Here is a 72,089-nt window from a genome sequence, read left to right on the forward strand (position 1 = left end):
GGCAAGCTGCAGGTGACCATGCAGAGCTCATCAGCACAGGTGACCATGATGGAGTCCCAGAATCGCAAAAGAGCTCCAGCATGGACCGAACGGGAGGTACGGGATCTGACCGCTGTTTGGGGAGAGGAATCTGTGCTATCAGAACTCCGTTCCAGTTTTCGAAATGCCAAAACATTTGTCAAAATCTCCCAGGGCATGAAAGACAGAGGCCATAACAGGGACCCGAAGCAGTGCCGCGTGAAACTGAAGGAGCTGAGGCAAGCCTACCAGAAAACCAGAGAGGCGAACGGCCGCCCCGGGTCAGAGCCCCAAACATGCCGCTTCTATGATGAGCTGCATGCCATTTTAGGGGGTTCAGCCACCACTACCCCAGCCGTGTTGTTTGACTCCTTCAATGGAGATGGAGGCAATACGGAAGCAGGTTTTGGGGATGAAGAAGATGATGTTGATGAGGTTGTAGATAGCTCACAGCAAGCAAGCGGAGAAACCGGTTTTCCCGACAGCCAGGAACTGTTTCTCACCCTGGACCTGGAGCCAGTACCCCCTGAACCCACCCAAGGCTGCCTCCTGGACCCAGCAGGCGGAGAAGGGACCGACCTCTGGTGAGTGTACCTTTTAAAATACTATACATGGTTTAAAAGCAAGCATGTGAAAGGATTACTTTGCCCTGGCATTCGCGGTTCTCCTAGATGTACTCCTAAAGCCTTTGCAAAAGGTTTCTGGGGAGGGCAGCCTTATTGCGTCCTTCATGGTAGGACACTTTACCACTCCAGGCCAGTAACACGTACTCGGAAATCATTGTACAACAAAGCATTGCAGTGTATGTTTGCTGGCATTCAAACAACATCCGTTCTTTATCTCTCTGTGTTATCCTCAGGAGAGTGAGATATAATTCATGGTCACCTGGTTGAAATAGAGTGCTTTTCTTCAGAGGAGCCCATTCCTGCTGGGCTGTTTGCCTGTGGCTAAACAGAAATGTTCCCTGCTGTTAGCCACAGGGAGGGGGGAAGGTTGAGGGGGTAGCCACGCAGTGGGGGGAGGCAAAATGCGACCTTGTAACGAAAGCACATGTGCTATGTATGTAATGTTAACAGCAAGGATTACCCTGAAAGAGTGTAGCCACTGTTTTATAAAATGTGTCTTTTTAAATACCGCTGTCCCTTTTTTTTTCTCCACCAGCTGCATGTGTTTCAATGATCACAGGATCTTGTCCTTCCCAGAGGCTAGTGAAGCTTAGAAAGAAAAAAAAACGCACTCGCGATGAAATGTTCTCCGAGCTCATGCTGTCCTCCCACACTGACAGAGCACAGACGAATGCGTGGAGGCAAATAATGTCAGAGTGCAGGAGAGCACAAAATGACCAGGAGGAGAGGTGGCGGGCTGAAGAGAGTAACTGGCGGGCTGAAGAGAGTAAGTGGCAGGCTGAAGAGAGGGCTGAAGCTCAAATGTGGCAGCAGCGTGATGAGAGGAGGCAGGATTCAATGCTGAGGCTGCTGGAGGACCAAACCAGTATGCTCCAGTGTATGGTTGAGCTGCAGCAAAGGCAGCTGGAGCACAGACTGCCACTGCTGCCCCTCTGTAACCAACCGCCCTCCTCCCCAAGTTCCATAGCCTCCACACCCAGACACCCAAGAACGTGGGGGGGGGGCCTCCGGCCAAACAGCCACTCCACCACAGAGGATTGCCCAAAAAAAAGAAGGCTGTCATTCAATAAATTTTAAAGTTGTAAACTTTTAAAGTGCTGTGCTTAAAGTGCTGTGTGGCATTTTCCTTCCCTCCTCCACCACCCCTCCTGGGCTACCTTGGTAGTTATCCCCCTATTTGTGTGATGAATGAATAAAGAATGCATGAATGTGAAGCAACAATGACTTTATTGCCTCTGCAAGCGGTGATTGAAGGGAGGAGGGGCGGGTGGTTAGCTTACAGGGAAGTAGAGTGAACCAAGGGGCGGGGGGTTTCATCAAGCAGAAACAAACAGAACTTTCACACCGTAGCCTGGCCAGTCATGAAACTGGTTTTCAAAGCTTCTCTGATGCGTACCGCGCCCTCCTGTGCTCTTCTAACCGCCCTGGTGTCTGGCTGCGCGTAACCAGCAGCCAGACGATTTGCCTCAACTTCCCATCCCACCATAAACGTCTCCCCCTTACTCTCACAGATATTGTGGAGCACACAGCAAGCAGTAATAACAATGGGAATATTGGTTTCGCTGAGGTCTAAGCGAGTCAGTAAACTGCGCCAGCGCGCCTTTAAACGTCCAAATGCACATTCTACTACCATTCTGCACTTGCTCAGCCTGTAGTTGAACAGCTCCTGACTACTGTCCAGGCTGCCTGTGTACGGCTTCATGAGCCATGGCATTAAGGGGTAGGCTGGGTCCCCAAGGATACATATAGGCATTTCAACATCCCCAACAGTTATTTTCTGGTCTGGGAATAAAGTCCCTTCCTGCAGCTTTTGAAACAGACCAGAGTTCCTGAAGATGCGAGCGTCATGTACCTTTCCCGGCCATCCCATGTTGATATTGGTGAAACGTCCCTTGTGATCCACCAGAGCTTGCAGCACTATTGAAAAGTACCCCTTGCGGTTTATGTACTCGGCACTTGGTGCTCCGGTGCCAAGATAGGGATATGGGTTCCGTCTATGGCCCCACCACAGTTAGGGAATCCCATTGCAGCAAAGCTATCCACTATGACCTGCACATTTCCCAGGGTCACTACCCTTGATATCAGCAGATCTTTGATTGCGTGGGCTACTTGCATCACAGCAGCCCCAGCAGTAGATTTGCCCACTCCAAATTGATTCCCAACTGACCGGTAGCTGTCTGGCGTTGCAAGCTTCCACAGGGCTATCGCCACTCGCTTCTCAACTGTGAGGGCTGCTCTCATCTTGGTATTCATGCACCACAGGGCAGGGGAAAGCAAGTCACAAAGTTCCATGAAAGTGCCCTTACGCATGCGAAAGTTTCGCAGCCACTGGGAATCGTCCCGGACCTGCAACACTATGCGGTCCCACCAGTCTGTGCTTGTTTCCCAAGCCCAGAATCGGCGTTCCACTGCATGAACCTGCCCCATTAGCACCATGATGCCCATATTGGCAGGGCCCATGCTTTCAGAGAAATCTGTGTCCATGTCCTGATCACTCATGTGACCGCGCTGACGTCGCCTCCTCGTCCGGTATCACTTTGCCAGGTTCCGGTGCTGCATATACTGCTGGATAATGCGTGTGGTGTTTAATGTGCTCCTAATTGCCAAAGTGAGCTGAGCGGCCTCCATGCTTGCCTTGGTATGGCGTCCGCACAGAAAAAAGGTGCGGAACGATTGTCTGCCGTTGCTCTGACGGAGGGAGGGGCGACTGACGACACGGCTTACAGGGTTGGCTTCAGGGAGCTAAAATCAACAAAGGGGGTGTCTTTACATCAAGGAGTATTTCAGGCAGGACTTCACGGAGGGTTCCAATAAGAAATGGTGCACCTAAGTTATTGTTCTTATTGGAACAAGGAGGTTAGCCTGGCCTCTGATTGATACATGGCTAGATTTACCTCGCTGCACCTTCTCTGTGAGTGACTGCAGTGTGACCTAGAAAAATGAGTCCCCTAGATGGGGGAGGGGGGGAAGCAAATGAATACAGAACAAATCTGGTCTATTTCTTGTTTCAATCCACTCCATCTATCTTTTACATCTTTGGCTGGCAGCAGACGGTGCAGAAGGACTGCATGCCATCCACATCTCATGGCTGCTTGGCAGAAGATGGTACAGTACGACTGCTAGCCATCCTCATCTCTTGCTTGCCCGGCAGAAGATGGTACAGTACGACTGCTAGCAATCCGTATCGCCTGCCTGCTCACCATAAGACGGTTCAATAGGACTGACTAAAGGACTAAAGAGAATGACCTGGTCAAGTCACTCTAAATTAAGTCCCTGCGCCCATGTCTGTCCAGGCACTCCCAGCCGACGTGGCCAGGAGCACCTCGACATGACGATGACGGCTACCAGTCGTATTGAACCGTCTGCTGCCACAAGGCAAGGGGTTGCTGCTACTGTGTAGCAAAGCCGTACCGCGTCTGCCAGCACCCAGGAGACATAGGGTGACGGTTACCTGAGCGGGCTCCATGCTTGCCGTGGTATGGCGTCTGCACAGGTAACTCAGAAAAAAAGGCGCGAAACGATTGTCTGCCCTTGCTTTCACAGAGAGAGGGAGGGAACGGGAGCCTGACGATATGTACCCAGAACCACCCACGACAATGTTTTAGCCCCATCAGGCATTGGGATCTCAACCCAGAATTCCAATGGGCAGCGGAGACTGCGGGAACTGTGGGATAGCTACCCACAGTGCAACGCTCCGGAAGTCGACTCTAGCCTCGGTACTGTGGAAGCGCTCCGCCGAGTTAATGCACTTAATGCACTTAGAGCATTTTCTGTGGGGACACACACACTCGAATATATAAAACCGATTTTTAAAATAACGACTTCTATAAATTCGACCTTATTCCGAGGTGTAGACATACCCTAACAGAGCTACCCCTCTAATTCTCTGTATCCTGTTCCTCCCACTTATGTCCTCTAATGACAGGTTTCAGAGTCCTCTAAATTACTGAGCTAATTGTCTCATTAGCCCACCAATTGCCAAACAAGTGTCAGTCATTCCCAACAGAAACTGCTTAATTGCCTTCAGTGAAGCCTGCACTCCTCTCAGTGCTGCAGCAACTACAATGATCTTCTATACTTTCCACTTCATGCATCCGATGAAGTGAGCTGTAGCTCACGAAAGCTTATGCTCAAATAAATTGGTTAGTCTCTAAGGTCCCACAAGTACGCCTTTTCTTTTTGCGAATACAGACTAACACGGCTGTTACTGTGAAAAATGATCAGTCAGTTACTAATAGTGCCCTGTCACAACCTCATGGACACAACACTACTTCCACATACATCACAATGCAGGATTGGGACCTATAATTGCTACTTTTACTATTATACAGACTCGGCACTGAGCATGGTGGGGCAAATCTACGTTTGTTAGAAATTGGTTAACGGAAGTGGCCAAAAATGCACTAGATTTAAAAGGCAGGTGGTCATGTTATTATCCTATAGGATTTTTTTTTTTTTTTAAATCACTTTTATAGCTCTTTGAAAATTTGCTGTTTTTTTAAATGCCAATCCCATCTTTTTTTCCACTTTTGAAAGTATCGGCCACCCCCATACGTTGCTCAGAAAAGGAAAAATGTCACATAGAATTAATTGGTTTTTTTCCCCGTTGAAATTCAGAATTTCAGAAAATGGTCAAAACTACGAAATTTGAAAATCTTTAACCAGTCCTCCATGCTATACTAAAAAAAAAAAAACCTAAACTTTTCAATCTATAACTTATATTTGTAGAGGACAAGAAGCCGTGACAAAAAAGAAATGATCAATTAAAGGAAAATTAGGCAGAATAATTCAGAACCTAAGAGGGTAGAAACTATGATGACTCCCAGAGGCTTTATGTAGACACAAAACTACTTTAATTGTACCAGTGTAGCTGCCACAACAAACAGGACTAAGCTGTACAGGTATAATGTACCTTTATAGGAATATAACTGTATCTACACTCAGGGTTGTACAGGTAGAAAAATCACATGCCTGACCAAAATAGTTGAACCAGTAGGATAGAGGTGCCTCTGAAACTCCCAGGCTTAACCTGATTCACAGAAAGATGGTGTGAAGGGCTACTGTGCTGCTACAGAAGGTGCAGGTCCTCTCTCTTGGAGGACTGACTGCTCAGCAAAATAACAGCTTAACCGTCCGTGTCCTGCTGAGACGGAATATACAGCAGCATGACATCACAATGATTAATTACCATGCAAGCTTGTGACCCTAGCAGCATCCCAGTGCAAGAGGGCAAGTGTCTTATTGATCTCTGGTGGAGAGGGTCAGCTGGTCTGGCCAGTTCAGTGTGCCCCAGCTCACTCATGTCATAACCTGTATCTAAAAGGTGTCATGTAAGATATCAGTAGAAAACCAATAACCTCAGATCATTAATATTATTGTGTGGGGTATGTGTGAAGGTCAAGTTCAAAATCACACATATACTAGAAATTATGTTCTTAAAGTGTGTCTGCCAGGTAGGACTGAAATTACCCTGCCCTAGATAAAGGAATGTTGTTCTGCCATCTTGAAGGTATTTGCAGGAAACATTAAGAGATAATGGAAATGCAATTTATATGAGAGATAAACAGACCCATTGCGACACACCAGGCTACAATCCAGACTCATGAGAAGCTGTGTCACCCATGCCATCTAACTTGGGGTGCCCTTTACAAGCCTTTGCTGCTGTAGCCTATAGTCTGGACTGCTCACAAACAGCCTCCAACATGCAAGTCACTCCCAGGTATGTCTGTGTGTGTGCTGCAGCCCAGGGCGGTAACTAGGGTGGGACAAGAGAGGCAGCCACCCAGGGCTCAGAGCTGGTGGGGGTGCAAAAATGGGGCTGCACGCAGGATCGGGACCTGCATCACCACCATCACCCGCCCCCTGCCCCAGATCAGGCCTAGCAGTGTCAGCTGGAGCCCAGGGTGCTCAGGCCCCCCCCATCCTGCACAATTGTGGGCCCAGTAACACCAGCCAGAGCATGCTCTCCCCGGCGCCAGGCCTGCGGTGGGGGTGGCAGGCGATCAGGGCACGGAGTACTGTTTGGCTCATGCTCTGAGCATGCTCCCATGAACTGAGCATGCTCAATAATATCTGCTGACGCTGCTGCCCTCGCTGGGGATTAAAAAGGTTAAAGGGGGCAAATCGGAGTGGGGGTATGGGCTGGTCTGAGCAGGGGGCAGAAACGGACTGTGGGGGGTTGGGAGGAGTCAAGCAGCTGGGGAAGGAGAGGCAAAATCAGGGAGCCGGGGTTAGGCACTGCGACAGGGTGGCAGAGGGCAAAACCCTGGCACAAGGAAGTGCAGAGGGAGTAACAGTTACCCCAATGGGTGAGTCACCTGCAGCATTTAAAAAATAATGTGGGAGGGGAAAGAGGGGCTTTTTATTTCCCCTTTCACAGGACATGTCACAGCACCAACTTCCCAGGGCTCTGTTCTTCAAAGCACAGGCAACCCAATGCCCAGACACCGCAGCTCCTCTCTGTCTGATGTAACCTACTGAGGTGCTGCAGGAGACTGAGTCAGTGAAATATTTTACACACACCCTCAAAAACTGCATGACACACATTTTGAGTATTTCTAAAAACTTGCATTTTTGCAGTCTCAAAGGCAATAAAGCTACTGTAACTTTTACTGAACGCCCATGCTGGGTCAGATCAATGGTCCATCAAGCCCAGTGTCCTATCTTCCGACCGTGGCCAGTACCAGGTGCTGCTGAGGGAATGAACAGACCGAGTCATCGCTGAGTGATCCTGTCGTCACTCCCAGCTTCTGGTAGTCAGAGGATAGGGTTATGGACATCCAAAGCATAGGGTTTCATCCCTGACCATCTTGGCTAATAGGACCTATCCTCTAGGAATTTATTTAATTCTTTTTTTTTTTTGATCCAGTCATAGTTTTTGAATTGCGTTATGCCTAGCCTCACGCTGTCTTCTGTTACCTCTCCCAAACAATTCATATACCCAAGGCCATATCGCCGCTACCAACGTATGCTAACTCAAGTTACATCAGCATGCAGTGACTGCGGTTAGTATGGCACTTGTGCACCTGCCTACTTTGCTCCTTGTGTCATAGAATCATAGAATATCAGGCTTGGAAGGGACCTCAGCAGGTCATCTAGTCAAAGCAGGACCAACCCCCAGTTTTTGCCCCAGATCCCTAAATGGCCCCTCAAGGATTGAACTCACAGCCCTGGGTTTAGCAGGCCAATGCTCAAACCACTGAGATAACCCTCCCCCCCAGTGTCAGTGGTGTAACAGGCGCACTTGTACTGATTCAGAGTGTGGTGTACAATGGGTATGTAGCAACAAAGCATCACAATTTGCTACCTTTGTAGGAGGAAGAGCACCTGAGATACCTTGTATCAGAGGCCTGGTATGAGGCAGGACCTGCTCACACAACGTGGCAAGAACAGTGCTGATATTGCAGAAATACACATTCCTAAAATGTGCTAAGCACAGAGTACTCACGCAAACACATCCAGATATCAACTGAACATCCCGATATCAAGGATGGTACAAGAACATTCCCCCAGGATAACAGGAGCACACTGACCCCTCCTAAAAGATAAGGACAGGACGACAGTATGTAATAAAGATGTTTTGATCAAACCAACATGTACAAGGTAATGGGTGGTGACTGCCCTCAGATGTGGCTAGTTATTAACTATGTCAGAGGCAGTACTACCTTGTTTGTATCAAGGTAAAAAGATGTATCTCAGAGGGGGTATCTTGGTCCAGCTGAGGGGCAAATAGAAAGTCCTGCCCTTTACTGAGCTGTGTCCATTGTCACGGACATACATATCTTACTATCCTCAGAGTCTGCCAGGTGCTATTACTGTGCCTTGTCGACAATAAACCTGGCCTGGTGCCTTCATGCCTTAATGCATTTTGTGATCATTGGGCGGTTTGGTCGAGGTCTACAGTGCCCGGCTGTCTGCCCAGAGCTGGGGCAGCACACAGGAGAACACACACACACAGCCGAACATCTAGCCACACTGGTGACCCCGACTACTGATCTGATAAGTAAGCAAGCTGTCATAGAATCATAGAATCATAGAATATCAGGGTTGGAAGGGACCCCAGAAGGTCATCTAGTCCAACCCCCTGCTCGAAGCAGGACCAATTCCCAGTTAAATCATCCCAGCCAGGGCTTTGTCAAGCCTGACCTTAAAAACCTCTAAGGAAGGAGATTCTACCACCTCCCTAGGTAACGCATTCCAGTGTTTCACCACCCTCTTAGTGAAAAAAGGTGGCCTTAGCAAAATTAAAAGATGAAACAGGGTCCACTGCATTGCAACCACCACCATACAATAAAAGCCAGGTTCCAGTAGAACCTAAACTGAGACCTAGACTGTGCCTGTCACAATGGGACAAGTAAGTGCACAGAAAAAGTAGCAAACAATATTTTCACAATATACTTTCATATTAAATCAGATGAGGGGGAAAACAGAACAATTCAGAGAGCCCATTAGGAGACAGGAGATGCTACTCAATCGCAGGGGAGTGAATAAAAAAGAACTTAAAAGTAAAAAAAAACAAAATTGAGCGGGATGATGAGTAAACATCCTCCCCATAAGAAAACAAAAAGCAGGCGAATGTAGTAAGAAGAGAGCCTGACACATAAGCACTTGTATCAGAGGCCTGGTATGAAGCAGGACCTGCTCACAGAATATGGCAAGAACAGGGAAGATATTTCAGAAATACACATTCCTAAGAAGTACTAGGCACAGAGTACTCATGCAAACACATCCCAATATCAAGTGATAACCAGAACATCCCAATATCAAATGGTATCAGAACATCCCGATATCAAGGATGGTACATAAACATTCCCCAAGATTAATAGGAACACACTGGCCATCCCTAAAAGATAAGGTCAGGGTGACAGTACATAATAAAGAGGTTTTGATCAAACCAACATGTACAGGGTGATGATGGGTAATAACTAGCCACATCAAGGGGCAGTAACTAACTATGTCAGAGGCAGTACTAACTTGTTTGTTCAGGTTATAAAGATGTATCTCAAAGGTGGTTCGGTCGAGGTCTGCTGTGCTCCGTCTGCGCAGAGCTGGGGCAGCACACAGGGAGAACACACACACGCAGCTGAACATCTAACCACACCTCTCACCTTTGTCATCCTCTGGTTTTTGGATAGCAAATTGTCATGGACCGTTGAAGCCCTGTCATAATTTGCTGCCCTTGGACCAGATGACGAGAAAGGTGTGAGGTAACAAATTGTGACAAGTGTAACTGTTACTGTTGGCACATTATGTCAGTAGCAGTTTTCGACATTATACTCTAGTTCCTGGCAGGAGGCGACAGTTTTCCAACTGTGGGGCACATCCCTCTAGGGAGGCACACCCCAAAGTTTGAAAACCTCTGTGCTAAATGGAAGCCAGACACCTGGGGAGGGCACGTGACCCCACATGCCCCTCACGTGTTGCCTCCAGGGGGCAGAAATATGCTTGCTCACCCTTGGCGCTAAAATGCTTAGTTACGTCTCTGCTGCAGCCAGCCAGCCACATCTTGGCTCTTACCAGCCTTGGTCACGCTGCAGTTTGACGCCAACATACTCCTAGTCTTAGATTTCCCCCAGATATGTATGTCCTCTACTACCCAACCCTTGCCTGTACAATGAAAATGATGCAAAGTCTGTCGTTTCTTTAATAGAAACAATATACACATAACTTGCCACACCAAATGGAGTTTCCCAATTCAAGCATGCTGGATTAGATAAAACAAAAAAAAAACAAGTTTATTAACTACAAAGAGGTAGATTTTCAGGGAGTAAAAGTAATGAGGCCTAAAAATAGAAGAAAATAATGTTAAAACTCTACTTGTGCCTAACTGAACAAATTATATCAGGTTCACACAAAGTTTCTCACCATATGATTTTAGCAGTCTTACTGAACAAACTTCTTAGATCAAGACCCCTTTTCTCAGTATACAATTAATGCTTCCTTTGTCCCTTCTGGTGCTAATGAATACAGTGGGCAGAAGGAGAGAGAGAGAGAGAGAGAGAGAGAGAGAGAGATGGTTTGTCTTGGGGGTTTGTCTTGGGGTCTTTGTGCCTCCTTTTTATAATGTCTGTCCCCCTCTTGAAATTATTTCCAGCTGAGATTCAGGAGACAAAAAGCCTATGGAGAAGGATGTTCCCTGCTGCTTTTCCTCACCTGTTTGTGCTATCTTTGTCAACCCCTCCTGCTTGATTACTCTTGTGACAGGTTGGGTCACAGAAACCCCTTCGGGACTGCCACCTGATGTGCTGGGACTACCTCTGAGCCCGTTTTTCCTGCCAGCTTTGGACTTCAGTACCTTGCCTTGTTTGAGCCAGACACGCTTGCCTGCTGCAAACACAGATCCAAGTCTGAACCACGTCCCCTTAAAAGCTGCAGGCTTAACTGAAAACAGTTTAAGAAGTGCTCCTGCCTCCAGCACTCAGATACCCAGCTCCCAATGGGGTCCAAACCCCAAATAAATCCATTTTACCCTGTATAAAGCTTTATACAGGGTAAACTCATAAATTGTTCGCCCTCTATAACACTGATAGAGAGATATGCATAGCTGTTTGCTCCCCCAGGTATTAATACATACTCGGGGTTAGATAATAAGTAAAAAGTTATTTTATTAAATACAAAAAGTAGGATTTAAGTGGTTCCAAGTAATAACAGACAGAACAAAGTGAATTACCAAGCAAAATAAAACAAAACATGCAAGTCTAAGCCTAATACAGTAAGAAAACTGAATACAGATAAAATCTCACTCTCAGAGATGTTTCAATAAGCTTCTTTCACAAACTGAACGCCTTCCTATTCTGGGCACAATTCTTTCCCCTGGTACAGTCCTTGTTCCAGCTCAGGTGGTAGCTAGGGGATTTCTCATGACTGCAGCCCCCTTTGTTCTGTTCCACCCCTTTATATATCTTTTGCACAAGGCAGGAATCCTTTGTCCCTCTCTGGGTCCTCACCCCTCCTTCTAAATGGAAAAGCACCAGGTTAAAGATGGATTCCAGTTCAGGTGACATGGTCACATGTCACTGTAAGACTTCATTACCCACTTGCCAGCACACAGGTATATAGGAAGACTTACAAGTAAACAAAGACATTTACAACCAATTGTCCTGGTTAATGGGAGCCATCAAGATTTCAAACCACCATTAATGGCCCACACTTTGCATAATTACAGTAGGACTTCAGAGTTCTATTTCATATTTCTAGTTTCAGATACAAGAATGATACATTTATATCATGTATCTTCTTACTACATTCCCCTGATTTTTGTTTTTTTATGGGGAGGATGTTTACTCATCATCCCAGAAAAGCATAATGCATGGACTGAAGATGACCCAGCGGGCTAAACACTGTTATTTGGCCACCTCACTTTCCCATCTATACATTTATGCCCCATCTGTCCCTTGGTCTGCACATTCCCTTGTGCGACTGAAGGACAGATTTTATTTTCCAATCATGTGTAGTCCCTTATGGTGGGCCTGGGAATGTTAGGCCCAGGACTTTGATTGAGTAATGTAATTTTATGATTGAGCCTTGGGAGCGCTACCAGATATTTAATACATATGAATAATATGGATATGATGTATATATTTTTAGTGTACATGGGTATATATGTGTAGTGTGTATGTGTGTATATGACACCACCTTATATCCAAGCATAGCAATTTTTTTTTCAATCTGGTGTTGTAGTCTGGTCCTTTTATTTTGGTGCCGCAGATAGCAACACACTCCTATTAGGGCAATTACAGTTATCACCTGTATGATTATTGATAGTAGGCTGAGTGTTTTGAATACTGGGATAGGGAATAAGTTCATGGAGGAGAGGTCCATCAATGGTTATTAGCCAGGATGGGCAGGGATGGTGTCCCTCGCCTCTGTTTGCCAGAAGGGAAAGGGGGGAGGTATAAGAAACACCAAAGCCAAAGAAAAAGTGACCCTGGCTGGTACAAAACCTCACTCCCCTACCCCTCCCATGAGGTACAAAAGAGGTGGTACCAAAGCCCCCAGACTCAAGATGCTCCAAAATGGAGCATGAACATAAATGGTCAGGGGTGGGTGCCAGGGCCACCCGCTATCAGTATAATTAATCCTACTTAGAAGGAGGGGGGAAGGAAGCTCTGCTGGTGTACAGAGCTATGGTTATGCTTGCTTGTTAACACCAATGAACATCACGTTGCCTGCATTTTGGATTCTGACCTTCTGCTTTCTGTCTACGTGACAAGAACCAAGGGAGGGTAGGGGAGCCCTAACAAGTAGTTTCACAAGATCTATATTCCATAAACCCATGTTGATGGGCATTAATTATACCCCTATCCTTTAATATTTTCATTAATTGAATCATATCAGCTGTTTCATTAGTTTGCACAGGATTGATGTCAGGCTGCCAGAAGTTATCTGGGTCATCCTATTTACCTTTTTAAAATAATTGCACAACATTGGTTTTCTTTCAGTCTTCTTAAATGTCCACAGAGTTCCAAGGCTTAGCAAGCTCCTTGGCCTGCTCTTTCAAATCTCTTGGATGAAAGTTACCCAGGCCTCATGATTTAAAAATCTCTAGGTTTAGAATCTGCTGTTTAAAATGTACTTCAACTGGAATGGAATGTATTCCATCATCTGTTATTGTTGTTGGGGTTTTTCCCCTCCCAACTATAAAATAAGGTCTAGGCTGTGAGAATGAAATGTCTGATGTCAAAAGGTGAAGGGAGGAAGTGAATGTAATGTGAAGAAAATGGTTAGAGTTCTATCCTAGGACCAAGGTTCAATTCCATGCTCTGCCACAGACTTCTTGAGTGCTCTTGGTCATGTCAATTAATCTCTCTGTGTTTCAGTTCCCTAGTAGGGACAATAGCACTTCCCTACTTTATTGTAGGGGGAGGAAAAACTCATTAAAGATCATGAGGTGCTTAGATGCTATATTATTGGGGACTGTGCAAGTAACCATGGTACCTGAAAAATTATGGAGAAAGGGGATTGCAATATATATTTCCTCTTAGTCATAATTCAAAATGTCTAAAATAATTGTATACAGATAAAAAATAGTACATTTCAAACAGATCCAATGATAGATACATTTTCTTATTTAAGAAAATCTGACCTATCAATCTATCTATTTAGCTCTCTGTCATCTGCAGTACCTCTAATCATGGTTTCACCTGTCACCATCTAGTTCACCTTTGGTAGAAAGGGGAACACATATTTGAGAATTAGATCATTTTTCTTCTGTCCCCCTTTGCCAACGATAAGTATGCTGGAGTGCTGGCTTTCTGATTAGTGATCTCACACCAAAAAAAAAAAAAGAAAAGAAAAGAAAAGAAAAAAAAAGCAGTTGAAATGCTTGAAATGCATTTTCAAGTGAATTACGTTAGATATTGAAACTGGCCATGTGATTTAGTGGACTAAGACTATATTGAAAGAGATCACAAGATCAAGAGGATCTTGGTTTTGTCACCGTCTCAACTGATGCAGTCACAAGGCAGTCACTGAGTTCCCTGTGTCTTAGACAGTTCGCTGTAAAAGTGAATATAAACCAGAATGTCATGACGTCCAGATGCTGTATCCGATCTAATCTTCCCTGAACAAATAAGCAATGAGAGAGCCTGATCCTGATCTATTCCAATTAAGGAGGATATTGAACATGGGAAGAAGGATGAGGCAGAGAAAGAAGGGAGAGCAGCATGGGAGTGAAGGGGGAATACACAGCAAGGGGAAGGGAAGGGAAAGGTGGGACTCACTTTAGGCAGAAGTCCTGCCTTGGCCCTGTCTCTGATATGCCTAGGATCTATCCCCAGCCATTCCTCAACACTTTCTCTTGTCCTCCTGGTCACCCTACAGAGCTGGCCAGATCTTAGTTATCTTGTGCATTTTTTATATTCATTCTTACATACTATACTTATGGCCCTCTATACACACTAAATGAATTGAAATAAACCAATAGAAAAGACATCTAGTTGATTCTCTTAGTTCTGGCCAGTTACAGTCCATCCTGTCTAGAAGCAAGGATGTGCTTAGTAATGGTAAAGGGACAGGGTTGCATATAGAGCCAAATTCTGTACTTATGCCCAGTGCTTAGTGAGATCAATGAAATCATATGGGTGTAGCTGAGGGGAGAATCTGGCTCATCATCTCCAACAGAATGACAGTGCTGAGACTGTGAATGGTCTCAGGAAGCCTGGTACCTGAACATCAAGCAGGTTTCCAGCTTCCTCACACCCCTTCAGCCAATGTTAACACCAATGACAGCTCACATGCTGGATTTTGTTACATGGATACAATGTGTGGCAGAGGAGGAGGAGAGTGTGCTGGTGTCTGCATCTCTTCAGCCTCTGCAACAGTTGGGACAATAAAAACAATTTATACATTCGGGAGAGTAAAGTTTGCCACTTCAAAAAAGCTGCCTAATTTTCAGAAGGGCTGAGCATGCACAATTCCTAATGGATTCAGAGGAGCTGCAGGGGCTCAGTACATCTGAAATAGCCAGTGCTTAAATATGGATTTAGGTGTCCAACGTTAGGCATACAGAGTTCCAGTGTGTTGGGTAATATTTTCAGAAATGCCTACGTGACTTAGCACCTCTGACCCACTGAAAATCAATAGGCCTTTAAAGTCCATATCCCAGATCCTCAAAAGTATTTAGGTCACAAACTCCCATTAATTTCACTGGGAGTTAGGCACCTAAATGCCTTTGAGGATCTGGGCCTAAGGCACTAAGGTGTTTCTAAATACTTTATCTTTAGCCATTTTAGAAAAAAAAATGACGCACTCACCTTTATGTTTTGGCTGTGAACTCAGGGGATGTGACTGTCAAGATAAGCAGTGTTGCACCAGCCATAGATGCAAGTAGCTGGCGAAGTAGAACGCCAAAGCACAGATGTAATGGCATGAAGCATGTTGAATATTTACCACAGAAGAAGCAACTATAAAAAAAAGAAGAATCCGTGGTCCTGCGTATATTCCCCTTCTCTGACTATCACCACACTTGACTAGGTTCTGGCATGGCAACTCATAAGATAGGGGGGTTGATATGTGAAGCTTTCCATGGTCTGCACTTCTGTTGCCATTGGACACCGGGAGAAAAGCCCAGCTTTTATTACCTGAGCATAGGACTTAACGAGGGTTGTCATAAATATAAAGGGAAGGGTAAACCCCTTTGAAATCCCTCCTGGCCAGGGGAAAGCTCCTCTCACCTGTAAAGGGTTAAGAAGCTAAAGGTAACCTCGCTGGCACCTGACCAAAATGACCAATGAGGAGACAAGATACTTTCAAAAGCTGGGAGGAGGGAGAGAAACAAAGGGTCTGTGTCTGTCTGTATGCTGCGCTTGCCAGGGACAGAACAGGAATGGAGTCTTAGAACTTTTAGTAAGTAATCTAGCTAGGTATGTGTTAGATTATGATTTCTTTAAATGGCTGAGAAAAGAATTGTGCTGAATAGAATAACTATTTCTGTCTGTGTATCTTTTTTGTAACTTAAGGTTTTGCCTAGAGAGGTTCTCTATGTTTTTGAATCTAATTACCCTGTAAGATATATACCATCCTGATTTTACAGGGGGGATTTCTTTATTTCTATTTACTTCTATTTTTTATTAAAAGTCTTCTTGTAAAACCCTGAATGCTTTTTCATTGTTCTCAGATCCAAGGGTTTGGGTTTGTGGTCACCTATGCAAATTGGTGAGGCTTTTTATCCAACATTTCCCAGGAAAGGGGGGGTGCAAGTGTTGGGAGGATTGTTCATTGTTCTTAAGATCCAAGGGTCTGGGTCTGTAGTCACCTAGACAAATTGGTGAGGCTTTTTACCAAACCTTGTCCAGGAAGTGGGGTGCAAGGTTTTGGGAAGTATTTTGGGGGGAAGGATGCGTCCAAACAGCTCTTCCCCAGTAACCAGTATTAGTTTGGTGGTGGTAGCGGCCTGTCCAAGGTGTAATATTTTGTACCTTGGGGAAGTTTTGACCTAAGCTGGTAAAGATAAGCTTAGGAGGTTTTTCATGCAGGTCCCCACATCTGTACCCTAGAGTTCAGAGTGGGGGAGGAACCTTGACAAGGGTGTTAGGATATAGATATTCAGGCCTGTCTGTAAAGGCCTGTACTTTAAGAATTTAGGTGTATTCTTATCACTTGGCTAGTTAGAGGTATAAAAGAAAGAATCAAAATCACTGTCTGCCAGTGTAAGGTCCTTCTCTTACTGTGACAGTCTGAGGCCCTGTTCTTAGGCTTAGTATCAAACTTAGTTTGATAGCATCCATTTCAGTAGAATGATTGGTTAAGGTATAGCTAAGAATATTACTATATAAATTAGGGGCAAACAGGAAGTAAGTTGGGATTCGAAAATAAGGAAAAAGGAACTTGTATTTAAGCTTGCTGGAAGTTCACCCCAATAAACATTGAATTGTTTGCACCTTCGGACTTCGGGTATTGTTGCTCTCTGTTCATGCGAGAAGGACCACGGAAGTGGGAGAGTGAAGGAATAAGCTCTCTAACAGTGGGCACGGAAATACTATTTCTTCGGAAATGACTCAGAGTTATGCCCTGGTAACAGAACATGGCATGTGGCCCTTAACCTTAACCAGAAAGAGAGAGTGGGGTTAAAAATACGTCTGAGGTATCATGGGAAACATGGGAAAATATTCTGTGTAGAGACCATGAGCTGGGTTTCTGAAGTGAGAGGACTGGGTATGGCTACAATTGAGAATAGCCTGTTCAGGAGGGGTTCATGCAGAGGAGCCACGTGGAGTGCCTGCAGACTGACTTCTCCCTCAGTTGGGACTGTCAAGGTCTTTGAAGAAAAGACAAAGTTCTGGACATTATCCTCATCTTGTTAGTATGACTTTTCCTGATTTAATTAAATCAAGAGTAGAAAAGGTGGAAAGTCACACAACTTCTGACTCATCCATGGGGCTTGATCTCATGTGTACAGGTGTAAATCTGGAATAGCCTGAGGAGACTGGTGTTATTTCAGATTTACACCAGTATAGCTGAGATCAGACTCAAGCCCTAAAACCACAACAGACAATAAATTTACTCATCAGGGTGCAGCTGAGCTGAACTGGAGAGAATTCAAAGAAGAGCCATGAAAGTGACTAAAGGATTTGAAAACATGCATGACAGTGAAAGATTCAAGGAGTACAATCTGTTTAGTTTATCAGTGAGAAGGCTAAAGAGTGACTTGACCATGGTCTCTAAGTGCCTACATGGGGAACAGAAATTTGATGCCAAAGAAAGACAAAGTTATAACAAGATCCGATAATGGAAGTTTAAGCTGGAATAATTCAGACTGGAAATGAAGGTGCATATTTTTAACAGTGACAGTAATTAACCATTGGAATAATTTACAAAGGACAGTGGTGGTTACTCCATCAAGGGAGATCAAGATTGGATGGTTTTTTCTATTTTAGGAGAGGAGACTAAAAGAGCGTGGCTTGTTTAGCCCATCAGAACAAAGATTCAGAGGGGAAATGATTGCTCTGAATAAATACATCAGAGGGACACACACCAGGGAGGGTGAAAGCTATTTAAGCTAAAGGACTTTGTTGTCACAAGAACAAACGGGTCTAAACTGGCCATGGATAAATTTAGGCTGGGAATTTGATTAAAGTTTCTAAATATCAGAGTGTAGTTAAAGAACAGCTTGTAATAGGAGTTGTGGGGGCAAACAACTCAGTAAATTTTAATAGAGACGGGCATATTTCTGAGTTGGATTGCATGATGGGGCTGCTTGTGGAGGTAGGGATTAGCAACGCTGAGGGTCCCTTTCCAGTTCTCATTTTGGGTTCCCAAAATGTCATGCTTCAGGGCCTCACCTGGCTCAGGGATGCATCAGAGATGGTCATGGCTGGAGATGGGACACTGGAAGGGATGGGCCAGTGTTTTGAGGTGGCACTGAGCATTCTCTCTCTCTCAGGTGTTTGTCTGGCTGGTTCTTGCTCACGTGTTCAGTGTCTAATTGATGATCATATGTGGGTTCAAGTAGGAAACCCCCCACCGATTGGAAGGGACCTTTGGGTTTTTCTGCCTTCCTCTGCAGCATGAGGCCTGGGTGACTTGCCGGGATCATCTGAGAATATCTCACTAAATCAGTTCCCTGTTATTCCAGGGTCTTTGGATATCGGTTCAACTCAGTCCCTCCTACTCTCTGCCTTTGGCACACAACGGTTTAGTCTCTGTAATACTGTGGTCTCATTTTGATTGTTGGGTTTAGTTGGGTTGGGCGGTGCTGGTGGCCTGTGATATACGGAGGGTCAGACTGGATGATGTGGTAGTCTCTTCTGGCCTTAAGCTCTGTTACTCTACTGTATGGCTCTATAAATATGATCTTGTTCAACCAGTACTTGCTTTGACTCAAGAATGTCCTATGGCTTGTGTTACGTTGGAGGTCAGGCTAGATGATCACAAAGGTCACTTCTGGCCTTAAAATCATTGAAGACCTAAATTCAGTCCTCATTGTTCACAATGGGGAACTAGACTATGTTGGTTACCCTTGGTTTCCCATATAACTATTGATAATTAATAATCAACTCAATTAACTGATAACCAATAATTGATAAAAAATAAACTGTTTATATGTTTAGCAAGAAAATTCTCTCATGTTCTGATTTAGTTCAAGCATAACGAAACTCAGATAAATCAGCTTTGACTGGGTTTATTGATTAACAGTTAGTAGAGAAGCATAAACAGAGGCATACAGTTACCAACACCTGCTGAAGATCTTCCCCTGTTGTTCTCTGGCAGCCTGCATCCAGACTGCAAATGGTCTTACTTCCGCTAAGGTTTAAGTGCAATTATACCCTTGGTAGCCTTTAAGTTTGTCATTCTGGTCCTGACTTATTTCCTCTTTTTGGTATACACTTCTTATCATAGCCTATTTGCAAGGTGCCCTGTTCCACTGCAAATTTCCCACTGTCTCAGCATCCGTTGGGTAGTCATTATTTTGCTCTTTTTAAAGACATACTTATTTGTTTCATATCTTGCAGTTTGTACCTTGCTAAAATAGCTCCTAAAACAGTTTTCAAAACATGATAAAGATTAGTACTTGGCAAAATTCCACTCTCTAAAGTTAGCTTAATCTTAACTGCAAGGCCTCATGGGAATCCTGCTGCCAGGCAAGCCTTAAAATCTTTCTTGGGCTATCTTACGTGTCAGCATAACCAAGGCAAGAGTTTCCCAGCTCAACTAGTAAAAATGGCATGTCTGTTACCAAGCAGAACAAGTTTCCATTATACTTCTATGCAAGTATAAGCAATATAGCAGCAAAACTAGTCATACCAGCTTACCGCTCTATCCAATAGCACCAGTATCCTGACTCCCTGGGAAATAATGGTGAGTCTCTTCCCCTCTCCCCCACTGATTTTTTCATGAAAATTTTTGAACGGTCTAAGTTGTATCCCAATGAGGAATGGAACATTCTTCATATCTCATAAATGTTCACAGGATGGGGAAACTGTTACTGACCCTGCTCCATACTGGGACAGATTCTCATTTACCCTAAGGCCCTTTTACTCCACTCTGAATTTAATACTTCCACAGTGATGTGGAGAGGCCCTGGGGTAAACAAGAGTCTGGCCTATTATCTTTCCAATACAAAGACAGTGGCCCAGGTTCTCTCTCATTTAAACCAACTCAGTTATGCCCAGTTACTCCATTAATTAACTAAATTAATTGATACAAGTGTAGATCAGAGGTTTTCAAACATTTTAGGCTGTGTACCCCTTTCCAAATAATGTAGCCTACCACGTGCCCACATCTGAAACAGGCAGAGGAGATGCGTGGGGAGAACATGTGGGGTCATGTGCCTGCCCCCCAAATTACTGCCTTCCCTTTTGCAACATCTTTTAGAGCTTTTCAAACTGTGGGGCACATTCCCTGAGGGGAGCAGGGGGCACAGAGGAACATTCAGGGGGGCAAGCAACAATGCAAGTGGCTTGGGCCGGCCCTGTGTGGCAGGGCTCAGGGAGGGAACATCACCTCCATCCCCTAACTCAGCTCAGCAGGTCACCCAATCTGTCTGCGTTGGTGGGATGGAACCAAAAATTGTAACTCAAATGAGCTGAGCCTCCCCTGCGAGATTTAAAATTTTTGCTTGCACCCCTCCCCCTCCACGCAGACAGGTACTCCCTCCCTGAGCCCTGCCCCACAGGGCTGGTCCTAGCCACCTGGCATCATCAGCCTGAGCAACCCCCCATTTTAAAAAACCTCTACACTAAATAAAATGTGTTGTCCACCATTAAAGGATTTTTCGTCTACCCCCTGACAAGAGCTCATGTACCCAAGTTTGAAAGCCACTGGTGTTGATGAATATGAGACCCACTAAGCCTTAGAGATAACTAGATGTGTCAACTCTCTGTAAAGACCCTTTGTGACATGAGATTATTCAGTTTGCTCTAATTGTGAAATTTACTTATAATTAGCAATGTACAAGAAACATAGGTCAGCTGCTTAACTGGAAGCAGAGATTTCTTGGCACTTTCCAAATACACAATATTAGGAAGTAAAAATCAAATGCAAATAACATCTTTTGGGAAGAGTGTACGACAAACCAGGGCTCTTCCCAGTTCCAATTTGGGTTTTATTAAATCTGCAGTGACGCTGAGTCACCTTGCCAAAGCAGTAAACAGGTGAGCTATATATTATGCTCCAGTGAAGAAATCCATTCACTTCCACCAACTCTTGAAAGGTGCAGAAGACATTTCCCATCTTCCCAGAAAGGAAAGGTAAGACTTGCATTCCTTTATTTAACATGTGGAGACCTTATTCTCAGGTTTTAAAACATAATTTGCTACAAAGAAGGCTGTTTGAAACATTCGGGCACTTAGAGCAATATAATGCCTTGATTTTTTTCAATGAAATGAGGAAGGGTAAAATATAGGCAAAGGATTAGCAAAAGTAAGAAGAGAAAATATGGAAAGAATCAAGAAACAATAAAAAGTGTCCTTTACACCATGTGACTAGGCAATAAAACACCAGTTAAGCAGGGGTATTAAATAATATATACGTTTAAATTCCGGTTCTTTGTGTGGGCTGTTGGCTTAGATAAAATTCTCTTCAGGACGGCGATCCTGTCTCCTTACATAGCCGTAAACTACCTTGCACATACAGAAAGCTACCTAAAGAAAAACTGTAGTGTGTATAATTATAAAACAGTTTCACTAGATAATAAATAATAAATGTGGGGTTGCACTTTCGTAAGAAAGAGAGGAAGATAGCCCGCTTTGTATGAATAGTTTAGGCTAGACTGAGTCTTTCCAAAACTCAGCCTTTGGGAGGGGAACAGAAGCACACACAAGAAGATTTCTGCCTGTAATGTTGAAATAATACAGGCTGGAGGTATTAAGGCACTGATCCTGCAATGGTGTGTGTGGATTGGCCCCATGATGTCAATGGGACTTTGCACATGCACAGAGCACAGAGCTGGTTGCAGGATCAGGCTCTAAAGTTTAACTCTCAGAGCAAGTAGGTTTACGTCTTGTAACGCAGTGGTTCCCAAACTGTGTAACGTAAGTCCCTGGGGGTATGCGAGACATCTCAGTGAGGGAGGGGGGATGTGGGAGAAATAGTGTAATGGTGGATTTTATTTATTCATTATTTTATTTATTGCATTTTCATAATAGGCCACTCAGATGAAGCTTTAAAACTCATTGGGAGTTTGTTATGTACAATACGGTTAAATAAAAATACTGTTAATTTACTTCAAGATGTACCAATGAGAACACAGATACACAAAGACGCGGACATACGGCGCCTTCCCCTCCAATCACCGTACAGCGTGGGTTCCGTTGCCCAGGAACTGTCCAGTCTAACTGAGCTCAGAACTTAATCAGGGTTTTTTACAGTTGTATGCATTGCACTATAACTATATCTGTACGTAACAACAAAAGGTGGACGGCTGGCTAAAGACAGGTAGTGTTAAGAAGAACACACAAAGTATCAGTGATGAGAAGGATAGGAGTACAGTGGCAGCTGATACAGTGAGAAAAGTTTGGGAACCTCTATTCTAAAGCATAAGCATTTGAGTGAAAAGGATGGGGTTTTCAAAACGTCTAAGTAAGTAGGAGTCCCACTGACACTCAATAGGATCCTGCAGGCATTTTTGTAACTCTCTAGGAATCAAGTAAAAAACTCATAATTATATTGTGTTTTTCTGACAAAATTTTAGCGTGCACATTTTTGCCATTTCAGTGGGGGAATTTCTCAGTCCTATTTGCAAATTTAACGATATTCACAATTTCTATGAGTTGGTTATTTTCACCTCAGAACATGCTACAGCATATATTTTCCCAAGTTTTCAATGCCAAAGTCACTTGTATGTGAAAAATGAATTTCTTTCCACTTGGATAAGAGTGCAGTTTGCTCTAAGAGTAGCCCGGTTTCACTTGAAAACAGATACATTTTAGCTTGAAATACTTGTGTACAACTACAAATTTACCAAAAAATCCTCCTACTGTCTAGTGCAGAATGAAATGCAGGAAAAAAATCATGTTATTAAGAATATTTCTTTAATCTCAAGTACTGGGGCAGTCATGTATAATATTACATTTGGAAATAGTAAGGTAAAGTTATAAGATAACAAATGTGTACTAAATATACCTTAAAGTCAAACAAACACAGCACCAGAAAATGTATTACCAGGAAAGAAAAATTACGTATATTAACCCTAAGGATCAGCATTAAACTGTTTAGTGTTCATATATTTTAGAAGTTAGGGCCAGATCCTTAGCTAGTGAAAATGAACATCATTGCATTGCCAGCTGAGGAATTGGCCCATAATGAATCCATATGCCACAGACATATACAATTATTAGATACTTTGTATGTTCATATCTGTATCTGGGGAGCTAAGATTACTTGGTTCTAAAATTGCACAAAACACAGGACTAGACCGATTCAGCTAAAGCAGAAACTCTTTTATTGTTAGCAGTAGGAGGTCCCTTATCCTCCATATGAGTCAGCTACTAGAGGACAATGTCACAAGGCAATTATACTACTCGATTGCCAATACCTTGCACCAGAAAAGTCTACAGATAGACAGTACCTTGTCTAAGCCAAGAGGACTGCAGGCAGACATTAAAATTATGGAAGATATAATGGACCAGTTCCTTACCCGATGTAAATGGGTTTAGTTTCATTGATGCAAACAGAGTTTTAGAGACTGAAGTTGATAGAGCTACAAGTGAGGATATGATCTATTGCTTCCAGCGTCATACAAGCAGTCTGGTGAGCAGTGGAGCTGGCTATACCGGTAGGAAAAGTGCAACCTGCTTTTCCCCCCATGCTCCCTGTCAACATGCTCTCTTTGCAAGTAGCTCTAGAGACCCACTTCTTCTAGTCTGAAAGAGACTAGGACTTTTCAGCTTGGAAAAGAGGAGACTAAGGGGGGATATGATAGAGGTCTATAAAACCATGAGTGGTGTGGAGAAAGTGAATAAGGAAAAGTTATTTACTTGTTCCCATAATATAAGAACTAGGAGCCACCAAATGAAATTAATGGGCAGCAGGTTTAAAACAAATAAAAGGAAGTCACACAGTCACACAGTCACATATCCACCTCAATTTCCCTGCAGGATATGCACCTGAGGTTACAGTGGAAGAAGTCAGTGCAAACCTAATTTGAATTTAGCCCCTTAAGTTTTGTTCAAACCAATGCCCCTTGTTTACAATTGAAACAGGGAGGTGGCCATCTGTATGGAAGGAAGGTAAGATTTAGGGCTAGATGGTAATTTTAGAAACAACCCTGAGCAATGAGTGATGCATGAGCTCATGAGCATGAGCATATCCTGAGGTGCATATCCACCAAATCCCCACAGCACACAGTCAACCTGTCGAACTCCTTGCCTGAGGAGGTTGTGAAGGCTAGGACTATAAAAGAGAACTAGATAAATTCATGCAGGTTAAGTCCAATAATGGTTATTAGCCAGGATGGGTAAGGAATGGTGTCCCTAGCCTCTGTTTGTCAAAGGGTGGAGATGGACGGCAGGAGAGAGATCTCTTAATTATTACTTGTTAGGTTCACTCCCTCTGGGGCACATGGCATTGGCTACTGTCGGCAGACAGGATACTGGGTTGGATGGACCTTTGGTCTGACCCATTTTGGTCATTCTTATGTTCTTATGCATATGGAAAGGTCTGCTAACCCCATTGTCATTTTACCAAGAATACATTAAACCACAACCATCAACCTCCCTCTAAACCAAATATAAAATTAAATGAATAATAAATCAACCTGGCATCATACACTTAAGCCTACTTAGACTGCGGCTTGGGCACAGGACCAATGAAAGTGAATTCCAGCCCAGCCACTAGCCCAAGCCAGTTAAACCATAGGTACTTTGAGCCAAAGCCTCCAAGCTGATCCTAACGACAATGAGAGGGAGCAAAGATCCCCAGAGATAATTGGGTCCTGGGCCTTACAGGGATTTGAAAATACTCCTGAACACTTCTTGAACTGCACCCAGAATCAGACAGAAATGCAAAGTAAGGATTCAAGCACACCTCTCACATGCTAAGAGTCCAGTCCAGGGCAAGTAGTGGGCAGCTGCATTCTGCACTGGACACGGCTCCTAGGTGGACCTCAAGGGCAGCCCTGCATCCCAACGGGTCATCAATGGGTGAAAACCATTGCTGTGTTCCATTCACACAATTATGCTATGGGCAAACCTTCTATAACAAAAGTCCTGAAACAACTCATCTTTCCTGGGACACAATCTCTGGCCCAGCTCTTGATCCATAGCAATATTCCAGTGCTGGTCCTTAACCACCTACCCTTTGAACATGAACACAGCGGACACATCTCTCAGTTATTCAGCCCTCTCAGTTATTCAGATAGATTGTGACTAGGACCATGCATTTGCCCTGGAGAGAAGGAATCCCCCCGTAGCATTCTCACAGGGGCTACTCAAAGGTTGGGTAGGTGTAGAGGGAGTTACTTACCCACTTACTCCTTCCCCAGAGCAGGTGGAAGGGGAATGGACAGAGACTTAGCTCCTACCCTTACTCAGCAGCCAGAGTCATGAGGAAAGCAGTGCGAGCTGGAGGTAGAAGTTGACATTGGTGCTGTAGACCAGCAATAAATTACTATCCTGAGGAGTAAGGAGAAAGCAAGGGAGGAATTGAGGCAGAGAAGGATGTCTCCTAAGGATACTTCTGGGAGCTCATGCATCACTCATTGCTCAGGGTTGTTTCTAAAATTACCATCTAGCCCTAAATCTTACCTTCCTTCCATACAGATGGCCACCTCCCTGTTTCAACTGTAAACAAGGGGCATTGGTTTGAACAAAACTTAAGGGGCTAAATTCAAATTAGGTTTGCACTGACTTCTTCCGCTGTAACCTCAGGTGCATATCCCCAGCAGTAGAAAGTCTGTGGTACCATGTCTTCCCCTCCACAATGGGATGGACAGTATGGGCAAGTGCAATCCAATAAGTGGCCAGGAAGGGAGTATTGCAAAGCTGTATGGTGCACATACTAATTCAGTGCATCCCCTCTGTAGTCCCCACAGGGAAGATTCCTATGGAGCTCTGGCTAGAAACTAAACCTGTCCCCACCTAATGAAAGCCCCAAGACAGGGTGGCTGCAGTAGTAATATCTCCCCTTCTTCCCTGCAGGGAAATTGAGGACATCCTTAACTTAGTAGAAAGGAAAACCCTCTAGTGGAGGAGCATGTACTGTGAGAAAACCATGGGTTGCTGGTTGGCTCATAGTGCTGTTAGAAGTAAAAGAGAGAGAAAGAAAGGAGGATTTTTCTCTCTAGTATAAAGACCTGGTGACAAAGCCACCAACTTCTTGATTGAGAAAAACGCTAGACGTATACAGCACACGACAGCTCACTTCTATAATGTATTTAAATAAACAGAAGCTATAGACAGGAAAGAGAACTAAGCAGGTTGTTCTTCGCTTTTCAGAGATGATTCTGCTGGCTGCATTGGTCGGCCTGGCTGCTGTGCTGCAGCCGTCCAGCGGACAGGTAGGACGAGAGCTGGGTGGGAAACATTTTTCCAATCCCATGAATATTCTGAGATTTCTGAATCACCATGGAAAGTAAAAATGTCAAATATTTTTGCAAACTGACGAAGAAAAAAAAACCATTTGTATGTCATTTGAAATGTTTCACTTCAACATGAAATGCTTTGAAATGACTGATTTTGACCCTTTTTGGGAGAATTGGAGGGTGAAATTTTAAACCCTGTTAAGTCCCTAAAGCAACACAAGCACTTAAATCAGCTTAAGTCCTTAAAATGACATAAGTGTTCAAGGCAAACTAAAGCAGTGGCTCTCAACCTTTCCAAACTACTGTTCCACTTTCAGGAGTCTGATTTGTGTTGAGTACCCCCAAGTTTCACCTTGCTTAAAATCTACTTGCTTACAAAACCAGACATAAAAATACAAAAGTGTCACAGCACACTGTTACTGACAAATTGCTTATATTCTCTTTTTTTACCATATAATGATAAAATAAATCATTTGGAATATAAATATTGTACTTACATTTCAGTGCACGGGATATAGAGCAGCATAAACAAGTCATTGTATGAAATTTTAGTTTGTACTGACTTTGCAAGTGCTTTTTATGTAGCCTGTTGTAAAACTAGGAAAATATCTAGATGAGCTGATGTACCCCCCGGAAAACATCTGCATGCTCTCAGGTGTACACATACCCCTGGTTGAGAACCACTGAACTAAAGGACAGATCCTGAAAATACTTTCCCAATTAACTTTACTCACATGAGTAGTCCTCTCAATAGCAATAGGATTACTCATGTCAGTAAAGTCAGACACATGAAGAAGCAATCATAGAATCAGGGCCTAAGACCCTGAGGCTGAGTAAGGTTTATAAATGAAAAGTGAAATGACACACACGCAGTAATACTGACTGAGCTTAGATAGTCATAACTGGGAAAACAGAGGGTTACAATGAAAACTGTTTTGTAACCTTAGGTATAACATTCATGATCATGAAGAAATTCTATCGTATACTGAAGAATTCAAATATTTCATGGATGTGAAAAGAGTAAGAATTTCAAAATGCCAAAAGTTTCAGCAAAAATTTTCAAAGAGATGCTTAACAGTCACATAGCTTCATACAACAATCTCTTTCCGATATATCTGTGCAGTGCTGAGCACAATGGGATCCTCGACCTAGGAGCACCATGATGTAAACAGTGGAGTTGTCAAGCAATTAAAAAAATTAATCACGATTAATCATGCTGTCAAACAATAATAGAATACTATTTATTTAAATGTTTTTGGATGTTTTCTACATTTTCAAATATTTTGATTTCAATTACAGCACAGAATACAAAGTGTACAGTGCTCACTTTATATTTATTTTTGATTACAAGTATATGCATTGTAAAAAACCAAAAGAAATAGTATTTTTCAATTCATCTATTACAAGTACTGTAGTGCAATCTCTTTATCATGGAAGTTGAACTTACAAATGTAGAATTATGTACCAAAAAACCCTGTAGTTAAAAATAAAATAATGTAAAATTTTAGAGCCCGCAAATCCACTCAGTCCTACTTCTTGTTCAGCCAATTGCTCAGACAAACAAGTTTGTTTACATTTGAAGGAGATAATGCTGCCTGCTTCTTGTTTACAGTGTCACCTGAAAATGAGAACAGGCATTCGCATGGCAGTGTTGTAGCCAGCGTTGCAAGATATTTTATGCCAGATGCACTAAAGATTCAAATGTCCCTTTATGCTTCAATCACCATTCCAGAGAACATGCGTCCATGCTGATGACGGGTTCTGCTCGATAACAATCCAAAGCAGTGCAGACCGACGCGTGTTCATGTTCATTATCTGAGTCACATGCCACCAGCAGAAGGCTGATTTTCTTTTTTGGTGGTTCAGGTTCTGTAGTTTCACATTGGAGTGCTGCTCTTTTAAGACTTCTGAAAGCATGCTCCAAACTTTGTCCCTCTCACATTTTGGCACTTCAGATTCTTAAACCTTGGCGAGTGCTGTAGCTATCTTTAGAAATCTCAGATTGGTACCTTCTTTGCATTTTGTCAAATCTGCAGTGAAAGTGTTCTTAAAATGAACAACATGTGCTGGGTCATCATCCGAGACTGCTTTAACATGCAATATATGGCAGAATGAGGGTAAAACAGAGCAGGGCATACAATTCTCCCCCAAGGAGTTCAGTCACAAATTTAATTCATGCATTATTTTTTTAATGAGTGTCATCAGCAAGGAAGCATGTCCTCTGGAACGGTGGCTGAAGCATGAGGAGGCATACAAATGTTTAGCATATCTGGTACCTAAATATCTTGCAATGCCGACTGCAAAAGTGCCATGCAAACACCTGTTCTCACTTTCTGGTGATATTGTAACTAAGAAGAGGGCATCATTATCTTCTGTAAATGTAAACAAACTTGTTTGTCTGCGCGATTGGCTGAACAAGAAGTAGGACTGAGTGGACTTGTAAGCGCTAAAGTTTTACATTGTTTTGTTTTTGAGTGCAATTATGTAACAAAAAAATCTACATTTGTAAATTGCACTTTCATGGCAAAGAGATTACACTATAGTACTTGTATGAGGTGAATTGAAAAATACTATTTCTTTCATTTATCCTTTTTCAGTGCAAATATTTGTAATAAAAAATAATACACACTTTGTATTCTGTGTTGTAATTGAAATCAATATATATGAAAATGTAGAAAAACATTTAAAATATTTAATAAATTTCAATTGGTATTCTATTAACAGTGTGATGAAAACTGTGATTATTCACGATTAATTTTTTTAATTGCGATTAATTTTTCTTAGTTAATCACGTGAGTTAACTGTGATTAATCGACAGCCCTAGTAAATAAATAAATAATAATACATTCAGTGGAGTTGTTCCTGCCTTTAACAGAACTGTATTTGGTCCAATATATTTCAAAGAATTTGGCAGTCTAAAAATTCTAAGATTAGATAACACTATCAGTTTCTGATTGCTAAATTGTGTTCACTGGGCCCACACGTGAAGTAAGGTGCTACATAGCATAGAATAAAAATATTAGAATCTGACCTATAATTAATTAATCAATGATTGATTGACAGATTCATTCTGATGAAATTAAGTTTATAAACATAATTACAGGTTTCAGAGTAGCATAACTAAGGGGTTAGGATTAGGGTTAGTTCATGAAATATTTGAAAGACACATTAATTGGAATTGATTCCTAGGTTTACATATAAAATATTTTAGACTCACACAACCAAATACAAGAAAAACTATTGTACATTCCTCTAATTTAGACTCCAGATTTAGCTTCTTTGTCAACTGACAACGCAAGTCAACAAAAGGAGATTGCTGATAAGCACAATGCCTTAAGGAGAGGGGTGATGCCAACCGCTAGCAACATGCTGAGGATGGTAAGATGCATTCTGCAAAGCAATCTATAATGCATACAGACCCTATCAATGTTACTAGAGAATTTGGAAGGGCACAGCATTTCACCTGGCAGAAAACATGCCATTTGAATTCTTTCCCCTATAAAATGTTAGTGAACATAGGAGTTATCAGGGGAAGGGAGCAGATTGGATATGACAAATCTTGCTGCTCATGAACAATAATGTCTCCTTTTTGAAATGAAGGGAAAAACCACTAGGTCTGGTCTCCCAGGTTGCCCTGTCATGTATTCTCCATCTAGCTAATCACCCTGATATCTAGCCTCCTCCTAAGGTGTGCAGCTACTGAGCTGCTCCTCATTTTACTGCCCAAATGAAAAAGAAGGAATTGTCAAAAAAATTTTAAACACTGAAAATGCAATTTCCAAGTGTATGTTCTCTTCTATGTTCTGCATTACGAAGTACTAAGCGGTACACATCTGAACACCTAATGTTTCTCATTTCATTAAGGAATGGAGTCCTGCAGCTGCAGAGAATGCCAAAAGTTGGGCAAATGAATGTACTTTATCCCACAGTCCCCAAAACAGAAGGACAACTAGTAAGTAAAGTGTCACTTTTAAATGAACAATGCTTCATTCAATCCATTATACAAACAATTTGCAGATAACGTAACCACATTCATATTTAAGTGGTATTAATATTTTGCTGAATGAATAACATTTATAACACTGGACTGTATGGATTCATGTATTCTGCAATAGGACTGCATGATATTTAGACATAAGCAAAAGTTTTTTGAATATTGACTATATTTCAACATTAAAGAAATAATGAAAAATTTCCAAGAAATTTCACGATTTTTAATTTTTGAAGAAAAATTGGGAAAAAATTCAATTTTTTTTTTAAGATTTATCTCCTTCCAATCCCCCTCCTCCCATTCTTTATCCCCAAACAGCTCTAATAATATGAAAAGTTCTTGGTGTGAAGGTAAATCCCTTTTAATTGAGGTCACTTGCATTTATTCACAGAGTGATGAACAAGGGTATTGTTAATTTGAGTTTATGATTGATTCAAGACTGAATCCAAAGCAACACCCTGGACATGAACACTCCTGACACATGAGAAAGTTAGAATCCAGATCCAAATTTAGGCTTTGATTCTGATCTATGTTGCACTAGTTTTACTCTGGTGTAATTCCACTGACATCTATGGAGTTACTCTTGATTTAAGAATCTTTGTAAGAAAACCTAGTCTCCCAATATTTTCATACCAAACACCAGGATGGATTAATAGTAGATCCTTAAAATCGGGACATAGTTTATGGAGCAAACCAGAAGGCTGGGCCAATATGTGACTATTCAGGATGCATTAGACAAGGAACCAGGGGGCAATGTCAATAAGTTTATTTGTGCTGGCAGCAATGTCTGTCCAGAGTGGGTGAATCTCAGAGTTTTAGGGATACATTGGCATTTTGGTAGAGCTGGGCTCTGCTGACTTATCACTGCCATGAAAGTTCAGATAAACATCTGAATCTTTGAACACTTATGAGAACCAAAGGTAACCTCTGAACCATTGGAATTTATGCAACAGTATTCACTCATGACCTGAAGAGTGACAGAGGGTAGGGCTGTAAAGTGTGGGTATTCAGGAAATTAAATAGATTCTTCCCACCAGGCTCTCCTAGAAATTCCTGAATCTTCTATTGGTTCTCCCCACATGCTGAAGCTCTTGTATCTTCTTAAGCCCCTTTCATCAGCTTTTGTGAACAGTTTCCTTTCCATTTTCAGCAGTGGGCTGTGGCGAAAATCTCTACATGTCAACTGCACCCAATTCCTGGTCAGATGCAATTCAAGCCTGGTACAGTGAGGTGGAAAATTTCATGTATGGCATTGGGCCAACCACACCAGGTGCAGTCATTGGCCATTATACTCAGGTAGGGACCATAGCACCACTTGTCATATTCATGTTTTAAATGATACATGCTTGGCTAAATGCTTAACAGGGGAAGGAGAAATAACAGCCTCAATATATTTAAAGGGAATAAACACCATGAAGGATAAGAATTATTCCAACAGAGCAAAAGTAATGGGACAAAAAACAAAATAAACAATGGAAACTGTAGACTAAATATTATGACCAGCTTCCTCACTGTGAGGTCTCAGAGTGGTAGCCGTGTTAGTCTGTATCAGCAAAAAGAATGGGGAGGACTTGTGGCATCTTAGAGACTAACAAATTTATTTGAGCATAAGCTTTCGAGGGCTAAAACCCACTTCATCGGGTGCATGTAGTGGAAAATACAGTAGGAAGAGATATATGTATACAGAGAATGTTAAAAAATGTTAAAACCACTAACCCAGGAACCTATCCTTGCAACAAAGCCCGTTGCCAATTCTGTCCACATATCTATTCAGGGGATACCATCATAGGACCTAATCACATCAGCCACGCTATCAGAGGCTCGTTCACCTGCACATCTACCAATGTGATATATGCCATCATGTGCCAGCAATGCCCCTCTGCCATGTACATTGGCCAAACCGGACAGTCTCTACGTAAAAGAATAAATGGACACAAATCAGACGTCAAGAATTATAACATTCAAAAACCAGTTGGAGAACACTTCAATCTCCCTGTCACTTGATTACAGACCTAAAAGTCACAATATTACAACAAAAAAACTTCAAAACCAGACTCCAATGAGAGACTGCTGAATTGGAATTAATTTGCAAACTGGACATCATTAAATTAGGCTTGAATAAAGACTGGGAGTGGATGGGTCATTACACAAAATAAAACTATTTCCCCATGCTTATTTCCTCTCTCCCCCGCCCCCATTACTCTTATCTTCTTGTCAGCTGTTGGAAATGGGCATCTTGATTATTACTACAAAAGGTTTTTTTTCTCCTGCTGATAATAGCTCACCTTAATTGATCACTCTCATTATAGTGTGTATGGCAACATCCATTTTTTAATGTTCTCTGTGTATATATATATATCTTCCTACTGTATTTTCCACTGCATGCATCCAATGAAGTGGGTTTTAGTCCATGAAAGCTTATGCTCAAATAAATTTGTTAGTCTCTAAGGTGCCACAAGTACTCCTCATTCTTTTTACAGTGAGGTCTGTTAGACCACGGGATGTGGTGGAAACCATATGGCTTTGCATAATTTAAAACTAGGCTAGACCAAGCTCCCTAAGTTGTAGGGAGCCATACCACATTGACAGACAGAGAGACTAGATAACCTACTAGATTTTTTTTCTTGTGGGAGTAATGTTGTTCTTGCTCTTGTTGTTCAGGCCCTAAACTATCATCATCTTCCCTTAGCCTTCCTTCACTATGTTCTTCAGACACATACACACACACTCATTCACATGCACTAGTTATAAACTAATCAAGCTAATTCCCCTACAGGCTAGGAAAGAAGAAAGTCTAAAAGAGACTTAATTTGTATTTTTTAATATTTTGGAGGCATTTGGTTATTACTGGAATGGGGGCGAGATATTTAGAGAGATAAACATCTGTAGGTTGATTTACAAATGCTCTATACAATTGTATTGTCTTAGATTTAATTACCAGAAGCCGCCATTATAACTATCTAGTCTCACCAGTTGCGTGTAACACAGAACAGATAATTGTATCTTCTGATTCCTGCCTCTTGCCCAACAATTTGTGGTTGAACCAGTGTATATGTTTGTATGTATATGTCCTGATTTAAAAACTCCAGGTGACTGAGAATCTACCATGTTGCTTGGGTTTCATCCCCATTACATCCTAGATGGTTTTCTATGAAGTGTGAATAAGACAATATGAAAACTACATAGTGTTTCTGTTTCCTTTCCTACAAGATGTAACATTCTGCCACTCTGTGTAATAAGATAATATGCCCAAATCTCAACTTCATAGGAAAATGTTTTTAAATTTATATTTTATTGTATTAAAAATATAAAGCCCTTCATATTCACTCATTTATTTACTCTTCTCTCTCCAGGTGGTTTGGTACAAGTCTTACCAGATTGGATGTGCAATTGCCTTTTGTCCTCAGAGGTTTTACAAATACTATTACGTTTGCCATTACTGCCCTGCGTATGTATTAACTATGGATTGCATTGATTATTGGAATTCCTTCGTGCTTTAATTCATCAAAATGATCCAAGGAGCTGTCGGCTACATTGCAGAATGCAGCATATTTTTCAAAGTGGGCTTATGGTAGGAAGGGCAATTCAGTTATAATGGTATGCAGAAGCATACATGCAAATTACATTCTGAAATAAAACAACCCATAACCCCCACCCCCCACCCCCAATAATTGCCCTGTGAGGTCTGCTCTGCTTAAAAATCTAAGCATTTTTTCTTAACAGCCGGGTAAGTGAAAAAGAAGATGCTTGTATTTCTAACTAATAGGAGTCTGCAAGAAACTTTCCCTAGGACATGTTATCTACTAACTGCCTCCTGCAGGGTTTATTGCACCTTCCTTTGAAGTAGCTGCGCTGGTCATTGCGAGCCCTCTACTCAGGATGCCACATAAGCACTTGCAAGTATCGTAAGCAATCTATCATTAATATGGGTGTGAGACTGTCACAGAAGTCACGGATTCCATGACTTTCCGTGACCTCCGTGACTTCTACAGCAACTGGTGCTGGCTCAGGGGCTGCCCAAGCGGGGCAGCCCCTGGGCCAGCAGCAGCAGTTTGGGTTTGTGGGAGGGGGCTCAGGGCCAGAGGCAGGGGGTTGGTAGGTGTGAGGGGGCGCTTACCTCAGGGTGAGGGGCTCCCCAGCTCCCACTGGCATGGGCATGGCCCTGCAGCTCCTAGGTGGCAAAGGGGCCAGGGGCAGGCTCCGTGCTGCACACTGCCCGCCCCCGCAGGCCCTGCCCCGGCAGCTCCAATTGGCTGTGGTTCCCAGCCAATGGGCGCTGCGGCAGCTGGCACTTGTGGTGAGAGCAGCACGCTGAGCCCCCTGGCCCCTCCACCGTCTAGGCACTGCAGGGACATGGAGCGGGTAGGGAGCTCTGCCCCTTGCCAACTCCGTCAACCCTCCCCTGCCCACCATCGTCAGGGGTCCTGGGCTATGGTGCCCACCACCAGCAGGGTCCTGGACCGCCTCCCTCAGCACCCACAGTGCCCCCAGACCACCCGCCCCCCACCCAAGAGCACCCATGGCCCCCCACCCAAGTTTTAGTCACTGGTATTTTTAGTAAAAGTCGTGGACAGGTCACGGGCCGTGAATTTTTGTTGACTGCCCATGACCAGTCCATGACTTTTACTAAAAATACCTGTGACTCAACGTAGCCTTAATAAAGACAATGGGGTAAGATTTTCAATGCAGTGCAAGGGATTTGGCCATACGCTTTTGATTCATTTTAATATTTACATTTTGACATTTGAAATTATTGTTTGACACATACCAGACTAAGGGTGTATCTACACTACAGCCCGGGATGTGATTGCAGCTCATGTAGATGCGTCTGTGCTTGTTTTGTTCTCACTAGCTTGCAAAATATAGCAGTGAGTGCGTGGTGGAGCAGACATCAGCCCATGCTGTATAAGCCTGCCTGACCCCGCTGGGCACATTCTCGGTCTAGTCCAGGGGTTCTCAAACTAGGGGTCGGGACCCCTCAGGGGATCGCGGGGTTATTACATGGGCGGTTGCGAGCTGTCAGCCTCCATCCCAAACCCCACTTTGCCTCCAGCATTTATAATGATGTTGAATATATTAAAAGGTGTTTTTAATTTATATGGGGGGGTCACACTCAGAGGCTTGCTCTGTGAAAGGGGTCACCAGTACAAAAGTTTGAGAACCACTAGTCTAGTCTGTGCTGAAGCCTGCCCCATGGCATCTTTGTTCTTTAAGGATTGCAGTTAGATTAGAACTAGTGCAGAAATGACTACACAACCAGCAAATCACACACACACACACACCGACTGCAGTGTAAATGTCCCCTGAGTGTAAATGAAGATGTGTGTTGTAGACTGGCTTTACATTTTATTCTGTTTAATTTTATCATTTCAGGGGAAATTACAGAAACGTAATAAGCACACCTTACAAATCAGGGCCAGTGTGTGGAGATTGCCCTAATGCTTGTGACAATGGACTATGCAGTAAGTTTTAGCAGTTTGAAGTATTTCAGTGGCAAAGTTTTCACTTACTAAAACAATGTTTAATTCCCTTGGCGGGAAGGCTTTGGGAAATTATCAACTCAAAAATCTTGCCTACAGAACGTGACTGCGAGGCCCTTACACACACTCATTGCTAACCATGTTATATTTAAAAATGAGCATGCGTAGGGGCTCATGTAAGGGCTTCTGAGAGGGGATTGTTATCCTGTCAGGGGACTGTCATAATGTTATCATGTCCCCATCAGAAGAGAAGACTGAGGAGGACATGATAACCTTCTTCCGAACTGTCAAATTTCTTATAAAGGAGATGGTGATCAGTTGTTCTGCACTTCCCCCCTGGGTAGGACAAGAAGTAATAGGTTCAGTTTATAGTCAGGGAGATTTATGTTAGATATTAGGAAAATCTTTCTAACTATAAAGATAGTTAAGCACGGGAACATGTTACTAGGGAAGATATGGAATCCCCGTCATTAGAAGTTTATTTTTTTAAGAACAGGCTAGGTAAGTATGTCAGGAATGGTCTAGGAATACTTAATGCTGCCTCAGCATGGGGAAAGATGACCTCTCAAGGTCCCTTCCAGCCCTACATTTCTATGATTCTGTACTGAATAGGACTTTGCAATTATTCGTATTTATTATTTGTTTTGTGATAGTGCTTACAAGCCGCTATCATGGGCCAGGACCCAGTTGTGCTAGGCACCACATAAGTATATAATGAATTCTATTGAAATCAATGAGAGAGCTTGTGGAGTAAGTTTATGTGTAGAGATTACATATAGAGAAATATAGCTATTCATATGCTGCTTAATATGAGCCAGGAGATCATCAAGTTCCCTACCTTGGCCCCCCAAAAAAGAAAAAGAAACTTATGACAATGTTAAAAATATTTAACACCAACAATGGTAGACTGTCAGGGCCTTTTACTAACGACCAAAGTCATTTGTATTTGTACACTAAGAACTGCGGAGTATATAGAAAAACCTGCAAAGGATTTTGCTGTTGTAACTTCCGAGAGCCACATATGGACAGATGGTAGAACTCCTGGAGGTACTGCCCCTGGGCAGACACAATGCTTCTGGGAGTAAAGGAACAGTATGGCTGCTCTCCAAGTGAGATTGTGCCAAGCCCCTGAGCAAAGCTACAGGAGAAGTAGAGCAGTTCTGTATGACTTGTTCCTCCTGGACTACCAGGCAGATATAATGATACATTTCGCAGAATACACTAGGTTTGCAAATCTGGATAGCTCATTCTTGGGACAAAACTCTTATGGGAAATAGGAGAGAGAACTGATCTAGTCTTATTAAAATTTGACTGACCTCCAAACCTGACTTGTCTGTCTTGTAATTGAACTGTAAAAAGCTGTATTAAAACAAAGTATTGCTCCACCTGATAAATTGCCTTAAACTAAGTGAACAATTTTTCTGTTAGACTTCTACAATTTTATCGGGGAACAAATAAAACGGAACAGAAAAAAAAATACAGTGAAAAATGCTTATTGGGTCAAAATATCCTTGAAAGGAAACAGTTCAGGGCTTTTTTTCCCCTCCTCTTGTTAATACCTAATCTCATGCTCTGTTTCATTTTCAGCCAATCCTTGTAAGTATGTGGACATTTACACAAACTGTCCTGATTTAAAAGTGTTCCCTGGATGTACAAACCCCATGATCAAGGCAAGCTGTCCTGCCTCCTGCCGTTGCACCACTGAAATAAAATAACAGCCTCAGATTCCTCCCTTCATGGAAATTCTTCTTTTTAATGACAGCACCATTTAGAAAATCAGGGTGCCATCTTGCAGCCCTTATATATGAAATCCTACTGACTTCAATGGGGTTACTCACCTGCGTAATGGCTGTAGGATCTGACCTTTCATCTCATGTTTTTTCCGGCTTTAATTCTTTGTTTTAAAATGTAGTAGATTTTTCTTCCTTGCCTGAAATTCAGCATTGTACATGCTAGACTTGTATAACATTGATTGACTGAAATTTCATCTCCATCAATATCAACTTCATCCTTCACAAAATATCATCTAAAGGTTACTTCCTGTCAAGATATACTTGTGATGTCCTTATTCTGAAAATAATCCCATTGATACAATGGGCCAGACTTCTCCGTCATCATTCATGTTGAGAGTCACCTTACTGCACAATCAATGGGATCAGTAAATAAGTCATTATCACACAAGGAAGGATTATGAGAGAGGGAAATGTTCTCCTAATAACAAATAGAGAGCTGTCACCTGAATTACTTTCAAATCATTTGTCATTTCTGTGTTACTCATTAAATTACTCATTCAATACTGCACAACTTGTTTTGGCTTTTATTACTTTTGTTTCATGTAAAATACTGTTTAGCCAACTTCCATGGATGTAAGTCTTTATCACAGTTCTTTGTCCGTATAGCTTTGATGCTGCAAGCAATGTTTGAGTAATATGCCCGGAAACACTGCAGAAGATCTATAACACTCACCTATATTTTGAAGGGGTGACATTTTTCTAGTAGAAATAGACAAAGAATGTAGAGATGAGAGAAGTAATTTTAGTTAAGATAACAACAAAAAAGTTCTGAGGCTCGCAAATAAAGGGCCAAGTGGAATGAGTAAAGACTTTTCATGTAAGGAGGTGGAATTTCACTAAGAATGAATTTGGCTGCAGGAGGTTCCCAGAGGTGGAGGTGGGTCTGATGATCTCCCCCCAGAGCAGCTGTGCAGGGGATGAACAAGTTCTGTCCCTCCCCAGCCCAGCTGGAGCTAGGCACCCCCTGGCTGGGCACTCCTAGCAGCAGGGAGAAATTGGATTTCATGGGGAGGGCCTTATTTCATACTCTGTGATGCGTTTTTCATAGCCATGAAATTGGTAGGGCCCTAGTTATAATTAATACATTTTGGAAGGGATATTAAACCTTGTGCTTCAGGGCTAAGCTAAATTTCAACTATTTGAGATGAGGAAAAGATCCAATGTGGGACAAGGGGGTGAAGAATTATCCCACCTCTGCCTACTGCAGGGTTCTTACACCTTCTTCTGAAATAGCTGGTACTGGACACTGTCAGAGACAGAATACTGGATTAGATGGACCCCTGGTCTGATCCAGTTTGGCACTTCCTAGATTACCTGTGAATAACAGACATCAACCCATTGCACAAGTGACACTATATATGGAATGTGACTTCCTCCCTAAAACTTTATGTTGGCTTGTTGGCAACTCTCAAAATACTACCTCCTCTGCTTGGTCACAGGGCGTCATCCAAAGCCCTCTGAAGGCAATGGAATTAACTTACCAGTGAATTTCTGTTTTGCAAGTTTGCGGGGGTCTGGGGGAAGAGAGGGGCAACATCCGTTCAGGCATTTTATAATATAAAACTCTTCCTGGAACTAAGTGTTCAACCATATTTTCCCCACACTTCACTACAAAATAATTTTGAATTCTTTGCCTGGGCAAGCGGTCTGCAAAGGGTTAACAAACCTGTCTGCATCTCCCTCCTTGCTCTCTTTCCTGTATCAATGGCTCATTCACATCAGTTGGGGATTGTTTGTTAGAGGGGGGGCTGGTGCAGATTCAGGTGCAGGCAGGTTTAAATTGCCTGTGGATAGCTAGTGTTTGGATTCCAGACCACAGCCACTTTTTGACATTTTCAGTAACGAGCCTCAAAAGCTATTTCATTGGGAAGTTAATTTTTAGTTTTATACATGATACTTGCCAATGTATATATACGTGAGTCCACTACTTGTGAGTCTTTTCTAGTTAGACATATTGAATTTTCCTTTGAATGACACAGGTGACTCATTCTACCCATAAATCTATGAATGTCAAAGTAAACTTCAATGCAGATAGTGTGAATCAATTTAAATTTACTAATAACATTACATACCATGTAGAATATATACAAATGTAGGTCAACAGACTGTGCTAAAAGTAGAAGCATAAATAGCTGAAATACAGTTTTGTTCTGATCTGTTCCCAGGGCATGATTCTCTGTTGACATACACCTTGTGCAGTCATTTACACTAGTGAAAAGTGGGGATAAAACACCATGCTTCTCATTTGGTAGTGTGTTCACACCTATTTTGCACTGGTGTAAATGACTGCACTAGATGGACAGCAGTGAAGAATCAAGACTTCCCCCCCCCCCCCAGACTCCATGGGCATGTCTACGGTAGGGAAAATGGTGTGTTATTAAAATGTGATAGCTGTGACTTACAATACTAGTTAGACAGGGCCAGATGTAGTTTTAACATGTGTTAGCGGCTTCAAGTGAGCCTAGACCTGTCTATAGGATTTTAAAACATGTTCGATATCCTGTACTAGCTATCACATTTTAAAAACACACCATTTTTCCTACTGTCGATAGGACTCATCTGGTTTACATTTTGATAACTATGTTTAGTATATGTTGCTGACACAGTTTTGAGGGATGTGGTTTTCCTGAGCTCTGGGAAATTGGTGTTAAGATCCTCTTGGATGTATTGCTTTTGTCATTCAGTTACTGGAGGATTTTGTCTCAGTTCCGTCTGGAATCTCAGAATTTCTTCCAAAATACTGCAGAGGCAAAAGTGTTATTTGAATGATTTTTCCCATATTAAAAACTACATCTTCAGTAGAAGAGAGTAATTAAGATACAAAACCCATCTGCTCCCCTCAGATATCTGCTGGATACTTCCTCAGGCCTGATACTGTATTATGATCTGTACAAATTGACTGCTACACCTGGACAGAGCTCCACTAAATTTGAGGAGTCTGTCAAGATTCATGTATGAATCTGGTCTGAGCAGTTTTGCTGAGGGTCAGGTGTTAGAAATCTACATTTATCATCCATAAAGGGCCCCCTGAGAGAAAACTAGGGGTTTATGGGGGAAAATAAACCAAAATAAGGAGCTAAGAAACAGGAATATGTATAATGACAGGTTTCAGAGTAACAGCCGTGTTAGTCTGTATTTGCAAAAAGAAAAGGAGTACTTATGGCACCTTAGAGACTAACCAATTTATTTGAGCATGAGCTTTCATGAGCTACAGCTCACTTCATCGGATGCATACTGTGGAAACTGCAGCAGACTTTATATACACACAGAGATCATAAAACAATACCTCCTCCCACCCCACTGTCCTGCTGGTAATAGCTTATCTAAAGTGATCATCAAGTTGGGCCATTTCCAGCACAAATCCAGGTTAGAGAGTTGTCACTTTGGATGGGCTATTACCAGCAGGAGAGTGAGTTTGTGTGTGGGGGGGTGGAGGGTGAGAACACCTGGATTTGTGCTGGAAATGGCCCAACTTGATGATCACTTTAGATAAGCTATTACCAGCAGGACAGTGGGGTGGGAGGAGGTATTGTTTTATGATCTCTGTGTGTATATAAAGTCTGCTGCAGTTTCCACGGTATGCATCCGATGAAGTGAGCTGTAGCTCACGAAAGCTCATGCTCAAATAAATTGGTTAGTCTCTAAGGTGCCACAAGTACTCCTTTTCTTTTTAGGAATATGTATAAAAATGCAGTTTAGTTATCGAGTAACTTCCTTCTTGTCTGTGAATCCCCAGCACTGAATCTTCCTTCCAAACCCAAATACACAGTGTGGTAATAGGGGGGCATATATCTGAACACCTCACAATCTGCAATGCATTTAGCATCATAATATACCTGTGAAATAGTGAAAAGCCATTACCCCCATATTACAGGTGGGGAACTGAGGCACAAATGCACAAATCCACAGAAGTATTTAGACTTTATTATACTTTTTTGGGCCAAAGAGGCTAAGGCCCAGATTTGGTCCAGCAAGGTCCAGTAATTGTAAGTTCAAACTAAACAAATTCAGACTGCAAATAAGGCATACATTTTTTAACAGTGAAGGAAATTAAATATTGGAACAAATTACTGAGGATTGTGGGGGATTCTCCATCACTGGAAATTTTTAAATTAAGGTCGGTAGCTTATGTTAAAGATATGCTCTAGTCCAAATAGTGATTATTTTGGGGAAGTTCTCTGACTTTTGTCATTCAGAAAGCCAACTAAATTATCACAACAGTCTCTTTTCACCTTAGAATCTATTAATTACATTTCCTGTTACTCTAATTATTTCTAGAATTTAAGTGAATGCACCCTATTTTCGGAGCCCTATTATTCTAAATCTGCCCAAAGGAGGAATCTACCCAACGCAAAATCTGTTCCATTTCTGAGGTGAAGTAACTTGAGTACAACAATTGACCCAGATATAGATTCATTAAGGAAATAGTTGGATTTTTCGCAATACACCCACAGTATTCAACTGACATTGCACAACAAGAGATAATAAATCCATTCCCATTTGTCTCATCCCAACTTACAAGAAATAGTTTTGCAATAACCCACAGCAGTGAACTGAACTAGTGTAACCAGGTAACCAGGTATATGTCGCATCCTAGATAACAGTGTCTGTGTTCGTGTCCATCACACAGAGTCTACCCAGCTACTGGTATCTCTTTGCTTGCATTACAGAATAATTGTCTCTGTCCATCACCGCTGTATTTATTGTGGGTAGGGGGCTAGCGACTGCAGCTGCAAAAATGGAAGCCAAATCAAGATCCTTTAAAAAGTCAGGCCCTAAGTCAATACACTGAGACCTGGTTGAGAAGTATTGTTACTGAGCCAGATTCTGAGACCTTCATTCACATTGAAGGGTACCTTGCAAGAAGTCCCATTGGTTTTAATGGGGCCATTCATGGTGAAAGGTACTATTCAATGTGAGTTAATTACTTATAACTATGGACCTGACTGTTTTCATGAGGAACCTTTCTTGGCAGTGTCTGGGCAGTGGTTATGGAATATGTAATTCTGTGTTCTTTGTGTACAGGAAAAAAAACCAAACCAATAGCCATTCCCTTTCCCAGCTTCCTTATTTTGTTAATTCTGCTTTTCTTTGTGCTACGATGCAAGCAGGGCAGGGACTCTGGTTCATGGACTACTCTTTTTGTTCCTGTATTGTAAATATGATTTTGTGGATCAACTTTAAACAGTTGCATCACTCATGGCTCCTGTGACAATACCATGTGACGTTGGCGGACACCTCTTTCTGCTGCCTTGAGCCATCCCCTCAATGACTGTGCCCTGAGGTAGGCAATATTTCCGATATCACATGGTTTTCATTTAACCTCATTTGTGTTTCAGAGCACATACGTTTTAGGATGTTAATCTAAGCAGTTTCTATGAGAGGGAATACGAGAGGCCAGACTTACTCACTCACTCCTCCTGATGGAAGAACCCCCCCCCCCCCCAACGGTTCACCAGGAGCGCAGGAGCAGCAGCTGCTTGTCACCCCCTTTCTGAGGCGTAGTTCATGGCAGCTAGTAGTGTCCACGCAAGGAAGACCCACACTGACTGTGAAATGTACCATCTCAGCAGAGCTCCTAGGCAGACTCCAAGGACAGCAGCTGTGCTTCTGCCCAGCCCCAAAGTGCTAAGTCCGGCAGAACTCTCAGGAGAGGAGAGGAATAATTACCTGCCCTGACCTCCCCTCCCCTGAGGGGGGAACCCCCTCTCGCACAGCTAATCAGGCAACTTGCACAGGGTGCATTCCTGCAAATTGCATCCCCAGTGAGAGTGCGTCTAGCGCAAGGTACCTGTCCTGTGCTTGGCTGTGGCACACACAGCGGAAAATTTATTCTTAGAACATGGCTGGTGACTTTGGAATGACAGGCACGGTCCTGGTACTCTAATAAACTTTTTGTTTTCTTTCTGAACAGCAAGACTTACGCATTCCCCCTTTTTTTAAATTTATCAACTTATTTTCCCCATGAGTTATGTCAAGGCTGAATCCCCAGTCTGGCACTTGGAGTGCAGAAGGTGGGGGACCGCAAGGATTTTAAAAATTAACACTTGACACTCCAGGCTTGTATTACACTCCCAAGGTTACAGCTTTTCTCTGACCTTGGCCTGGTAAACAATGCCACCACCCAAATGCAAAAACCCCCTTGAACCCAGGAAGAAGCACTTGGGAATTCTTCCCTGTGGGGTACCCTCAAGCCCTTTCACCCCCCTGCAGGGAAGAGCTGAGAAAGAAAACCAAGGAAATTAGCTGTTGCCACCAGCTAATTAAACAACAACCTATGCACAAACCTCTTAGGACACCAAAAATCCAATCCTTTTCTTAAAAAAGGTAAATTTTATTAAAAACAAAAAAGGAAGAAAATACATCTGGAACTTAGGTTTTTGCTTGATTTTAAAGGAGCAATTCCAAAAATTAAGCACCCAAAATAGCTTTCTTGGGGGTTCAGCTTAGAGGTTACAAGCAAACAAAAGCATCTGAGGTTAGCACAGAGGAGATCCACAAGCCAAAATAAATAAATAATCCTGATTGCATCTATCTAAACATATGATGTCCCAATGATTCCTTCTAGGTATGGAAGATAATTTTTCATACTTGGTTGAAACCTTATACAGCATTCCTGCTCATAGCATTGCTGCTCCATGTCCCTGCAGCCCAGAGAGAACAACACACAACAAAGGGAAGTTTTTTTCCAATTTTAAAAAGTTCTAGCCTTCCCATTGGCTCTTTTGGTCAGGTGCCCACTCCCCCCCCCCCCTTTTTTTTTTTTTTGGTACTTATGCAAGGAGGCTTTTTAACCCTTCACAAGTAAAGCAAGCAGAGAACAGCTACCAAAGGGATTTTACAGCTAATTGGCTGGCTGGGTGTCCATAAAAGGGAGCTACCCCCTTTTCATTTATCACAAGCTAACATGGAGGCAGCATGTTATTGCCAAGGAGATGAACAAGTCAACAGGTTAATTCTTTTTTTTAATACGTATGTGAATTTAACCCTTCCAAAGAAGGCAGTTTCATAACTAAGCAGGTGTGAAACCTGACTAAGGGATGCAGATTACATCAGACTGATGCACAGCTTGTGTTTTTTTAGGCATGAAGCCAAAGACTGGTTTAGGCCTTGTTGATACTAGATAAGAGGAGTTTTCAAAATGTGCGATAGGTTCCACAGATTCCCTCTTGGTTAGCTGTTTATAACAGATAAAAAACAGTGCTGGAGAACAATGGGGCACTGGGGGGGATGGAGTGAGGGCACAGCATGCTCAGGGTAGATGGCAGGAAGGGGTGGAGTGGAGGCAGGGCCTGTGGCAGAGCCAGGAGTTGAGCAGTGAGCCCCCCCACCCCACCCCGGCACATTGGAAAGTTGGCAGCTGTAGCTCCAGCCCCAGAATTCAGTGCCTGTACAAGGAGCCGCATATTAACTTCTTAAGAGCCACACATGGCTCCGAAGCCACAAGTTGGCCACCCCTGTCTTCTAGGATGTGTTTTTTTTTAAAAAAAAACACTTTTATAGCTCTTTGACAATTGATTCCAGTATCTTGTGAAAGTATTTTTGCTGTCTTTTTTCTTTTAATGTAAATACCATCTTTTGGCACTTTTGAAAGTGTTGACCATCCCCATACATAGGTCAAAAAAGGAAAAATCCTCACATAACATTAATTCATTTCTTCCCCACTGAAATTCAGCATTTAGGCTAATTGGCAAACCTATGAAATTTGAAAATCTTCAACCAGTCCTCCATGCTGTACTTCAGAAAAACCCTTAAATTTTGTAATCTATAACTTAGATTTGTACAAGACAGGAAGTAGTAACAAAAGAAATCATCAATTAAGGGAATCTTAGGCAGAATAATTCAGAAGTTAAGTTAAGAAGATGGAAACTCAATGTGGCTCCAAGAGGCTTTATCTAGACACAAACCCACTTAATCCGTACCAGCCTAGTTGCCCTACCATACCACCCTTACTTCTCTGCTGCTGCCTTCAGAGCTGGGTGGCGGGAGAGTGGCGGCTCCTGGCCGAGAGCCCAGCACTGAAGGCAGCAGCACAGAAGTAAGGGTACCAATCCCATACCATGCCATCCTTACTTCTGTGCTGCTGCTCTGAAAGCAGTGCCGCCACCAGCAGTGGCAAAGAAGTAAGGGGAAAATACCAAGACTCACCCTACAATAACCTGGCACCCCCCCCACACAACTTCCTTTTGGGTCAGGACTCCTACAATTACAACACCATGAAACTTCAGATTTCATATCTGAAATTGTGACATTTATTATTTTTAAAATCCTATGATCATGAAATTGACCAAAATGGACCCTGAATTTGGTATGGCCCTAAGCATGACATCACAATGATTCATTACAATGCAAGGTTATGACCCTAGCGGTATCCCAATGCAAGAGGGCAAAGGCCTTAGTGGTAACTGGTAGCGAGGGTCAGCTGGCCTGACCAGTTCGGTGTACCCCATCTCACTAACATCATAACCTCTATCTAAAAGGTGTCATGCAAGATATCTATAGAACATAAGAATGGCCCTACCAGGTCAGACCAAAGGTCCATCTAGCCCAGTATCCTATCTTCCGACAGTGGCCAATTCCAGATGCCCCAGAGGGAATGAACAGAACAGGTAATCATCAAGTGATCCATCCCCTGTTGCTGATTCCCAGCTTCTGGCAAACAGAGGCTAGGGACACCATTGCGGCCCATCCTGGCTAATAGCTAATAGAAAGCTAATAACCCCAGATCATTAATATTATTGTGTGGGGTATATGTGAAGGACAAGTTCAAAATTAGAAACATATTGGGAATTATGTTCTTAAATTGTATCTGCCGGGTATGACTGAAGTTACCCCACTCTAGACAAAGGAATGTGTTTCTGCCACCTAGAAGGCATTTCCAGGGAACATTTAAAGACAACAGAAACACAATTTACATAAGAGGTAAACAGACTCATTGTGACACACCAGGGTACAATCCAGACTCATGAATAGCTGTATCACCCATGCCATCTAACCTAGGGTGTCCTTTGCACTACTTTGCTGCTGTAGCCTTCAGCCTGGACTGCCACAAACAGCATCCAGCATGCAAGTCATTCCCAGCTCTGTCTGTGTGTGCTGCAGCCAACCAGCCACATCTTGGCTCTTTCCAGCCTTGGTTATACTGCAGGTTGACCCCAACACACCATAATTAGATTTTCCCTCAGAAATATATGTCCTGTACTGCCTAGCCCTTCCTTGGACAATACAAATTAAATAAAGTCTGTCATTTCTTTAACAGAAATAATATGCACATAACTTGCCACCCCAAATGGAGTTTCCCAAACACTTCAATTCAAACACACTGGATTAGATAAAACAATAAAACAATTTTATTAGCTACAAAGAGATAGATTTTAAGGGAGTACAGTAATGAGGCTTAAAAGTAGGAAATGGTTACAAGAAAATAAAGTTAAAAGTCTACTGGTGACTAACTTAACAAACCATATCGGGTTCAAGCAAAGTTTCTCACCACATGCTTTCAGCAGTCTTACTGACCAAACTTCTTAGGTCAAGACCCCTTCTCTCATTATCCAACAAACGTTTCCTTTGTCCCTTCTGGTGTCATTAATTCAATGAGCAGGGAGAAGGAATGTGCCTTGGGATGTCTGTCCCACGCCTGAAACACATTTCCAGCTGAGATTCAGGAGAAAAAAACCTACGGAGAAGTATTTTCACTACTGCTTTTCCTCACATGTTTGGGCTTTGTCTACCCTTCCTTCTTGATGACTCAGTTTACTGCTTAAAAGCAGATTAAGCAGAGCACATATTCCTTTCTTTGAGACAGACCTGTTTGCCAACTTCTGCTGTGGTTTGGAACATGTGTTAATAACTTGATTCAGAGAAATTTAAAACTTCACATAAAATGTTGCCATACATATTTCATCAGGACAATACTGACCCTAGCTTCTGATTTCTGACTCTGGCTTGACCCTTGGCTCTGGCAATTGGTATCCGATCGTGGCTCCAATCCTCCGCTTTGATTCCTGACTCTGGCTCCGGCTTGTCCCCTGGCTCTGGTAAATAGCATTCAACTCTGGTGCTGACCCTCAGCTTCATTCCCCAACCTGGATGCCTGTTCTGCCCACTGACTCTTGCTCTGACTACTAGGCCAGGCTGCCTACATCCCAGTCCATAACAGTGGAAACGGTCATAACTTTGCATGCACTGACCTCTCAGAGACTACATTTTCCAGCATCCATTATCAACTATCATTTCATTCTCATCTCAATTTTGGCCATCAGAAAGAAAATCCTTTCTCCCAGAAATCTGTCACCCCTGGGCAGCTGCCTCGTTTGTCTTTAGCTAAAGTGGACCCTGCAAAATAATTCCTGTTCAAACTAGTGCATTTCTTTTAGAGAAACATCCAAACTTGATTTTAAAATGTCAAGTGATGTAGAATCCACCACGATGCTCAGTAAACTGATGCAATGATTAATTACCCTCATTGCCAAACTCTTGTTTCTAATCTGAATTTGTCTAGCTTCAGCTTCCAGCCATTAGATCTTGTTATACTTTTGTCTGCTAAACTGAAGAGCTCTCTAATCATATTTCTCTTTCCCTTGTAAGTACTTCCAGACTGTGATCAAGTCATAACATGGTCTACATTCCTTGTTCTTGGATGTATGACTTTATAATTGGCCATACTAATGCGCATATTGTTTGTTTGCTCCCAGTTTACCAAGAAATCCAGATCGCTCTGTATCAGCGACCTGCCTTCTTCATTAATTAAGACTCTTCCTATCTTTTTGTCGTCTGTGAACTTTATCAGTAATCCTTTTATGTTTTCTTCTCTATCACTGATAAATCTGTTAAATAGCACAGAGCCAAGAGCTGATCTCTGAAGGACCCCACTAGAAACACGCCTGCTTGCCGAAGGATTCCCTGTTTACAGTTACACTTTAGGGCCTCTCAGACAGGTTTTCATCCATTTAATTTGTGCTGTGTTGATTTTTTTTGTACCATTCTAGTTTCTTAAGCAAAATGTTGTGGTACAAAATCAGATGTCTTATAACAGTTGTGGCTGGGCATCTCCTTTGCCTTGCTGGCCTCAGTGTTTCTCCCTGGAGTGGTAGTGAGCCTGGAGTAAACCAATCTGACTCCAGAGTGTTTTTCTCTTTACTTGGGTTTTACTTTCCCATATATATGTGGTGGGCTACCGCATAGGCCCAAACAACGAGGAGTCCTTGTGGTACCTTAAAGACTAACAAATTTATTTGAGCATAAGCTTTCATGGGCTAAAACCCACTTCATCAGATGCATAGAGTGGAACATACAGTAGGGAGGTATAAATACACAGCATAGGAAAAGATGGGAGTTGCCTTACCAAGTGGGAGGTCACTGCTAATGAGCCAATTCAATTAAGATGGAAGTGGGTTATTCTCAACAGTTGTCAAGAAGGGGTGGAAATCACTTTTGTAGTGCTAATGAGGCCAATGTAAACAAAGTGGCCCATTTCAAACAGTTGACAAGAAGGTATGAGTATCGGCAGGGGGAAATTAGTTTTTGCAGTGACCCATCTACTCCCAGTCTTTATTCATCCTATGATGGTGTCCCTTGAATAGATATGCGGACAGAGCTGACACCAGGGTTTGTTGCAGGGTTGAAGCAAATACTCACCAGCAACTACATACCACGCAACAAAAACACTAACCCAGGAAACAAAACCAAAAAAGCAAGGTGGGATCTGCTTCCATCTGAGTTGGAGTCTGCTGGGGGTAAAGACTCAGAATCAGATACTTGGAGCCACATTTAGTGACATCTAAATGTAGGAAAGGGAGAGATAATAAGACAGTAAATATAATAATACCATTAAATAAATCCATAGTATGCCCATTCCTTGAATACGATGTGCAATTCTAGTCACCCCATCTCAAAAAAAGATACATTAGAAATGGAAAAGGTACAGAGAAGGACATCAGAAATGATTAAGGATATGAGATAGCTTTCATATTAAAAAGAGATTAAAAAGTCTGGAACTGTTCAGTTTGGAAAAGAGACGACTGAGGGGAGATAATGATAGAGGCCTATAAAATCATGACTGGTGTCGAGAAAGTAAATAAGGACGTGTTATTTACTCCTTCTCATAACACAAGAACCAGAGGTCACCCAATGAAATGAATAGGCAGCAGGCTTAAAACAAGCAAAAGGAAGTATATCTTCACACAATGCACAGTCAACCTCAGTAACTCATTGCCAGGGGATTTTGTAAAGGTAAAAACTATAACTGGATTCAAAAAAGAATTCAATAAATTCATGGAGGATAGGTCCATCAATGGCTATTCACCAAGATGGTCAGTGATGCAATCCCATGCTTCTGGTGTCAATAAGCCTCTGGCTGCCAGATGCTTGGACTGGATGACAGGGGATGAATCACCTGATAATTTCTCTGTTCTGTTAATTCCCTTTGAAGCATCTGGTATTGGTAACTGTCAAAAAACAAGATACTGGGCTAGCTGGACCATTGGTCTGACCCAGTACGGACATTCTTATGTTTATCTGCACTGGCCAGAACTTTATCACAGAAATCTTGGTAAAGAAACCTATACCTCAGGGATTTTGTCAAGAATTCATTCCTGGATGGTCATCTGATACAACCAGACTATGTGAGGTATTTAAGAACAAACAGGAGGTTTTGAAAAAAGTAGAAATTTTTCACCTTCTAGATCAAATGAGGCAAGAGTGATGGAAAGAAATCATTTCTAAACTGAACTTCATGCATTCCTGTTGCAAAGCCTGTGTCAAGCTTCCTTCCCCACTCTGAACTCTAGGGTACTGATGTGGGGACCTGCATGAAAACCTCCTAAGCTTATTTTTATCAGCTTAGGTTAAAACTTCCCCAAGGTACTATTTTACCCTTTGCCCTTGGACTTTCGCTGCCACCACCAAACGTTTAACCGGGTTTATTATTGGGAAAGTGTTGTTTGGAAATGTCTTTCCCCCCAAAATCCTCACCAAAACCTTGCACCCCACTTCCTGGGGAAGGTTTGGTAAAAATCCTCACCAATTTGCATAGGTGACCACAGACCCAAACCTTTGGATCTTAAAAACAATGAAAAAGGATTCAGTTTCTGAAAAGAAGAATTTTAATAGAAGTAAAAAGAATCACCTCTGTAAAATCAGGATGGTAAATACCTTACAGGGTAATTAGATTCAAAACATAGAGAATCCCTCCAGGCAAAACCTTAAGTTACAAAAAGACACAAAGAAAGGAATATCCATTCCTTTCAGCACAGCTTAATTCCTCAGCCCTTTAAATAAATCATAATCTAACGCATATCTAGCTAGATTACTTACTAAATTCTAAGACTCCATTCCTGTTCTGTCCCCGTCAAAAGCATCACCCAGACAGACCCAGACCCTTTTGTTTCTCCCTCCCTCCAGCTTTGAAAGTATCTTGTCTCCTCATTGGTCATTTTGGTCAGGTGCCAGCGAGGTTATGCTAGCTTCTTAACCCTTTACAGGTGAAAGGGTTTTTCCTCTAGTCAGGAGGGATTTTAAAGGTGTTTACCCTTCTCTTTATATTTATGACAGCCTGACAAAGTATTAAGAGACTGAGCAAAGATTCTAGCCTGGCCAACAGGGAAAACCCAGTCATAGAACACTCCATTAAGCAGAGTCTGAATGAATGCTTCCCTGACAGCTTGCTAGGAGGAGAAGAGACTATGGGTGTGTTTATGTAAATACAAGTATCATAGAATCATAGAATATCAGAGTTGAAAGGGACCTCAGGAGGTCATCTAGTCCAACCCCCTGCTCAAAGCAGGGCCAATCCCCAATTTTTGGCCCGGATCCCTAAATGGCCCCCTCAAGGATTGAACTCACAACCCTGGGTTTAACAGGCCAATGCTCAAACCACTGAGCTATCAGGGGGTAGACTGTTAGTCTGTATCCACAAAAACAACAAGCACCTTAAAGACTAACAGATTTATTTGGGCATAAGCTTTCGTGGGCTAGAACCCACTTCATCGGATGCATACATGTAAATACAGTTTGCTCCTGCTCCGTTTACATATTAATCAGATACAGGTGTATCACAGGATCAACTTTGGCTGGTGTTGGGCACAAATGACCTTAGTACTGAATGCAGGAGTAGTGAAATATGGTTAGCAATGTTGTAATTATTGTAGGAATACAGGAAAGCAGGACTGTGCTTAACCTGTCCCAAATGATGGGGGGCACCCTCAGTTGAAAGAACCTCATTAAGCCTCCACTGTCAGAGCACTGTGAAAGTAAGAGGGATAGGACAAGTATCCTAGACAGGAGGCTGCACACCCTCATAGAGGGTCCTCCCTAGACTGGTTTACCCTGTTCTCCCCACTGTTCAAAGAATAGAGCTAAATAGGCTTCATTAGAAGCCTCTTTGTTTTGTTAAATGCCCAATCAGAGCTGAAATTAGTTGTGGTAGGACTGTGTTTCTGCCCTGCCTGCTAAGAACTAAAAATCACTGAGAGCTGAAATCACTTGAGATGGGGCAGTGTTTCTGCCCAGCCTGCAAAGAGCTGAACATTACTAAGTGACTGATGTGCAGAGGTCACAGCAGAGAGGCAGGTGGCAGCAGAAGACAACTGACAGTCAGCTGGTGAATGAGTGGCTGGTGCAGCAGAGAGGCGGGATGAACAGCCAGCAGGGCGGCTGGTGGAGAAGTGCAGCGAGAGCAACAAACATTGCAAATCATGGGTGGTGTACCTGAACCTTAAACATTTTGAGCAATTGGTAACTTGCCACTTCGTTCCAGACGGACAAAAAGTTTCAGCCTTGCGGACAGTGATGGGCCCTAAGGCATATAGACTGCTGAGTGACCTATTGTCTCCAACTGTGCCCAGAACTGTCAAGTACACCACAACTGCTGCAGCAATTCAAGAACCTTTTTCTCCTACCCCATCAATGATAGCAGAACAATATCGGTTCCATCAGTGATGTCAGGGAAGTGAAAAGTCAGTAGCACAGTTCATTGCTACTCTAAGGAAGTTGTCAGAGCATTTTCAATTTTGACGAACATTAAGTGATGCCCTGCATGACCAATTTGTCTCTGGATTATGCAATGAACAGATCCAGAAAAAGTTGCTCACTGTATCAGCACTTGCATTCAAGGTTGTTGAGATATCTATTACCATGGAAATCACAGAAAAAAGTTCTTCAGAATTTAGCAAGAGCCAAGACATTCACCTCCTGAATCTGTGAGCCAGAGGACCATGGGAACATAAAGAATGTCCATAAAGAATGGCTGTTTTCGCAAAAAGAAAAGGAGTACTTGTGGCACCTTAGAGACTTGAAAACAACTACTTGTCATACCAGGTAATTTTCAGAAAATGCCAGAAGAAAGGCCACATTGCTGTGACCTGTCACACAGTTCAACAACCAGCAACACAGAGTATCTGAACCTAAGAAAGGAGAAAGTTGGGAATTCAAAATATGGAAAAAGACAAGAGCTCTAGTGACACTGATAAAGATCTAGGGCAACATATTATCAGAAGCTGGAGTAAGAGATGGCATCTGGATCACATCCTTGATCAAAGAAGTTCCTACAAGAATAGAGCTTGATAGTGGAGCTGCCATTTCATTGATTTTCTGCCTCTGCCTATCACCAGAGTTTGTCAGAAGTTTCTCTGGAAGAAACCTCCATGGTTTTGAAGATGTATACCGGAGAAAAATTAGTCCCAAAAGGGATACTCAAGGTGAAAGTTCCACTAGATGGACAATCAGTCGTTTTACTCTTGTACGTGATTGAACAAAAGTATCCACTATTATTTGATGGAACTTGGCTTGCGAAGCTCAAGGGGAATTGCACTGAGATCAAGATGATCACAAAAACATCTTGAAATTTTCAAGAAATACTGGACAGACACTCCAAAGTTTTTGAAACTTGGACAGATGAGCTAAGTATCAGTGAAGCTTACTATTAAATCCGCCAGCCAGTCAAAATATTGCAAACCCAGAGTTGTGTCACATGCTCTGATGCCCCCACCATATCAGTGATCAAAAAGGGTGGCTTCATCTGAACTTGTGGAGATTTCAAAGTGACACTGAATCCAGTTTTAGGTGCGGACCAGTATCCACTACCGCATGTTGAAGATCTGTTTGCTGCTCTCAGTGGAGGACAGTGTTTCAGCAGATTGTATTTACTCAGTGCATACTAACAAATGGTTATTGATCCAGCATCTCATAAATATCTCACTGTCTACACACAAAAAGGCTTGTTTTGTTACAACACGCTTATTTTGTTGCCTTTTGATATCACATTGGCACCTGCCCTGTTCCAGAAAGCCATGGATGGGATTATAAAGGGACTGAATGGAGTTCAATGCTATTTGGGTGACATCCTTGTTAAAGGAAAGGATCAAGAGGATCATCTTTGAAATATCGATGCTGTCTTTCAACATATGGAAGACAATGGACTGAAAGTACATCAAAACAAATGTGATTTTTCAAACCTTCATTTGAATACCTTGGACATGTAATTGATGCCATGTGCCTAAGGAAATTGACAGAGAAAGAGAAGGCAGATCTTTAAGCATCCCTGCCAGAGAGCATGCCATAGTTACATTCATTCTGAGGACTGCTTAACTACTCCAATAAAATTCTGCCTAATCTGGCAACACTACAAATGGCACCTTTACAAGTTTCAAGCAAAAAATAAAATAAAATAAAATAAAATAAAATAAAATAAAAGGAACTGGACTAAAGAATGAGAGTGAGCAGGTAAGGTAGCAAAGAAATTGCTGACATCAGCCAAAGCTCTTACACACTTTGATGCCTTGCTGCCATTGTGATTGGCATGTGATGGTTCACCATGTGGAGTAAGTGCAATTCTTTCCCACATTTTTCCTGATGGCTTCGAGAAACCAATTGCCTTTGCTTCATGAACACTCACCTTCCCTGAGAAGAACTATGTGCAAATAGAGTGAGAAACTCTCAACAATATCTTTGGATTCAGGAGTTCCATGCCTATCTGCACGGTAGACATTTTGCCTTGTTAAGAGATCATAGCCCATTACTTTCAATGTTTGGATCAAAATATGAAATTCCATCATTAGCTGCTGCTCTTATGCAATGAAGCGCATTGCTACTTTCAGCTCAATCCTATACTATTCAATTCCATAAAGCGGCTCGATACAATGAAGTTGATGGGCTGTCATGCTGCTATGCCTAAATTCTCATCAACCCAAAGGAACTTCAGATAAAGTGTTCAGTCTGATAGATACATTAACCATCACCAGCACAGACATCAACAAAGAAACCACTATGGATGATGTGCTGTCTCTTGTGAAAGGAAGGGTATTACAGGGTGCAGTGTTGTATAATAAGAATCCCCAGTTACACAATTCATGTCACATCCATGTGAATCATCTGTAAAATGGTTGCATCTTATGGGGAATGCGAGTGATCATTCCCAAATCCCTTCAGTTTTGGAAGCTCTTCACGAAGGTCATTTCAGCATTGTATGTGTGAAGACCATAGCCTGGAGTCATGTCTGGTGACCAGGGATTGACAAAGACATGGAGAGGAAAGAGAAGTACTGTACTATATGTCAGCATGACTCTGGCCCAGCTCATCTACACCCTTGGATATGGCCTCAGAGCCTTTGGACATGTAGTCATATGGACTTTGCTGGACCTTTAAAAGGTTACAGGTTTTTTATCATAACTGATACCCATTAGAAATGGCCAAAAGTTTTCAGAATGACATCTACTACAACTACCAAGGCCACTGGACACCTTCGTACCTTGTTTAGCCAATTTGGTTTACCATTACAGTCGGTGAGTGACTATTCTGTTCTGAAGAATTTCAGAGGTTCCTAATTTCAAATGGAATTGAGCACATATTTTTGGTTACATACCATCCTGATACAAACACACTAGAGAAACAGGTTTCAGAGTAGCAGCCGTGTTAGTCTGTATTCGCAAAAAGAAAAGGAGTACTTGTGGCACCTTAGAGACTAACCAATTTATTTGAGCATGAGCTTTCGTGAGCTACAGGATGCATCCAATGAAGTGTGCTGTAGCTCACGAAAGCTTATGCTCAAATAAATTGGTTAGTCTCTAAGGTGCCACAAGTACTCCTTTTCTTTTTACTAGAGAAACAGACACTTAAGCATGCCTTAACTGCTAACCAGTCTATTTTGAGTCATCAGCAGAAATCGGACAATTTCTTGCTTGTCTTTAGGAGTATACTACATGCTACTATCTTGGAGTCACTTGTAGCTGTTTTCTTGAAGTGATCTTTGTGTACCTGTCAGGACCTGCTACATCCTGACGTTGCATCATGTGTAGCCAAATCCCAAGCTATTCAAATGGATCAACGACATGAGACTCATCATTGTTCTTTTCAAGCAGAAGACTTAGTGTGGACTTGCAAATGGATGTGGGGTGAAATGGGTAAAATACTTGGGACCTGTTTTGTTTTGTGGTTAACATTATCTGAAGGTACTTTATTGAAATGACATATACACCAGTTGCAGCCTCGACAAGTACCATAATCTGGGGATGTTCAAGTAGGACTTTCTGTTCCTCCAATCTAACTTTCTGTAACAACTCCTAACTTTGATTACTTGATGGAAAAAACATTTGGTACCAGATCCAGGCAATGCCATACCAAATTAAGTGGATTCCTTGCCCACCGGCGGTTCCTGTTGTCCAGGACACTGCCACACCACCATCACCACGTTCAGGGGTGAAAGTAACTTAAGGGACTTACCGGTATGCAAGACCGAGGTCCTGAGAGGGCTGCGGGGGGTGGGGGAGAGGGTCCCTCGGGCAGAGGGGGTGGGACCTCAAGCAGAAGGGGCAGGGCCTTTAAATCCCTGAGCCCTTTAAATCGCCGCCACTACCCTGAGGCTCCAGCAGCGATTTAAAGGGCCCAGGGCTCCGGCTGTGGTAGTGGCGGCCGGGAGCCCTGGGCCCTTTAAATCACCACCACCGCTGCTACCCCAGGGCTCTGGCAGTGGGGCTCTGGCAGCAATTTAAAGGACCCAGGGCTCCAGCTGCAGTCACGACGGCCGGGAGCCCCAGGCCCTTTAAATCACTGCCGGAGCCCCATGGTAGCTGTAGTGGCAGCCAGGAGCCCCAGGGCTCTGGCAGCAATTTAAGTGGCCAGGGGCTCCGGCTGCTGCCTTGAGCCCAGGGCCCTTTTAAATTGCCAGCCTGGAGAAGGTGCCCCCTGCCAGTATGGTCAGCTGTGTAACGGATCTTGCTGGTACACTGGACCAGACCGACTTACTTTATCCTCTGACCACATTATCCCAAGAGGCTAAATTCAGTGCCTTGCATAATGACAGGTTTCAGAGTAGCAGCCGTGTTAGTCTGTATTAGCAAAAAGAAAAGTAGGACTTGTGGCACCTGAATGTATCCAATGAAGTGAGCTGTAGCTCACAAAAGCTTATGCTCAGATAAATTTGTTAGTCTCTAAGGTGCCACAAGTCCTCCTTTTCATTATCCCAAGAGAGTGTGAAAACAAGTGGTGAACCTCAGTTTATAAATTGTTTAGTTAGTGAGTTGCTGTTCCAGGGCAGAATAATCTCTTGCTAATTAAGAGGCTATGTAGTCCAGCCACAACTTTTAATTAGGTTCTATAGTGTTTTATATTAGTCATCTAAAGAGTAAAGTACAATCTGTTTGTTACCTGAGGTTCTTTCAAAGCTCTTGGTAACTTTACTCTGTACGACATGGTGCAAGAAATAAATCAGTGGAGACGCAGCCATCCGACTAATAGATGGCTGGCACAAACAGGACAACACAAGAGTGCTCTCACTTAACGCTATACTTTACTTCGTCTCAAGCACTTACACACGTCCACAAAAGGTTAGTAAAACACCCGCAACCCTCAATAATTACCGAAGTTTGGTGTGGCTCTCAAGTGGTACAGCGGCAGCCTTCTGATTGGCCCATCTTTCAGCTGCCATTGGGGAACTCAAAGTGTGTCCATAAAGAGACCCCAAAGAGTCCAAACTTCTCCTTTCTTATTTATCCTTGTTAGTAGACAATGACATGTCAATCAAAAAAACTTGTTAGGTAAGCAAAAGCTAAGCAAGAGGTTTCCTCAGATTACTAATTAGCCAGATGTGTTCCTGAGGGTATGTATGTCTCCGGGGCCCTAAGAGACAATCCCAGAAGGCAAATATAGATAAGCTTCTTGCTATTCTCCTAAAGCACAGACCCCCGCCATGTCCAACAGAGATTTCATCAAGGAGGGGTGCAGAGTCAGGCAAAGGTTGAGCAAGAGGCTTAGTCCTCCCTGTTTAGTCCTGGTAAGGCTATCCAGGCCTGCAAAAAGGCCTATTAGTTTTGGCTGCTGTTAGCAACAAGTATGATAATCAATATTACCCTATCAGTAGTCATCCCTGGCCTTTTACTGGTCTGTCGAAATCTCCTGTACGTATTTGGGAAGCTTTAAAAGTAGGGTGGGGAAATGTGATGTCCTGTTCCTTTAAATATTTGGGCATTCTGTGCTTCCCTCCCTCAGAGCAAAGCCTCACTTTCATGTTAATATCAGTTTTGCTGCCAGAACAATAAAGCCAGCACAGCAGACATCTGTGTTTCCACCAGCTCCCTCTGTGTCTGTCCAGCTCCTTTTCCGCTGGGTTCAAGTATAACAGGTAACATCCACCATGAGTTCATCTCTCACTTTGGATTGGTCACCCAGAACTGTCTGCTTCAATTTCTCAATTATTGTACTCACTATTGCAGTATTTGGAAAGTCTGGCACAGAGCAAAAGTCATAGCTGTTCCCAAGCCTGGACCACGCTAAATAGACTGCCCTCTGGCTTGACCAGAGTTGTCATAACCATGCACTGACGTGGCCTGGTATGCTCCCTATGTTGTCCCTGAGTGGAAGAGTCATGCAGTGGAAGAGTGCCCAACCCAATATCTGGAGGGCAGGCTACAATGCCTAGCCTCTCTTGATATAGAGGACATCCTCTAGTTAATGTCCAGGTTCTGTGAGCTCTGACATCTGCATACAAGAAAAGTCTCAGGTGCTTACTGTTAAGCACGTGCCTAGGTTGCAGAATTGGGGCCCTACCATAGGAATTTACACAATGTTCTGTTGTGTTGTTTCTTCTGTCCATAGCTGAGGACAGTGCCCAGTCCTTGTACATTTTGTTGTTGGCCTACTGCTAAAATAGAAGTCTTTCACCTCATGCCTGGATGATGGCTGGCCATGCCTAGATTAAGTCCCACCTGCCCCAGCCTTCCTCTTGCTGAGAAGTCACCTTTCACAAACATGCTGCTCTCCTGCCGTTCCAGGTCTCATCCTGTTTTGGTTTCCTAGCTTGTATCTCGGGCTTGGAGAAGTCACATGTCATGAGGGCAGCTTTAGGAAGGAGAGGAGCCAGCTCAGAGCCAGGAGCAGTGATAGTGATCAGGAAATTGAAGCTAAAGCTGTCTCTTTGCCTTTAGGGTAACAGCCGTGTTAGTCTGTATTCGCAAAAAGAAAAGGAGTACTTGTGGCACCATAGAGATTAACCAATTTATTTGAGCATAAGCTTTCATGAGCTACAGCTCACTTCATCAGATGCATACTGTGGAAAATACAGAAGATGTTTGTTTTTATACACACAAATCATGAAAAAATGGGAGTTTACCACTACAAAAGGTTTTCTCTCCCCGCACCCCACTCTCCTGCTGGTAATAGCTTACAGAGAGTGATCACTTTACATAAGCTATTACCAGCAAGAGAGTGGGGTGGGGGAAGAGAAAACCTTTTGTAGTGAGAAAAGGAGTATTTGTGGCACCTTAGAGACTAACCAATTTATTTGAGCATAAGCTTTCATGAGCTATAGCTCACTTCTGATGAAGTGAGCTGTAGCTCACGAAAGCTTACGCTCAAATAAATTGGTTAGTCTCTAAGGTGCCACAAGTACTCCTTTTCTTTTTGCAAATACAGACTAACACGGCTGTTACTCTGAAACCTTTTGTAGTGATAAATACCCATTTTTTCATGATTTGTGTGTATAAAAACAAACATCTTCTGTATTTTCCACAGTATGAATCCGATGAAGTGAGCTGTAGCTCACGAAAGCTTATGCTCAAATAAATTGGTTAGTCTCTAAGGTGCCACAAGTACTCCTTTTCTCTTTGCCTTTAGTGAGGGATGAGGTTTGTAGGGAAGAACACAGGGCTTTCAGCACTGACTAGGAAAAGCAATGTTGCTAGAGGGCTAAAGAGATGGGAGAAGTCACGTTTTGGTTCTGGGAGTGAACAGGAAACATGCCGTGGGAGGGAAGGAGGAAAAGGAGGGAGAAAGAGAGAGAGTGCCCCATCAGCTTCTGCCTCTCAGGACATCAATATTCATCCTTTGCCTTCTAAGGACTTTAGCTATCTAGGGGCCCATACAGCCCGAGTGGTACTGAGGGACTCACAAACATTAACAAATGTATCCTCGCAGCCTCCCTGTGCAACAGGGAAGCAATAATAATAATAATATTGGCATGATACAAATGGGGAAAGTCTCTCTCCTCGTGCCCGGATGGCAGATGTAGAGAAATAATGACTGGCCCAGGTTCACACAGAATTGCGGCTGAACCAAGAATTGAACTCAGTGACAGGCCACCATGAACTGAGGCTGTCATGAACAGATTCTCACCACGCTTTGTAGCTCAGATAACAGGAGAGTGGGGGCAGGGGTGAAGACAGTTCACAAATTATATAAGGAAAAATGTCAGGGCAGATTCAAGGGACCTCTGCACAGGAAGAGGCTTTGTTTTGCCAGTAGAGTGACTATTTGACTCAGTGCCAACATTAAAGTGCATTGCAAAGTGGTCTCATTATGCTCTAATGTTGCTATATGTCAGTACTTCTGGGAATGGAATTACAGAAGTAGATATGGTCTCTCTATATTGTATTTTTAATCACTAAAAGGTGCCATTGTCTGACTTCTTTGAAATCTGCAAAGCGGTGCTCTTAACTGAAACCGAAACAGCAAAGTCTGGGGTTTGTGAAACTATGCAGATCAAAACTGTTAAGAGGTTCACATAAACTTTTCACAGCTCCAGGAATGTTAGCGATTTTAACCCAATTCTTTATGGGCAAGTGTCGACATAAAATGAATCCTTTCCACTTCCCTAACTTGCGGGGAGAGGGGATAAATATATTAAAGATCGTGAGATGTTTAGATGCTATCTTAATGGGGACTGTAAAAATACCTGTGATAGCTGAAAACATATTAAGAAAGGGGATTACAAAGTGTTTTTCCTCTTGGTCATAATTCCAAATTTGTAAAAATAATTGTATAAAAATAAAAAAATTAGACAATTTCAACCAGCTCCAATGATAGATATGTTTTCTTATTTAAGAAAATCTTACCTATCCATCTATCTATTTAGCTGTCTATATTCTAAAGTACCTCTAATCACCCGCAGTAGAAAGGGGAACACAAATCTGAGAATCAGGACATTTTTCCTATGTTCCCCTTTATCAACTATAAGCGTGCTGGAGTGCTGGCTTTCTGATTAATGATCTCACAAACCAAAAAAGCCAGCTAAAATGCATCTTAAAATGCACTACAGTGGATACTGAAAGTGGCCATGTGGTTTAGTGGAATAATAGACTGCACTGAAAGAGCTCACAAGGTCAAGAGGATCTAGGTTATGTCACTGTCTCAACCTATGCAGCCACAAGACAGTCACTGAGCTCCCTGTGTCTCAGACAGTCCCCTGTAAAAGTGAATATAAATGAGGATGTCCTGCAGTGGCGTAGCTAGGGGGGAGCGGGGCAGCAGCCGCTCCCCCACTGAGCACAAGTGGCGCCTTGTCAATGTGTTGGCACCTTTTACGTTTTCCCCTGTTGAGGGAACAGGGGGAACGATTGACAAGGAAAGGTGCCACCCACTGAGGCGCTTTTACTCACGTGGCGGCACCTCGGCGGTGGGACCTTCACTCACTCTGGGTCTTCGGCGGCACCTTGGTGGCGGGACCTTCAGTGCCGCTGAGGACACCCAGAGGAGTGAGGGCCGGCCGCCAGAGCGCCGCTGGGTGAGTAAAAGCGCCGCAGTGGGTGGTGTCTTTTTTTTTGGATCGCTCCCCCTGTTCCCTCCACCTGGCTACACAGCTTGTCCTAAGTCCAAATACTGTAACTCATCTCAGGTTCTCTGGACAAATAAGCAATGAGAGGGCTTGGTCCTGATCTTTTCCAACTAAGGAGGATGTTAAACATTGGAAGAAGGATGAGGCATAGAAAAATGAGAAAGCAGCATGAGTATGAAGGGGGAATTCATAGCAAGGGGAAGGCCAGGGATAAGTGGCACTCAGTCTAGGCAGGAATCGCACCATGGCTCTGCCTCCTATATGCCTGTAATCTACCTCTACCCATTCCCCAACACTTTCTGTTGTCCTCTCTGTCACCCTAAAGAACTGGCCAGATCTTAGTCATCTTGTGCATTTTGTATATTCATTCTTACATACTATACTTATGGCCCTGTATACACACTAAATGAATTGAAATAAACAAATAGACAAGACATCTCATTGATCCTCTTAGTTCTGGCCAGTTACAGTCCATCCTGTCTAGAAGCAAGGATGTGCTTTGTAATAGTAAAGGGACAGGGTTGCATATAGAGCCAAATTCTGTCCTTATGCCCAGTGCTTAGTGAGATCAATAAAATCATATGGGTATAGCTGAGGGGAGAATCTGGCTCATCGTCTCCAACAGAATGACAGTGTTGAGACTATGAATGGTCTCAGGAGGCCTGGTACCTGAACATCAAGCAGGTTTTCTGCTTCCTCACACCCTTTCAGCCAATGTTAACACCAATGACTGCTCACATGCTGGAATTTGTTACATAGATAAAAGGTGCGGCAGAGGAGGAGGAGAGTGTGCTGGTGTCTGCATCTCTCCAGCCTCTGCAACAGTTGGGACAATAAAAACAATGTTATGGTTGGGGAGATCAAAGTTAGGCACTTCAATAAATGCTATCTAATTTTCAGAGGGGCTGAGCATGCACAATTCCTAAAGGATTCATAGGAGCTGCAGAGAGGCTCAGGACATCTGAGATAGCCAATGCCTAAATATAGATTTGGTGCCTAATATTAGGCATACAGAGTTTAGATGTGTTGGATAACATTTTCAGAAGTGCCTCAATGACTTAGCACCTCTGTCCCACTGGAAATCAGAAGGCCTTAAAAGTCCATGTCCCAGATCCTCAAAAGTATTTTACGTCACAAACTCCCATTAATTTCATTGGGAGTTAGGTACCTATATTCCTTTGAGTATCTGGGCCTAAGGCACTAAGATGTTTTGAAATACTTTGCCTTTAGCTGTTTTAGCGGGGGGAGGAAGGATAAACCTGGAAAAATATTCTGCTTAGAGAGCATGAGTTGGGTTTGTGAAGTGAGAGGACTGGGGTATGGCTAAGGTTGGGCATAGCCTGTTCAGGAGGGGTTAATGCAGAGGACCCATGTTGCAGTGGGAAGCTCACAGAGAATTTTGGCTGACTCACTCACTTGGCTAACCTTCCATCAGCAAAAAGAAAAGGAGGACTTGTGGCACCTTAGAGACTAACCGATTTATTAGAGCATAAGCTTTCGTGAGCTACAGCTCACTTCCTCAGATGCATATCGTGGAAACTGCAGCAGGCTTTATATATACACAGAGAATATGAAACAATACCTATTCCCACCCCACTGTCCTGCTGGTAATAGCTTATCTAAAGTGATTTCCAGCACAAATCCAGGTTTTCTCACCCTCCACCCCCCCACACAAATTCACTCTCCTGCTGGTGATAGCCCATCCAAAGTGACAACTCTTTACACAATGTGCATGACAATCAAGTTGGGCTATTTCCTGCATAAATCCAGGTTCTCACATCCCCCCCACCCCCATACACACACAAACTCACTCTCCTGCTGGTAATAGCTCATCCAAACTGACCACTCTTCAAGTTAAAATCCAAGTTAAACCAGAACATCTGGGGGGGGGGGGTAGGAAAAAACAAGAGGAAACAGAGGAAACAAGAGGAAACAAGAGGAATTCTTGACATCTGATTTGTGTCCATTTATAAGAATATAAGAATAAATGGACACAAATCAGATGTCAAGAATTATAACATTCATAAACCAGTCGGAGAACACTTCAATCTCTCTGGTCACGCGATCACAGACATGAAGGTCGCTATCTTAAAACAAAAAAACTTCAAATCCAGACTCCAGCGAGAAACTGCTGAATTGGAATTCATTTGCAAATTGGATACTATTAATTTAGGCTTAAATAGAGACTTGGAGTGGCTAAGTCATTATGCAAGGTAGCCTGTTTCCTCTTGTTTTTTCCTACCCCCCCCCCCCCAGATGTTCTGGTTTAACTTGGATTTTAACTTGAAGAGTGGTCAGTTTGGATGAGCTATTACCAGCAGGAGAGTGAGTTTGTGTGTGTATGGGGGTGGGGGGGATGTGAGAACCTGGATTTATGCAGGAAATAGCCCAGCTTGATTGTCATGCACATTGTGTAAAGAGTTGTCACTTTGGATGGGCTATCACCAGCAGGAGAGTGAATTTTTGTGCGGGGGTGGAGGGTGAGAAAACCTGGATTTGTGCTGGAAATCACTTTAGATAAGCTATTACCAGCAGGACAGTGGGGTGGGAATAGGTATTGTTTCATATTCTCTGTGTATATATAAAGCCTGCTGCAGTTTCCACGATATGCATCTGAGGAAGTGAGCTGTAGCTCACGAAAGCTTATGCTCTAATAAATCGGTTAGTCTCTAAGGTGCCACAAGTCCTCCTTTTCTTTTTGCGAATACAGACTAACACGGCTGCTACTCTGAAACCTTCCATCAGCAGTCGTGTATTCTCCCCTGTGTCCCTGACTCCATCCTTATCCTATCCCTCCCTTTGTGCCAGCAATAGGAGTATCAAGGAAAATCACATAGAATGTTAAGTTTGCACTGTCTCCTTGACCGTGTCCCCCTTCCCTGCACACCCATACAAGTCAAATAATATTGAGCCCCTAGAATTAGAAGGATGGGCTAGCGGTTAGGGCCTGTCCAGAGACTCTCTCTCTGGGACACAGTTCCTTCCTTGGGGCTCTCTGTGGGCAGAGTAACTACCATTCACCCAACATGGCATGCAAACATCAATCTAGTCCATAATGTCTTACCTCAGTCCTAATTCCTATCATCTTCCCCAGGCAGGTCTGAGGATTCATACTGAGTCTGTGGTACTTTGGTTTACTTTTGGAACCAAAATTCACAGTGAAAAATGACCAAAATATTCTTGCTATTGCACAAAGGAAAAGAGCAATCCCTTCTTGCTCATCACTTTCTCTGCCATAATATCTCTGTTGCCTTCAAATATGTACAGATTCATTAGAAAATCAATACTATATCAAATTTTTAATAACAATTTTGATTGCACGTCTGAGATTCCATATCAGTGAATAAACCTGAATAATACACAATGCCTGAGATTCTATTTCTGTATCAGCTTCTTGCTTTTCAAAGTCTGCTTTAGTTGGAAGTTAAGGGCCAGACTGTGCCCAGAGGCACAGCCCTTCGTAAGGAGTAGTGCATAAGCTCTGCTATAACACCCTACGAGTACCCGCAGAAGACGTTGTGCTTTGAAGACATACCTATGGGGCACACAGCCTCTGAAGATCCCTGTTCCATTCCTCTCATCACATCACCTCCCGCCAGCTCCGGTATGAAGAGAGCAGAACCATGGTTCCATCTATTCTCTATCCAATCCTCTTTGCCGACTTGTTTGCTGGGTCGGGAGCAGCAATGTCAATGCTCTCCTGCAATGAAGATCAAAACCAAAGATCTGGATACCCACAATGCCATGAGGAAATCTTAATTACCACTTTCCTAAACCACTGAATAACCACAATCTAGCCCTAATGCTGTGGAGAATTTTCTTTTTAAATAAAGTGCTGCCATCTAATTTTTAGTATTTTTCGCTTTTCTGTGCAACTCATCATGCTTTAGGTATCTAGCTTTGACTCTTATGATTGTTCTTTTCTCCACATAATGCAATCCTCCTCCTAAATAAATGTGGTGTTGCGAAATGAACAACTGTGTCATAACTACTTTACTAAGTCAGTCGTTAGCTTGCTAAATACATGTCGAGTTTAATCACAATTAGGCTTCCTTGGAATTCTTGACACTAGTACCTAGGAAGTGCTGTAGAAGAATCATAACAACACTGAATTATATTGTGCACAAACAAGCTGCCTCTCATAGATTAAAGCCTAATGATACAAAGACACAGAAAGCCACTTTCTTTATAGTAATGAAGTAATGAAGAAACAAAATTACCCTCCCCAAATAATTGAAGTCAATGTGGAGAGAGGGAATGCTAGGAAAGAATTGGGCCTGGTGTATCTAAAATATTGGAGGAAGAAGCCCCACTGAAGCCTCTCTAGGCTTTGAAGACACCCCTTTTCCCAACTGTATACCATGTGACTTTCCAATTCTGCAAGCAGTCTTTCGAGTTTATGTTGGACTGAGACAACACTGACAACATCTAGCACTCTAATTATTGCCTAGAAACTAAATGAATCCCACTGGCTTCACATCCTGGCCATGCACCATCTGCTGTGACCCCGTCCACCAGCTCAACATGAACTGAAACCTAGAGCGTACAGTCCCTGGAGGTTCTCTCCCACATGTAGGAACCTACTGGCACCACAGAGACACTTTAGCAACTCCTGTGTTACCCCCTGTAAAGGTGGTGGGGCAGCATTGGTCTAGTGATCCCCAGTTAATGTACCATTCCCATGGGGCAGTTAGCAGTTGGTGCCTGACTGCATTAACCTGTACTGAGGAACCAACTCAGGGCAGACAAGTCCTAAGATCTGGGGGACAAAAGGGCACCATAATGCCCCTCCTCTTTTATTTGGGTCAGGTGCTTTTTGGTGACAATTAAGATCTTGCAGCCTTTGTTTAGAAAATGCAAATCACTCACACAATGGCCCTTGCTCCCTATGCATCCTCCACCAAACCTCTAATCAGAGGGCCAAACAAGGATCTGCAGATACTTTTGCCTTCATGTTGACAGCTAGTGTATAATACATCACTCTCAACCCTCTACCACAATTTGCACTCTGTGCTGATATGAAAGATGCCAGCATTTTCCTGGTACACATACTTCTTCTTAGCATATGTGCAACGTGCCTCAGGTGGCACGTGACCAGGATTCATCACCAAAGTTGGTCTGCTGGTTGGATCATTAGCTTCCCTGGCCTGGGCCAGGCACTGAAGGGGAGTGACACACTTGCAAGTTATGCAACAGGTTGTCTTAACAGAATCCATTACCCCATAGTGCTCAGTTCCATGGACAATTTATTATTACTATTTATTTGCATTTCTGTAGCACCTGGGAGCCCCAATCAGGGACCAGGTATAGTAGTAGGATTTTATGTTGGTATTTTGTATAATTTAGAATGAAGGATAAAAAAAATAAGAATAATAATTTAGCATGTATTAAATGTATTGGTGTATGATTTGATCATATTCTGCCAGCCACCCTTTTTGAATAGCAGAGAGGAATGGCCTAATGGGCCATTTGGTAAAGATGCATCAGTCGGAATCTGTGTCTGGGCTGATTTCAAGGCAGTAACAAACCTTTTAGTAACCAATTTGTTGTAGGTTTAGCATTTTAAAATAAGTAAAAGAATGCAATGATTGTTTTTCCTTTGCATTGAAATTTGATGTTCCTGTTCAAAATGTTCTGTGTAAATCAGTTCTGTTTGTGTGTGAATGGGGAATGTATGTATTAAGTGATAAGTGTGAAGGCCACCACTGAACCAGATGCTCTAGGGCTTGATGGATGCTGGGCTTGATGGATCATTGGTGTGACCCAGTATGGCCATTCTGATGTTCATCTACCAAGCTTCCTGTGATAAAGTTCTAGCCACTGTAAAGAAATCCATACCTCAGGGCTTTTGTCAACAATTCATTCCTGGATGGTCATCTGATGCAACCAGACTGTATCAGCTATTTAAATCCACCAAGAACAAACAGGAGGTTTTTGACAAAAGTAGAGACATATTTCACCTTCTAGATCAAACCAGACAACAGTGATGGAAAGAAATAGTTATTTCTAAATTAAACTTCATGCATTCCTGTTGCAAAGCCCAACAGACTATTAAGACACTGAGCAGAGATTCTAGTCTGGCCAAGAAGAAATATCCAGTCACAGAATACTCCATCGCATCTCAGCTGGTGGCCAATGGCAGAGCTCCTAATTAAGACAAAGCTTTCAACTGTTCAGTTAAAATGGTGGTTGCTGAGAGAGGGCGGGCTCTAAGTGTAGACATGAACCTGATGGCTCCTTTTACTGATCAAGAGCTTGACCTGGCTATACACCAACTGCAGCCTACCAAGATAATATGATGTCCTATCCCTTTAAATGTTTGGACATTCTGTACGCCCCTCACCCAATGCAAATCCTCACTTTCATATTAGCTGCAGTGTTGCTTGCAGAACAACAAAGTCAGCACAGCAGACAGCTGTGTTTCTGTCAGCTCCCTTTGTGTAGACATATCCCCTTCTCTGCGAGGTCCAAATATAGTATCTTGATGACACGGATTGTTTATCACACAATTCTCCATTGCTCGCATTGCCTGAACAAAAAGAAGACAAAGCGAGCAGATAATTTTTTTTAAAAAGGAAAACGTTCACCAAGAAACAGAAGATGGCAGCCTGCTGTTACATTTTGCTTCATGTACTGCTGGAATCAGCCAGCTAGAGAGGGGGAAATAGTCAATTAGAAGTAAAACAAAAGAATAGATTTCTGCTGTTGCTGCTGATCAGCCAGAGCTGTTCAAACAGAGCAGTGAGGGGGAAGCAAGTAGCATCTTGGCTGACCACTTGCAAGCAAAAAGAAAAGGAGTACTTGTGGCACCTTAGAGACTAACCAATTTATTTGAGCATAAGCTTTCATGAGCTACAGCTCACTTCATCGGATGCTCAGATAAATTGGTTAGTCTCTAAGGTGCCACAAGTACTCCTTTTCTTTTTGCCAATATAGACAAACAGGGCTGCTACTCTGAAACCTGTCACTTGCAAGCAGGCAGAGAGAGATTAACAAATGCAACTAGCAGGGAGGGTCTACAGTCAGCAGAGGGAGCCCAAGTGCAGCCAAGGAAGATTTCTGCATTTTGCAGTGTGACACACAGCAAGCAGATGGAAATCTAGTGCAGATAATGCATGGGGCTTTTTAAATGTAAGATAAAAACTGTTTTTCCTGTGGCAGAAAAGACATCCGGAAAGGCATGAAGTCCAACAGGAGAGCAGGAAAATGGCAACTTTTGTGGGCAACGCTGGTGAGTTCAACAAAAATTGCAAATCATGGGTGAGCATGCTTTGAGCAGGGGGTTGGACTAGATGATCTCCTGAGGTCCCTTCCAACCCTGATATTCTATGATTCTATGATTAACTTTGAACATTTTGAGCAATTGTATACCACAATTATTGCAGCAATTCAGGAACTTTTTCTCTTACTGCATCAATGATAGCAGAAGAATATCAATTCCATCAGCAACATCAGGAAAGTGATAAGTCAGTAGCACAGTTCATTGCTACTCTAAGGAAGTTATCAGAGTATTTTCAGTTCAGACAAACATTAAGTGATGCCCTGCATGACCAATTTGTCTCTCGATTATGCAATGATGAGATCCGGAAAAAGTTACTGACAGTATCAGTGCTTACATTTGAGAAGGCTGTTGAAGTATCTGTTGCCATAAAAACAAGAGAAAATCATTATCTGGACTTTAGCATGAGCCAAGAAGTTCACCTCCTGAATCTGCAAGCCAGAGGATCATGGGAATGTGAGGAATTTCCATATGGCTGTTGTGCACAAACTGCACATGCTGAGAAGGACTGCTTGGTATGCCAGGTTATTTGCAGAAAGTGCCACAAGAAAGGACATTTTGTGATCTGCCACACAATTCAATAACCAGCAACACAGAGTAACCATCCATCCAAGAACACACCTGTGAAAAACGAACGTAAGGAAGGTTGGAAGTCAGGAATTCATAATGTGGATAGAGACAAGAGCGGTAGGGACACTGATAAAGATCTAGCACTGCATATTTTCATAAGTTGGAGTAAGAGATGGCATCTAAATCATACCTTTGATCAAAGGACTTCCAAGATCAGCACTTGATACTGGAGATGCAGTTCCATTGATTTCTGCATCTACCTGTCACCAGACTTTGCCAGAAGTTACTCCGGAAGAAACCTCCATGGTTTTGAAGACTTATACCAGAGAAAAACTAGCCCCAAAAGTGAAAGTTCAACTAGATGGACAATCACTAATGTTACCCTTGTATGTGACTGAAGTAAAGTATCCAACTCTATTTGGCAGAATTTGGCTTGTGAATACATGTTTAGGGACTATCTGAAAATAACTATCCTGAACCCCCACGATATAGCAAGGGCCCAGGAGAGTATTCCCAGAGAATTAATAGGACCAGGGCATTCACCTTAATGGTTTTTAGGAAACCCCATGCAGAAAAGTAACAAAGTAACTAGAATATCAAGTGTCAAAGTGAATTTTCTTAATAAATCATCCAGCACATGGTACAACAAAGACTTGTAGAGTAGTTGATTCTAATAATCTCCAAAGCAACTCAAATATAATCTGCATCCTTTATTTGAAGAATATTATTAGACAAACTTAAAATCTTCAGTGACCTGAAATGGCACCTAACTTCAGCTAATGGTATAATTGCTAAGAAATTAAATATATGTATATTTTCAGGGTGCACAGCTCAAAAGCATACTAAAATTGAATTAATTACTTTTGGCTGCCTATGGTAGACAACAGGTGCTTGCTAGTTTGACGGTCCGGATGAAATAATTTTCTCATGGACTGATGCACTCAGAAAGAAAATGTTGGCTTTAATATGCTTTTAAGAAATATATTGAATGGGGAGTTTTGTGAGGGAGTTTAGAGGGGGAGTGAGAGAGTGGGTGGGGGCTAGATACACTTAATGTTCTTTAAACTTCTTTAAACTTAAGGCCAAATACTCCCCCTGATAAAAACAAAACATCAACAAAGGAACACGCTGCAGCAGTAAATATAGAATGCAGGCAGAAGTCCAGCAACAGAGTGGGAGCTATCCAATTTATTGCACGCAGTGCAGCATGTATGAATACTTGCCCTGTGTGCAGGTGGCATATTGTGCATTTGGTGCAAGGAGCTCCTGGCCCTCAGAAACCGTGTACGGGCTTTGGAGATCAGAGTGGCTGAACTGGAGGAGCTGAGGGAGACAGAGAGGTAGATTCAGTAGAACAGTCCCACCCCTGGTCTGACAGACTCTGTGCTGTTGAGGAGGATGAAAGTCTCAGGGAAGGAGAACATCCAACTGGAGCTGAGAGAAACGATCCCATAGTTGGGACCTTCCTTCCAGATGATGTCATGGTACCCTCTCACACCGAGGATGCCTCTCCAGGGGAGGAAAATCCAGTTATTAGGAAGAGACAAGTAATAGTAATGGGGAATTTGATCATTAGAAACATAGATAGCTGGGTTTGCAATGACCGGGAGAACTGTATGGTGACTTGCCCGCCTGGTGTGAAGGTTACGGATCTCTCAAGACATATAGATAGACTTATGTGTAGTGCTGGGGAGGATCCGGTGGTCGTGGTACATGTAGGTACCAATGACATAGGGAAAGATAGGAGAGAGGTCCTAGAGGCCAAATTTAGGCTACTAGGTAAAAGATTGATGTCCATTACCTCCATGATAGAATTCTCTGAAATGCTTCCCTGCGCAGGGCCAGTTAGACAGGCAGAACTGCGGGGTCTCAATGCGTGGATGAGACAATGGTGTAGGGAGGAGGGAGTTAGATATTAGGAACTGGGGAAACTTTTGGGAAAGGGGGAACCTATACAGGAAAGATGGGCTCCACCAAAACCAAAATGGAACCAGATTGCTGGTTGTAAAGTAGTTTTTAAACTAAGGGCTGGGGGAAAGCCGACAGGTGCGGAGGAGCACATGGTTCGGACAGAGACATCCCTTAGGGAAGGATCTATTAATGGAGATTCTCTGTGTCCTAGTAAGGAGGAGAGGATAGAAGATGATAAAATACAGGTAGGATCTGATGAGAAACAGTCAAATGAAAAAGAGTCCCATTCAATTACATCATGTAATGGCACACACAGCTAAAAGGTGACAAGCTTTTAAAGTGCTTATATACAAATGCTAGAAGTCTAAATAATAAGATGGGTGAACTAGAGTACCTTGTATTAAATGAGGATATTGATATAATAGGC

At 42.7% G+C, this 72,089-nt stretch overlaps 1 protein-coding gene across 1 annotated transcript; it reads left to right on the plus strand.

Moving 5' to 3' along the window:
- The first annotated feature begins 26,517 nt into the window (after positions 1-26,517).
- LOC140908506 (cysteine-rich venom protein-like) lies at positions 26,518-37,787 on the plus strand. The gene is made up of 7 exons (XM_073335750.1): positions 26,518-26,577; positions 29,863-29,979; positions 30,466-30,553; positions 31,743-31,888; positions 33,946-34,040; positions 35,966-36,054; positions 37,660-37,787. Exons 1-7 carry the CDS (start codon positions 26,518-26,520, stop codon positions 37,785-37,787), a joined length of 723 nt encoding a protein of 240 aa, XP_073191851.1.
- The last annotated feature ends 34,302 nt before the right edge of the window (positions 37,788-72,089 follow it).

Source organism: Lepidochelys kempii, chromosome 3 (genome assembly GCF_965140265.1).
Source record: "Lepidochelys kempii isolate rLepKem1 chromosome 3, rLepKem1.hap2, whole genome shotgun sequence".
Classification (NCBI taxonomy): domain Eukaryota; kingdom Metazoa; phylum Chordata; order Testudines; family Cheloniidae; genus Lepidochelys; species Lepidochelys kempii.

Coding starts and splice junctions, on each gene's coding strand:
- LOC140908506 (XM_073335750.1), top strand. CDS start 26,518: ATGATTCTGCTGGCTGCATTGGTCGGCCTGGCTGCTGTGCTGCAGCCG. Junction 29,980..30,465: donor CTAGCAACATGCTGAGGATG/GTAAGATGCATT, acceptor CATTTCATTAAG/GAATGGAGTCCTGCAGCTGC. Junction 31,889..33,945: donor TCATTGGCCATTATACTCAG/GTAGGGACCATA, acceptor TTCTCTCTCCAG/GTGGTTTGGTACAAGTCTTA.